A 72,089-nucleotide genomic window follows, 5' to 3' on the forward strand; every position below is an offset into this window, starting at 1 on the left:
TCATTGCGTGTGCAAGCATGCTTAATAGCCTCATTGTGATTCCTAAACAAATGGTTGTTTGTCTCCACCTATGGGTCTTAAAAATTTCTACACTTTACTTGATGCTCTGTATGTGCTATGAGGATTCAGTGAAACGGGCATTGCTGAAATGGAAGCGACTGTCTAGACGAGCTCCATAAAAAGTCATAAAAAGATACAAAAAAAAAAAGTTGATCGACGCCACAATGTTGTTTATTTTGTGGGAGAAACAGCCTTTTCTACAGTTATTTCATGGCAAGAAATACTTTTGTTTTAATGTCAGGTACAGTTAAAAACAGTAGTAAACACTATACATTTTTAAGTTCACTCTTAAAAGTAAAGGTGCTTTACGATGCCATAGAAACACCTTGTTTAAATGGGTCAAGAACCTTTATTCTTTTACAAAATGTTCTTTGTGGCGAAAAAAGGTTCTTTAGATTATAAAAAGGTAAGGAAGAGATAGTTCTTTAAAAAAACAGCATATGCTGGTAGGTATGTTTTGATGCTGGAATGCTGGTTAGGTAGGTTTTGATGCTGGTCCTTTGTTTATGCTGGTCCTTTGCTGCTGGTCATGTTGCTGGTCAAGGACCAGCATAAACCAGCAAAGGACCAGCTTAAACCAGCATCAAAACCTACCTAACCAGCATCCCAGCATCAAAACATACCTACCAGCATATGCTGGTTTTTTCACCAGGGGAACTCAGTTGAGAGTTAAAGAAGTCCACTTCCAGAACAACAATTTATAAATAATTTATTCACCCCCTTGTCATCCACTATGTTCATGTCTTTCTTTCTTCAGTCCTAAAGAAATTGTTTTTTAAGAAAAAAATTCAGGATTTTTCTCCATATAATGAACTGATATGGTGCCCCGATTTAGAAATTCCAAAAAGTTTAAATGCGGTTTCAAATGATCCCAAATGCGGGTGTAAACGATCCCAACTGAGAAAGAAGGGTCTTATCTAGCGTAACGATCGGTTATTTTAATAAAAATAATACCATTTATATACTCTTTAATGCCAAACGCTCGTCTCGTCTTACTCTACGTGGACTGTTTTTGTTCCGGTTCATGACAGTAGAAAAACTCCCATCTCATGTTCGCCCTCAACTTCGAAATCGTCCTATATCGCTGTTTTACCTTTTTTTGTTACGGGTGTTTGATCTTCTTTGCATGTTCACTTTGCATAGACTGGGTCAGAACAGTGATGTAGGATGATTTTGAAATGATTTTTGAAGTTGAGGGAGAAAATACGGTCCGAGTTTTTCGACATACCCTAACTGTCTTGAGTCAGAATACACAGAGTTCAGGAAGACCCTGGTGAAAAAAACAGCATATGCTGGTAGGTATGTTTTGATGCTGGTTTAAGCTGGTTTATGCTGGTCCTTTGCTGGTTTAAGCTGGTCCTTTGCTGGTTTATCCTGGTCCTTGACCAGCAACATGACCAGCATCAAAACTTTCCAGCATATGCTGTTTTTTTCACCAGGGTAGCTACTGTAAATACAAAGCGGAAGAATATACATTATACTTAATAGTTTTTCTACAACAGTTTTTTTTTTTACCTCGTCCATACAACTTCGCTTCGTAGAGCCGACATACTGTAGCCTCTGGCACATTCGCGGGTTTGTCGTCTGCGCATGTGCGTGGAAACGGGCGGCAACTCACAAACAACTACGCCAGTGCTTTTAAAACGGACTCTACGCAAAAGATGGAAAATGCTACAGAAAACGAATGTTAAAATAATAAAAATGGATATGCGAGGAGGTCAGATCATAATGTTTGTACAACAATTGAACGGTACAATGTGCTGTCCTCTGCAGGTCAGGTGAAGTATTACAAAACAGTCGTAGTGCGCATGCGTCAGTAGTATGTGGTTCTGAACTCAGCGTGAATGAAGTCTGAAAAGATGAATGAATATTTGATTAATTATTACATGAGATAGACAGAGACAGCCATCATGAGAGGACACGTCCCTGGTGAAGAAAACAGCATATGCTGTTAGGTATGTTTTGATGCTGGGATGCTGGTTAGGTAGGTTTTGATGCTGGTTTAAGCTGGTCCTTAGCTGGTTTATGCTGGTCCTTTGCTGGTTCATGCTGGTCCTTGACCAGCAACATGACCAGCAAAAACCAGCAAAGGACCAGCTTAAACCAGCTAAGGACCAGCATAAACCAGCAAAGGACCAGCTTAAACCAGCATCAAAACATACCTACCAGCATATGCTGTTTTTTTCACCAGGGGAGTAAGACAAGACGAGTGTTTGTTATTAAAAAGTATTTAAATTGTATTTTTTTTTAAATGAAAATAACCAATCGTTTCACCAGATAAGACCCTTGTTCCTTTTCTGGGATTGTTTACAACCACATTTGGGATCGTTTGAAGCCGCATTTATAGTCCATTATATGGAGAAAAATGCAGAAATGTTTTCCTCAAAAAACATAATTTCTTTACAGCTGAAGAAAGAAAGACATGAACATCTTGGTGAGTACATTATATGTGAATCTTTGTTTTGGAAGTGGACTTCTCCTTTAATTGACTAAATGGTTCTTTGTGGAACCAAAAATGGTTCTTCGATGGCATCACTGTGAAGAACCTTAAACCTTTATTTATAGAAATGTAGCCAACTCATTTCAAAATGTTATAATGTCTTAATAGATATTATTAATAATGTTGATCTATTATAATTAGATGTTCTGCTGTTCAATAGCCCACTGTTCAACAGTCCACACTCCACACGGTAAATAACTGAACAATTAAGATTAAGTAATTCTAAACACTTAAAAATCATCTAATTGTACAACTGTTAAAACAAAGTTAGTACATTCCCTCATCAGAAACAAACATTACGAAAACACTAAAAACATTACTAACTAACATTCCCTCACTTAGTAAGTGAGTAACTCATTGAAAAAAGACCTCAAGATGGCTGTTGTCGCTGATCTTTAGCATTTATTCTCTGTTGGTGTGAATGGGGCTTGAGAGTTGCACATAGTGTTGGATCGGATGGAAAATGTCATTGTTAAAACTCTCACCAGATGGCAATATTTCCCAATTCTCCAAAGTACACCAGACCTGCAAATAATTGCAAACCTCACACGAATGTCTTTAAGAAGGCACTACAGAGAGGCCCCAAACTCATATTTGATGTCTGCGATGTGACTTCTTTTTTTACATGCAATATTTGTAATCGATAGTGTAAGTGCTGTGAAAGGAGTGTGAAGGACAAGGTCTGACAGGTTTTCTTCACGGCCTTCATTTAATGAAAAAGAAAAAAAGATCAGCTGATCAGTACTTCAGAATTAGTTAGAGATGAAAGACATGGAGAGGTAACATTTGCTGGTTTCTTGAGAAAAGAGGTAGGAAGAGAGGAAGAAGGAGAAAGACTGTGCCTCAGTTCCTAGTAGGCTGCTAGACAGCATTTCGTGGCAGAATTCTACAAGGAGGTGTTTATACAGGATGCATACGTTAGAAAATAGTTCTTCGTGATTCAACTGCTCAAAGACGTCCAAGCCACATCAATAAAAGAATACACCCATATGGGGGCTGAAATATTTAGTAACAACAACAAATAAATTATAGGCTCATTAAAGGTGTGGTCCAATTTAAAGCTAGTTTTGAATTTCCAGTGGGTAAAATTTAATCATTGGGAACTGATTGGGAATACTATGTTTTTGCAACAGGTTCAATTTTGTCATATGGTTTCACTGCATTGGCTAACAGAAAGGTGGTTGTTATGAAGGTGACTTGTGTGAGCTGTGCTTCATACATAGCTGCACTACTGACAATGAACCCTTTTCACATGTCTGGGCTTCTCAGAAGTTGTCATAGTTAGATAAATTTCTATAGCATGAATGGAAATAGGAGACTACATCAGATAATTTTTTGTGCGTTCCCATTTGCTCAGATAGCAAAAGAAAAACTCCATGAGAGTGTTTTCACAACTCTCAAAAAGAGGGGGAAAAAATAGAAAGAGACTGGTAACGGGAGTCAGAAGAGAAAATGTAAAATTTCCCACGGTTAAGGCTAGATGGGATACAGCTGTGGCTGGGCATGCGCACATCAAAGCTGTACAAATTTTTGTCATGCCGAACAATCATTTTAAGGGGTAGGCTTAGGGTTGGGATAGGTGTAGACATTAAAGGGGTCATCGGATGCAAACTTCACTTTTACATGTTGTTTGAACATTAATGTGTGTTGGCAGTGTACGTACAAATCTACCCTATAATGATAAAAATCCATGCAGTGTTTTTTAATTAATGGTTTGTAAAAATAATATCCCCTTTTTCAAATCGAGCCATTCTCAGATTCCTGTCAGTGTGGCGTCACACCCACAGAGGCCCCTCCCACAATAGTTGATTGACATGAGCGTCTTACCTCAGATCAGCTGTAACAGTCCGACCTCCATTGTTTCGATGCCAGAGCAGGGATGTAAGTTCGACAAGAATATCTCAGATTGAGCGATTGAGGTGTTCTGTTGCTGGAGGTAATAATGAACATAATGGTCGTCATTTACCCCGGACATCTGAGCCGCTGAAGTGCAGTGGATTACATTTGTTTGTGAAGGGAATGCGCCTCCCGATCTACATAAATGCGTCTATGTTCGCGCAAATCATTCGTAATCCAGCTTCACCTACAGCAGAAGTGAGTATAAGGGGTTTTTATATGAATCTCTGAATCTCAATCACCTTTCCTAAGAACATGCTAGTTAGCAAGTTTCGTGGCACAAAATGCGGCTAAAATAAACAATCTCTCAGAGAGTAGAGAGGGGCGGAGTGAGCAGGACTCATCTGCAATTAAAGGAAAATCCCTCAGAATGGGATGATTTTTGCCGACCTCATTTTGACAAGGTAAAAAGGGTGTTTTTTAAGAGATAAGCAAATTATAGACTTTTCATTAAGACCCTAAAAAATCATATCACTTGTGGAAAATGGGCATCCGATGACGCCTTTAATAAAACACAATCTAATAGGTAGCAAATTGTATTTATTGTTACTTTCCGTCTGCAGCTGTATACCACAACACCTTCACTGCAGCGTAAACTAGTTGTAATTTGACGTAAAGCTACAGGAAGTATATTTTTAAATATATATATAAAAAAAACAGGATTTAGATGCTAATGACGGTTGAAACGCGTCATCACATTTGCCCGCGAAATTTCGTTCATGTGAAGGCGCCCTCAGGAGGTAACGTTTATCAGGAAAAAAAAAATGGATCACCTAACAAAATGGCGGTCACCTACTGCTGGATGATAACACTGACCACATAAACGTTTATCACACTTTACCTGTCATAAACATGACAACAACAATGCTTATTTAAAAACTATTTAAGACAGTTAAAACATGTCTAATTGTTCTATACTGAGTCATAAGATAATTTTGGTTGCAATTATGAACATCACCAAATTGCGCGGTCAAAAATGTTTCCCTAAGTAGGCAGTTTGCAAGTTTAAACGTCAAAATGCTGTCTGGGTAGGCAGCTCGCTACGTTTTGAGACAGCCCTAAAGAGGGCGGAGGAATAACACTAATACCCACAAATCAAAACACGATCCGCTTCAACTTTTTCTCTCGGTTGTAGAAAGAAAGAAGTTTGACATGGAGAGTACAAGTCATAGAGGATGACAAACTTTTGACTGACATATGTTTTCAGGAATGTGTTTTTCTCCAGCATGTCCAGATGATGATGGCCAAACTGCAACTGCAACTTTTCATAAGTGCTGGGGAAGCACTGGGCTGAGCGCACCAGGATCCCTGTACAAGTCTGTTCGCTTTATTAGTTAAGACTTGTGTGTATATTTCTGTATTCACCATCTACACGTGCGCTCGTGTGTGCTGTGACACTGACTGGATTTTAAGGTAACCCACTCAGAAGATTCAAAACTTCAACTCAACTTCATTGCTAAGCTGTCAGTTAGGCTTTATTGACGCTGTGAAGGACGAAAACTCCGGCAGAAGTTTTGGTTTTAACGGACACCATGCAGAAGCTGAATTCGGTAAACAGTCACGCGGAGCTCCAGCAGCGGCTGGCGGATCACGGCGGATCCGGAGACACGGCGAGGGAGAACGGCACGAAACACATCCCGAGTCCCGCAGAACCTGTGGATACGGTTCAGTGCTCCAGCAGAAAGATGCTGGTCGGGCTGGACATCCTCTGTTTGCTCGTGGGTAAGAGAAAAAAACAGTTGGATGATACTTTGTAATAACTTAGATTACGATAATGACATAATGCTGTGTTATTAGATTATTTGCGAACCGTGAAATGTCAGCAAAACTTAAAATGGGTTACACTTTGTAATTACTTTAACGAACATTATATAAAGCTTTGCAAGAGAAACCAAAGTTTCAGGACATGTCTGTTAGAACGTACAAGATCATTTATTTAGCATTATATAATGTAGTAATGAAGGTTATTGTAAATGTTGCCAAGCTGAAGCATTTTTTCCACCCCCTCCCCTTCTATGCAAAGAAAACAAGTTTAAAACACCACAACAGATTTATTTGCAGGTTGTGGAACATCCGCTTCATCTGTTTTCCTCATAACAAAAAACTTTTTGACAGTTCTCCACAAAAGATATTGATGTTTTACTGCTGTGTCAAAACCTTGACATGGGAACAACATTTCAGAAGTGGAGAAATACAAAGTTGCTCCATCCAAATAATCCTCTCAAAAGCCAAATCAGAGCTTAGGAAAGGAAAATAATAAGTTCATAACCTCTACGCACGTGGTGTGTGTGTCTTGAGTTTAGAGTTGGCAGGAAAGTTTGTCCTGGGAAATTCAGCCGTATCCATGGAAACAAGCAGTTCTCCAGAGAAAAGTGAAACTGCCTTTTCAAATGCCCTCAACTGCATGTGTTGTTTACTTTGTTTTGGCTATACTTTATTGTGGCTTTCATTAAAACGGTATTAGTTTCACTGTAAAACATAGTGAAACTGCACAAGTGTTACTGCTCCTGCCTGATCTTATTGGTTTCAACTTTATGTAGTCAAGTTGATTATATCAAATAAAGTAATTATTTTTAAATTAACCCGGTTGTTTTAGATCTTACCATATGAAACGGATTCCTTAGGTGACGTATTTATAATATTTCCAGTCAGATATTTTCATATTAAAAACATTTTCATATTTAAACGTAGACTGAAAAAAAAGAGCAAATTAAATAAGTCAAAAGAAAATAAAAACATACTTGAAAAAGTTCTTGGTTAGTGTTTTTGTCTTGTTTTACAGATATCTACTAATATCTGAACGTTTGAGAAGCAAAATGTAAAAAATCAAACAAAAAATCACTAATTTGAATATAAATATCTGACAGTGGGTCAAGAAAAATAATCTTGTTTTTTTTTTCTTTCAGCATTGGGTGATATTTTTCTTGTTTTAAGCACAAACAAAATTTTGATACATTTTCCAGAAAACAATGTTTTAAGTCATTTTACTTCTGAAGTAGATACATCTCGATTCAAGAATCTTTAGATTCAAGACAAAGACAAAAATACTAAGTTGTTTTCTTTTCTTTGTTTTTGCAGTATGTAAACTACTAATTAATTTGACATTATGTAAGTTTGATCATGACTTATTAATGGAAGTTATTATGAAGTGTAAAATTTCCCTGCCACTTCCCAAAGACTTTTTCATCTGCACAAATCCTAGCAAATTGTTGTCCTGTTAGTTTGTTGACGCAATTCCTGCTTTCTGCATTACTGCTAGTAATATTAGTTCACGCCCCATCGGTTTCAGATGATTTAATGTGTCAAAACAACATTTACAACAGGGATGAGGGGATAAACACTTCAATTATGTTTTTTGTCGTTGCTTTTGGTGTGCCAAATAGAACCTGTCCAGGCAGACAGACAGGTTACAAGTTCTTCACCGGCTTGACTGTGCGGATCACTCACATGGGATCTGTTGTAGGCCTCCAGGTAAAAAGTCCTTGTTCCACAGAATCTGTTTTTAGAAACGTGTCTGGTTCCTGCTTGAGGTTTATGGACAAAAGGGCCTCCTTTGATTTATGACTGTCACTTTCTGACTTATGATGTTATAGTCATGCACTCAGCAGTTTTGTGTACTCTAATCGGATTAATACGTGATTAAGAAAGAGGAGTTTTTATAACCTTGTGATGACAGCCTGGAGAAGGTCGAGAGTAAGCAGAGAGGAACTGTGCTGTGGGATGAGACAGGACGAGTGGGTCATTTGTGATTGGTCACTCTGGATACCATTATCCTATTGACATTTCCCTCTTTTGATAAATATGGAGCTTTTGCGACTTCCTCCTGATGTTTGTGTGACAACTGTCAAACATTCAGAGCCACATGATGCAGCTCATTTATGCTGTAGTCATCTGAAGTATTGAAATGTTGCGATTTGGGACTCTTGTGAAAAGAAGTACACTTGAGCGTCATATATATGAGTTTGAACTGAATGTAATGTTTTCAAACACTTAATTAGATTGCAATTTAACGAAAGTGTATCATAGTCTATTTTATTTTAAAAGTGCTTTTTTGACCTCCTATTGAAATATGGTTAAACTGTAATGCTGAATGTACTGTCAAGCATTTATGGTAAACTAAAATATACTTTAATCTTATTTATTTAAATGTATTATTAATTATTTGTAATGATGGAGGTTTGGTTTTGTGCATTAAGAAAATATTAATTAAATATTATTTTGTTAATTTAATAATTTATTTACGACTTAAATTGAAATTTTACCAAAGTGCATTCTAAATGTGTTTTAAGAAACATATGAAATTGGATTTTCTTTAAGTACAATTAAGATTTATTTCATTAATATTATCTGCAATTATTTTGTAATATTTGACGTAAAGTGCAAATTAACATTAAATGCAAATAAGTAAGCTTCTTTTTCACAAGGATTGTGAAACCGAACAATTCTTGGATTTAATAATTAGATTCTATTTGAATGAAAATAACGCTGGAAAATCTGTGACTACGACCTTTGACTGCACATAAGTTGAATTCTGTATAATACACCAAGTTTAGGCTATATGTGACCCTGAATCACAAAACCAGTCATAAGGGTCAATTTTTTAATTTGAATAAATAAGCTTTCCATTGATGTATGGTTTGTTAGGATAGGACAATATCTGGCCGAGATATAACTATTTGAAAATCTGGAATCGGAGGGTGCAAAAAATCTAAATATTGAGAAAATCGCCTTTAAAGTTGTCCAAATGAAGTTCTTAGCAATGCATATTGTTAATCAAAAATTAAGTTTAAATCTAGGTAGTAAATCTACAAAATATCTTAATGGAACGTGATCTTTACTTAATATCCTAATGATTTTTGGCATAAAAAAAAAAAAAATAAATAATAATAATTTTGACCCACACAACGTATTGCTACAAATATACCCGTGCTACTTATGCCTGGTTTTGTGGTTCAGGGTCACCTATGTTTTTTGGTAGGGGCGGGCGATATGACCAAAATCTTATAGCGTGAAATGAGTATTTTAATTTAAAAATGATGTAATTTTATCATTTTTATAGTTATGTTATTTTATTTTTAGAATTATGTAATTTTAATTTTAATTATAATTTTTATATTTAATTTTATATTATGTATAATAACAATACATGTTACAATATAGTAATCTGTGCTTGTTTGTAGGCGTTTATGAAATATACATTTTTGATACCATAGAAATGTCGTAATGTTTGCAACCAGTGTCAATATCACAAAAAAATAAATAATAAAACAGAAACAAAAAAACAAAAACTCAAGCTCACTGAAAACAAGTAAACAGTCAATGAATAAATAAGAATAATAAACTAATTATAAGCAACAGAAAAAAATAGGAGTAATAGGAAAACTACTGGAATAAATAAATAAGAAACGCTACGAACAGTGCATATTCACTGTGCAAATTAAATACATACTGTATTTCTTCTTATTAAAAATAGAAAAGTGATTTAGTCAAGAACAGTGAGAGATTGGGAGACATATGCGATTTCTTTCTCAGCTGTTTGCTTTCACTTAAGACCTAAATTACTGTGTTTATGAGGGTACTTGCAAAAACAGGCATTTTGACACACTCAAATGTGTGTATTTAACCGTTCAAGGCCTATAAAGAGGCAGAAATAACTGCATGCACATAGTGCGAAATGGGGTCTCTTTCACTGCTGATTGCGCTTCAATGGCTTGAAATCACTTGTTTGTTTTTTTAAAGATTTATTTATGGGCATTTTATGCCTTTATCTGTACAGGACAGTGTAGAGTAGACAGGAAAGTATTTGGGGAAAGACAGAGGGGAGTGGGATCAGCAAAGGACCACGAGCTGGGAATCAAACTCGGGTCGCCGTGAGATCAATTGCACTGCATGTCGGCGCACTAACCGCGAGGCTATTGGCGCCAACGAAATTACTTGTTGTTTAACAGCAATGCATAAAAATCCATGCAAAATGCTTGCAAACAATACATTTTCAGGACAACATAGGACCACCATGATAGAGAACATAGTCCAGAATCTCTAACAGATAATTGTGTCTACAGGTTTATCGCCCACCCCTATCTCTCGCCAACCATGAACATCTTTCAGATTGGCTAATGAGCTGTATTATTAAGTTAGCAACTGGCTCGTTAATATAGAATGTGCAGTTATAGTTTGGAGTTTATTGACCAGTTATATTTTTATAATATAAAACATACTGACTCTGCATCTGATTATATGAGCTATGTTCAAAGGCTCTGCAAAATAGCCAGTATAAACACACCTGTGACTGCACAGCAGTCTGCTGTATATTAATGAAGCAAGTTGTTTGACAACAATAAACAAGCTACATTTAATGAATAACAATTATCTGTATTTTATTAACAGCATATTTGAATGCTTATTAAACATGGCATCTGCATAGTTTTGCTCCTGGCTTATTGCGTTTGAAGCTTGAGACTATTGCAGGCTGAAGGATTGTAACTGATTTCAGTGAGTTGTTTTTTTCGGCAGTGAATAGGGTATTCATGGCACGGCATTCTGATCCACTTTTAATAAGTCCAACAAAGCTGGAATAAGAGCAGCTTTGATGGCGGATCTGTCTGAGAAATTCTCGCTGTGCATGTGAAAGTGAGCGCTGACTGCATCAGCGGTGGAAAACAACACTGCAGATTGTTTACAGAGGCGCTCAGACACGCTGAGACGATCGATCACTCACTTGGCTCCGCTTCTCAGCAACTCTTTTGTCAGTACATTCCACTCGGTCAGACTGCGATACATAAAGAGGTTCTGGAAAAAAAGCTTGCCCCGGAGATATGCTTGAGTACCTGTGGCTTGAGCGGGCCAAAGGTGAAAGTGTGAAAGAAAGGTCACAGACATACCTGAGTGTGTGTTGTGAGAGAGCTTGCTGAAACAAACACTACTGATTCCCTATCACCCTCTCCCACTATTTCACAATCCTCATATAGCAGTGAAATAGTAAATAAATAAATAAATAGATAAAAGTTTTATATGTTGGATCAACCTATATTGCCGTAAATGGCTGCAGGACAGTACTGTGCCAGATCTCACTTTGAAACTAGGAAGGAAAGTTTGCCAAGATAAACATTGCATTTTGCCTCTGAAAGAGAAGTTTAAAAGGTCATGTAGTTTGAAGGTCATATGCTGTACAGACAGAGGCCGACAGATAGACAGACAGATAGATAGATAGATATTATTTATTTGCAGTCTAATATTTAATTTTTGTTTAATATATAAATAAATATAGAATTCCTGGATATGCAGTTATTAAGTCTAAATATAAATAAAAGATACAGAAAATCTAATATATAATTTTTTTTAGATTAGATAAATTATCTTTTTTTTAAATCATATAATAAAATGTAATTTAATTTTACACATCTGTAAAAAAAGAATCCTGAATATATAGATAAGTAAGTAAGTAAATTACCTTTAAATTATCTAATAAAAATCTAATATTTATACTTTTCATAGTTATATTTTATAGATGGTAAATATATAATTCCTCAATTTACAGTACATAAGTCTAAATAAGTACATACAAATATATTTTTACATATAATACCCACAATAAAATATAATTTTTATAAGTATGCATAAAAAGTAAGTCCTGAATGTATTTATGTGTAATTATAAAAGTACATGTAATGTAAAAAAAACCCATGACCCTTTAACATTTTAACTTTTATTCTTTCTACTTGTTAGTTTTTTATATTATAAAATTAATAACTAAATCCTCTAACCTTATCTCTATTCTTTTAATTGACATAAAAGTAAACTATCTTTAAATTATCTAATACAAATTTAATTTTTATACTTTTTATAGATATATTTTACAGATAGTAAATAAATAAATCCTCATTTTACAGTACGTAAGTCTAAATAAGTACATATAAATATATTTTTACATATAATACCCACAATAAAATATGATTTTATAAATATGAATTAAAAAAGTAAATCCTGAATGTATCCTGAACAAAAAAAAGAACATGACCCTTTAATATTTTAACTTCTATTCTATCTACTTATGTTTTTATTTATTATAAAAATAACTAAATCCTCTAACGCTCCATTCTATCTACTTTTTTGTAACTAAATAAATAAACAAACAAACAAATAAATAAATAACCTTGCTACGTTTGACTAATCTGTTATGTCTTCAAATAAAATCAAGTGTAAGTGTAAAGTGCAAGTCCCTTAGAAAAAGTTATAGTACCATAAAAAATGACCATACAATATATCAGTACTACCTTGATAGCATATGGTTTTCTTTGAAATACCTCACAACACTTTTTATTTTAGTATAATGATATATATTTCAAAATGTGCGATTGATAACATCAGTGAACAATGGTGCTGTCAGTGGTAGTGTTTTTTTGAATGATTTGGTTTTTAGCTGCGCTCGAGTGATTCAGCGTTCATTTGAACCCTAAGTGCCTCACCAGATTTGTACAGGTAAGACGCCCGCAGCTCTGATCTAAAGGAAATGATTGAGACTTCAAAGCAAAAGACAGACATGGCAGTGAGAGTGTGTGTGGGTTAACATCTCATTGAGTGAGTAAAGCATTATTCAGGGAGGACAGGCGTCCTATCAGATGGAGTGATGCTGTACCTGAATGAAGGCCCTCTTCCTGTTTATCACTTCTCTCTCCTTCACCTTTCTTGTCTGCCACAAAATGCAGCATCTAATCGAAGACGCTCTTACAAAAGAGCCGGTGGAGTATGTGGCAGTGTGAGGCCTGTAGGTGTGTATAAAGTGTCTGTTTGTATAAAACGTCTTGTGTTTCCATTGAGTTGGCAGAGAAAGCTGTCAAGTGAGACAGTGAGATTGCAGCACGCTGCAGCATGTCAGTTATGTGGGCGGCAGCACATTCAGGCCTGCTCATGAGCACATGGTGTCTGGTGTTTCCACATGCTCATTCATGTTGATAAATGCACGCAGCAAATGGATGTCTGTTCTCTGCATTAATAGCTTAATCATAATGTCAGTGTCACAGTATAAGTAGTGCCATATATGGTATTGGATAATATTGTATGTTCTTGCTATAGCTGTAGTTAGAAATCCACATATATTCTGCTATATATAAGAATATATATACACAGGGGTGCACATAAGTGGTCCGTAAGTCTGTATGCACGACCAAAATAAGAAAATGCACTGTCAGAGCACGCATTTGCGTACCGACATGGTTGACAGCTGTTAACGCACAATTACCATTTTAGATCGATAAACTGTAATACAGTATAAGATTTCTATTTGAACTGAAAGCATCGAACTAAAAGCATAATTCAGCTATTCGCTGCCGTTTTCAAAGCACGAGGCAAATATGTGACATTTCATTCACTGACGCTCTTTACTGAACGCTCTTTAAACGGAAGCACGTATATTTACTTGCCGGAAACCCGCCAAAATAAAAGCTTGCTAATTTGGGTTTGAAAAGAACGACGATTAATATAAAAAATGTAAATATTATGTTATTTTTAAGTTTACCATGAAACAATTGTATTTTTTATTTAATACTCCCTTTTTATTTCAAAATATAATAGTATTACCACACTTCATTTTTTTATTTTATTTTTTAAAAAGTCCAAAAATATTAGTATCACTTGTTAAATTTTTTTTTTTTGCTATTTATTAATTTACTGTTTATACTGTTTATATATATATATATAATAAAAATAATAAAATTATAATCCAATACATATTTTTATACATATAAGTAAAAAAGCAAACAAAATCTAAATATAAGAAAATACTTAACATGTCATCTGTAAAAAAAAAAAAAAAAAAGAAGTAAATCCTGAATATATAGATTTGAATTTAGACATGTAAACTGAATATATAAATGTAAAACTGAAATTTACAACTATAAAAAAAATCTATATTTTATTCTAAATGTAATATAAATCCTCAGTATATAGCTGTAATGTGAAATGTTTCAAGTCTAAATGTAAGATTTTTGTTTTTACATTTTTATAATAAAATACATTTTACTTATTAGGTTTTATATGTTGTATATTCATGTATGATAAATTATTATCAAATATTTAAACATTTATTGTTTTATTGATTTGTTTAGATTATTGTTTTATTATATTGAGATTTATTTCATTATTTCGTTGCTACAATTTAATAGGAAATAATGAAATAAAGCTCAATATAATTCAATAAAATGAAGCACACAAACAAACAAACAAACAAACAAACACATTATATATAATGTGAACATATATACCTTTATATACAGTATATAAGCTTTACACCTGTTTTATTAGCAAATAACTGTCTTGTCAGAGGGAGTGTAGTTGTACTATCTACTCTGATTTGTTCAATAAATGACCATAGAGACCACCCTGCCATTATCTCTGTCTGTGTTCTCCCCTCTGGCTAAAGTGCATTAGTCTAGCATCAGACTCGCTCTAAGCTACTCAACGCTGATCCAGTGCAGCCTGCTGGAGCCTGCCAACTCTCTGCTGTACACAGGGTTACAGCTCTAAATGAGGAAACCGCCCAGGGCCGTCAGAGAGAGAGAGTTTGTGTGTGTTTGCTGGTGGATTAATACTGTTGTTATGGATCTGGTGAAAGGTCGGAGGTTAAAGGACAGTGCCGGCCGACATCTATGATAGCAGCTCTTCTCCCTCATGAGTGAAAGGAAACCAGAGTAAATCCTGCTGAGAGACATAACAAATTAGAGGATTACACCATTTTTTGCAAGAGAGGAGCAAATGAGTGGCAGTTAGCAGCACAATTACCACAGCTCTATTACTGAAAATTATGCTCGGAAAATATGCAGCCCTGTCTGTTCCTGTCTGTATCTTTTGCTGTGATCTCAACCGTAACGGAGTATGTATGAACTAATGACACCCCCTGCTCTTCCCCTGCTCTTCCCCTGCTCTTTGAATCATACATACGGGTTCCCCTTTAAGATGCGTCATAATGACTGTATCAGCTTTTGATGAGGCATCTCACTGACTTATGGAAGCTTATTTCCGTCTTATTTTTCTCAGAATTCTGAGTTTCAAAAGCAATCAAAAACTCTCAGCTGTAGGATATAAACTTGGAAAAAAAAAAAGTTTAACTCGCAATTTTAGAGTTTACATCTCGCAATTCTAACTTGTTTTTTTCAGAATTCTGGGTTTCAGTTTACAGTTTACAATCAGTAGTTTCTAATTGTGGGATATAAACTCGCAATTCAAAGAAAAAAGTAAAAAAAAAAAGTTTGTAATTTTTTTATAAGTTTATAAATAGTCACAAGATATAAACTTGCAATTGTGAGTTTATATCTCTTTATTCTGACTTATTTTCTCAGAATTCTGGGTTTCAACTTGCAGTTAATATCTCACAGAACTTTTTTAGGTTCTGATATAAGTAAAATAAACTCGCAATTCTTAGAAAAAAGTCTAAATTGCGAATTTATATATTAGATATTAACTCGTAATTGTGAGTTTACATCTTGCAATTCTGACTTACTTTCTCAGAATTCTAAGTTACAATTCGCAATCAGTAGGTCTGAATTGTGGGATATAAACTCCCATTTCTGAGAAAAAAAAAAAAAAAAGTTTATAACACAATTGCAAGATATAAACACACGATTTTAGAGATTAACATCTCGCAATTCTGACTTACTTTCTCACAAGTCTGGGTTTTAACTCGCAGTTAATAACTCACATAGAGCCTTTTTATGTTCTGATATAAACTTGTGACAAATGAACTCCGAATTTATATATTAAGTATAATCTCACAATCGTGAGTTTACATCTCACAACTTATTTTCTCAGAATTCTGAGTTTACATTTCACAGTTAAAAACTTACAATTACAAAATATAAACTTGCAGTTCTAGGGAAAAACAACTTGCAATTGAGTTTACATCTCACAATTCTGACTTTTTTCCTCAGAATTCAGAATTTACATCTCACAGTAATTTACAACTGTGAGATGTAAACTCACAATTCTGAGAAAAAAACTGTGAGTTTATAATTCACCATCGCAAGATATACGCTAGCAATTGTGAGAATGATGTCTGAATTTTTAGATATAAACTCACAATTGTGGGATAAAAAGTCTCAAGTTCAACTACCTTTTCTACATTATTTATTCCATTGTGCAAATAAGCTTCCATACTGACCTGCCTCAACACAGCCTCATTCCCAAAAACACACACACTTTTAAAGAGTCTGGAGGCACCGCTGACCCCCTCAGCTGTCGACTGTCTCCTGTGCACAGTGTGCTGTAAGTCAGGGTAAAGAATATCCCCCCAGCCTGAGGACGCATGTCTGGACTCGGCTACAGTAACACTAGAGACGCAGCATTGCTAGCGGTGGGGGTCAGAGAGGGAATATCAAGCAAGCTTCAACTCATCTTTCCCCGTGGTTCTGCTCCGCATCACCTCATTGCCTGTCAGATTCATTATTTTTAGGTATGAAGAAAGAATTTTTAGGAATGCTTAAAGGGTATATAGGAAAAGTTGGCAACATTTCATAGAAATGCAGAAATGTTAAACTCAGTAGATGTGCACTCTTTCTTGGTAGCAGCTTAGGTTGAGAAGTATCACAAGCGATTTTTTTAATGTGTAGAGTTCTTGAGTTGGCCATATGGTTCTGTGTTCATGGTGTTACACTACCAGTCATAGTACTTTTTGCTAACAGAGGAAAAGTGATGGTGTCCTGGCTGTGCAAGAAGAAATTTAGCTTGTATTATGGAATTTAATAAAGGACAAAATAAATAAGGAGAATTGTGACAAAAAACTGCATTTGCAGACATTCCTATCCTGATGGGATTAGTTGTCTCAGATGACCCCTGAGTTAGTCGAAAACACAGAAAGTAATACGCTTCATAATTTTTACAGAGGCTGTATATGTTTAAAAACAGCAGACGTATTTGATTTGGATGGGATTAAAATGACAAAGAACGTCTGTGAAACCCAAATTTACCTAATAGTCCTGTTCAAACAGGTCTTTACAAAGGTTATGACTCTGCTTTTGCTAAAAAAGGTTCTCTTGTGGTATCACTGGTACATATGATAGTTGTCTTGTAGTATTATAGGACTTAAAGCAATAGTTCACCCAAAAATTACAATTCTGTCATTAATTACTCACCTTCATGTAGTTCCAAACCCATGTTCATCTTTGGAACACAAATTAAGATATTTTTGATGAAATCCAAGAGTTTTCTGATCATGCCTAGACAGCAACGCAACTGACACGTTCAAGGCCCAGAAAGGTAGTAAGGCCATCATTAAAATAGTCTATGTGACATCAGTGGTTTAACAATAATTTTATATAGCTATGAAAGAACAAAGCAAAAGCAAAGAAAACAAAAATAACAACTATTTAACAATTTCTTGTTTACAAGCAGAGGAATGCACATGCATGTGTCGTGGTACTCTCATGAACATGCGTTGAAGATGGAAATGGAAGTGTTTTATCTTCTTTGCGCACAAAAAGTATTCTCGTAGCTTCAGAAAATTAAATTTGAACCACAGATGTCACAGATGGACTATTTAAACTATGTCCTAACTACCTTTCTGGCCTTAAAAATGCTGTCTATTCAGGGACAGAAAGCTCTTGGTCATCATTCATCAAAAATATCTTAATCTGTGTTCTGAAGATAAACGAAGGTCTTATTTGCTTGGAATGCCATGAGGGTGAGTAATTAATGACAACATTTTTGGGTGAAGCATCCCTTTAATAGGTTCTGTAGCATCTTGAAAAATTCAAAACATTCTGTGGCATCATAAGAACTTAAAAAGGTTCTGTGACATCATAAAAACCTAAAAGGGTTCAGTGGCATCATGAGAATTTAAAAATGTACAGATAATGTACTCACCCCCTTGTAGGGTGACCACCTGTCCCGCTTTGTACCGAACACCATTTTCACCCCTTGTCCCACACATTGCATATTGAGAAAATTCTTCCGCAAAATCACATCTATGTCCCACAACAGCCCTATTGCCAGGTGGTCACCCTACCCCCTTGTCATCCAAGATGTTCATGTCTTTCTATCTTCAGTTGTAAAGAAATTGTTTTTTCTTCTTCCTCGACTAGGATCATTTAGAGCCCTTTGAAACTGCATTTAAACTGCATTTTGGAAGTTAAAACTCGGGGGCACCATAGAAATCTTTTATATGGAGAGAAATCCTGAAATGTTCCTCAAAAAACATAATTTCTTTACGACTGAACAAATGAAGACATGAACATCTTGAATGACAAGGGGGTGAGTACAGTGTTTGTACATTTTTGTTCTGGAAGTAAACTACTCCTTTAAAAAAGTTCAAGGACATCATTGGAACTTAAAAAGGTTATGGGACATCTAAGGAACCTAAAAAGTTTCTGTGGCATCATGGAAAAAATATATTGTAAAAAAGATATTGTACGAGGGATGCCACAGCCCTGGGAAGTTTAGTTCCAACCCTACTCCAACACACATACCAAGTGGTTTTCAAATAAGCCTGAAGGACTTGATAAGCTGGATCAGGTGCGTTTAATTAGTGTTAAATCTAGGGTTTAACTCTTCAGGGCTGTGGCGCTCCAGGAAGTGAGTTTCGCATCCCTGTACTATGGCATCATTGGAACTTAAAAAAATTATATGACATCATAGGATCCTAAAACGGTTCTGGGGCATCATATGGCGCTTTTCCACTGCATGGTTCGGCTCTCTACGGCTCACTTTTGAAGTGGTTTCCACTCTATACCTAGTACCTGTACTACCTATTTTTAGTACCACCTCGTTTGAGGTTCCAGCGGGCCATACCGATACTAAAATGTGATGTGCAAACATCACTGATTGGTCATAATTATAAGATTTGTCAGTACCAGCATCATTGGATTTACGACACAAGACACCAAACCCCACTAGATTTAAATAGACATCAACAGCCACCGTAGTGTCACTTGTTCGCATTAGACTTGTTTTAAACGAACGTCAACTGCTGAATTCAAATCTGCTTTCATGCTTTGGCTGGTGCGGAGCCAGATTGGACGCGCTGAACGCTTGTCATATCTTATCACAACTATTCAGTGTTTTCAACCATATAATGCTTATTTTAGGTTCCGGACATTTAAATACAAAGTGCTAGCAAAACGATACTTTTATCGTTTGTAAAAATACATGCCAATGTCTATAGAAGTGGCAATAATGATCTTTACAAATAAAATCTGACAACATGTTTTATTGATTTTATGTAAACATTGTGTTGATAACTGTAAAGTTAACTCTGCCCTTCTCCTGGTTCTTTCGGGAGGAGAGGATGCATTCGCGTGTTGTAAATCAACTAACACGGTCATTATAAAAGTGTTTAAACTTCCAAATACATTTACTTGCACATATTTCAAAATATCAGACATTTCATAATATAGTGAGCACGTTGGTGAATATTAGTAATAAAAGAGGAAAAAAGATATAAAAGTGACATACAGCGCTATTGTGGCTGCGTTGTGTCACGTGACAAGCATGACGCGTCGCCATGGAAACACTCCGTTATAAATAAAAATGATTCGTGTTTGGGACTGTAGTGTAAACCGTAAATTTGAAAACGTTTAGCTTAAATGTTTAATATGAATAAACAGTGCTCATAAACGGCTGCTGAGGTAGTATTCTCAAGTGAAATTAGTTGGGGTTTGGACCCGGAAACAGCGTTCGTTGGTGAGTTCGTTGGACGCATTACGTCATCACTTAACAAACCCATAAGGCGATACATTCTAAAATAACGGTCGCCTAAAAAAACTCACTCTGGGGGCTCAGCTAGAATGTTTTAAAAAGGGTTAAAAAGGTTCTATGATATAATTGGAACTTCTAAAGGTTCTGTGACATCACAAGAACTTATAAAGGTTCCTCAGGCTCTTTTGATAAGCTTTCGTTTGAAGACCGCTCTAGCTTTGATATTTTTTTTGCGCTCGTATCTGTGTGCGTGTCATGCCTGTTTTTCTCTCCAGGCCTGGGTCTTTGTTCTTGGTGTGATTTGTCTTTAGTATGAGCTGATCAGGGTAGACACAACAGAACACCAACCAACAACAGAAAGAGTAATGTCACCCCTTGAGCTATCTGTCTCTCTTCACCGAGATCAGCTCTGCCCGTCTACCCAAACAGACGCTCTTCCAGACAATAGCTTCAATTAGATGTTTAGTGGATGATGGTCCTGTGATCTAAAACACAGCCGCAGTGCCAGAGGGTATATCATCTGTACGGCTCTGTGTCATCTGTGTGTCTGACTCTAACTCATGCACACCTGACCATTTTTTTTCCACAAAGTCTCTTTTTATCTGATTGAAAGACACCGAAAACAAAAGGTAGACAAAGGCGGAGATTAAACAAGATTAGGAGGGTAATTACATCCCACCTCTCACTCACTTCCTGCGATAAAGAGAACATGTTTTGCTTCGTTCCCAGAAAATTTCCAGTCGTTTTTTTTTTTTTAGTGGTGTCTACCTCGGCGCATAAGTCAGCCATATTTATGGTTGTAGATTTGTCATCTCACGCAGAGAAGAGACTGTGTACCTGCTTGGATTTCCCCTGCTCTTTGTTTGTATAGTTGAAGGCCGTCTGGGGTCACTTGTGTGTATGTGAACGTGTGTGGCGCGGTCGGTTTAGTCTGCGTTTGTGTAGATTTGACGTCTGTGTGGTTGTATATTGACACTGCGGTTGCTGTGGTTTTGAGAGGTGTTTGTGTATCTGCATGCTATTGCGTCTGTGTGGAACCAATGGTTTCTACAGCCGTGTTTTGTAAGCCGATCCCTAGTGTTGTGGTGATTTTGATGGTGAAGTTTGTCGGCAGGGTATTTTTTGTATCGTTTGTTGAGGCGTTTTCTATAATGTATGTATGAACAACTGGCGGTGAAGAGGTGTTTGTGTGGAGCTTTTGCGGGAATAAGTGTATTTTGTCATAATGAGGTGTTTGTGTGTGTGTGTGTGTGTGTATTGTTATGAAGAGGAGGGGCCCTGTTTACAAAGCAGGCCTCAGCTGAGCTTCGTTCACTGACCTCACATTCCAGAACCTCCACTAATCGCCTCCGTCTGGCAAACTCTTGCTCTCTTTCTCTCATCTCTCACACTCACTATTCTTCTTGTTCTTTTCTCCATCTCCTCAAACACTAAGGGCTTTTTAGACTGTTTAGCTAATTGTTAGTGCTTGCTAAAGCAAGAATCACTTGCTTATATTTGGGTGTTTTATCAACTATGGACACTTTTAGCCTTGTGGATTTTTAGAAAGTAAACACTTTTTACTGTCTCGGTAGTTTATTTCATTTATGTAGTAACAAAGTTCAACAGTGTTGTGTACTGTTTACCATTCAAACGTTTGGGTTGGGAAGATTTTTATGGTTTTGAAATAGGGTTTTTATGCTCACCAAGGCTGCATTTATTTGATCAAAAATTGTGAAATATTATTACAATTTAAAATAACTGGTTTCTATTAGAATATATTTTAAAATGTAATTTATTCCTGTGATGCAATGCTGAATTTTCTTCAGTGTAACTTATTGTAAAATGCTGATTTGCTGCTCAGAAAAATAAAATGAAATAAATAGTCACTTTTGATTTAATGCATCTTTTCTGAATAAACGTATTAATTTCTTAAAAAAAAAATAAATAAATCTTGCAGACCCAAACTTTAATCGGTAGTGTACATACATTAGAGATGCATTTGTTTGTCTATTTCTTAGATTTTATTAACACATTTAATTTCCACCACATCTCAAATTATTTATGTTTGACATACTTGACTTAGAAATATCATCTTAAATATTATTGGAATAAAATATTTAAAATATATATATATATTTTAAAAAAAAGCCTAATTTCAAATAGCATTTAATTAAACAATATTTTCCACACTTTTGTAGAATTTAACAAATCAAACTTCTCACTGTGTCCGTGTAATCACTATCGATAAAACATTATTAGGGGCAATATTGTTGGTCATGATGGAAATTATGAATTTCGTTTACATTCATAATTTTGTTTAAAAATTAATTTATGATGGAAATTTGGAATTTTGTTTAAAAATTGTATTAAAATGTTATTCTTAAAAAAAAAAAAAAAAAAAAAAAAAAAAAAAAAATATATATATATATATGTGACCCTGGACCACAAAACCACTGAACCACTTAAGTAGAAGTAGCATGGGTATGCAATAGTCAAAAATACATTGTATGGGTCAAAATGATTGATTTTTTTATGCCAAAAATCATTAGGATATTAAGATCATGTTCCATGGAGATGTTTTGTAAATTTCTTATTGTAAATATATCAAAACTTAATTTTTGATTAGTAATATGCATTACTAGGAACTTCATTTGGACAACTTTAAAGGTGATTTTCTCATTATTTCAATTTTTTTTTTTTGCACCCTCAGATTTCAGATTTCAAACAGCTGTATCTCAGCCAAATATTGTCCTGTCCTCATGTCCTGAGTTTTAAAAAATGTACCCTTATGATAGGTTATGTGGTCCAAGGTCACATATTATGAAATACATTTAGTTTTATTCTTTTATTCTTTCTCTTTTAGAATACCAGAGTTTAAAATATATATGTTTTTATTATGGATATTTATATTTTAAATTGAAACTGTTGGCCTGGGACAGATAAAACAATAAAATAATCACTTGAAAGCATTAAATAAAATGATGTTTCAAATTACATCTCAGTGAAGAAAGATGTGCTATTGCTTTTCTAAGTACTTGGTCTTTTTGTCTGGTAGATGTTAAAATGGGTGAAAACAGGGAGGGACTGGAATCATATCTCATGACAAGAATTGGCCTCTTGTGACTCTTGACAGCAGAAATCGACCATGCTAGCAAAACACAAGAGTGAGTTGAACACCCAACATCTTAGTGCCCACATACAACACACTAACAACCACCCAGAACACTAGCAATCTCATAACAATGCATAAAAAAACACAAAAAAGTTGCATAGCATTTTCTTGTTTACTATCAATTACCAACACAAATGAGCTACACAGAAAAATACGAAACACGCCCTAGCTGCTTTTGTGCACTTCTGTCCGCTGCTTCTCTGCTGTTGTTCCCTCTCTTGTTCCCTCTTATTTTATTGTTATTCTTTCACGGTGAGCTCATTCTGGGCTGTGGTTCTCAGAAGTGTAAATTAGATCCAGATCCTTTCTTTCCGAGCGAGGCACGGACTGAATCTAATGTTCTGTTCCCTCGCTCTTGTGACTGAAAAACAGCCCACATTGTGCAACACCACGCAGTCATTTGCGCTGTTTATCTCCTATTTTTCTGGCCTGCTTTCTCACGTTCTCCATCCATCTTCCTTGTATTCTCTCCTCCAGCCAGGTGTTGGAGTTTGCTCGCAGCTGCTTGACAGATTACATGCGGCCAGTTCGTGGTTTGGAGGTTTGTTGTGAAGCTCTGTAGCTGTGGTTGAAGTGACCTCACAGTGCTCATTTGGACTCGCTTGTCTACTGTGTGTAGCGTGTTTGCTCTGGGCTTGGGTATAGCTGGGTTGCGGCGTGTTTCTCGGTAAGGGCTGAATCACTGCTGTGTTTGTCTCCGGGATGCCAGGATTTCTGGGCTACGGCTTTTTGGATGCGATTTGCTAATGGACTTGTGTTGATCCGCTACTCCACCGGCACGCTGGCGCGTTAATGGAACAGCATGTAGAATGTACCTCAATCAATAGCATCGACTGGGTCTGGGTTATAAACGCAGAGTAAAGAGAGCGGTGGATATGGGCTATTGCATTACCGTGCGGATCCATTAGCGATGTCCTCTAGATAAGCGAGTCTGCTAGGGTGGGTCACTGATCCTGACATCGTCCCTCAGCGTTAGTGGAAGTGTTTCGCTGCACTTTACACAATAGTTTAGAACACCATAGATTTTTTTTTTTTACACACCAGCCCCTCTGGCCTTGTTCCTTAAATGAATTCGATAGACGTGTCACTGATACAGGAAGCTTTAATGACAGCAGACACCTGATATGTGTTCAGTGACATTATCTCATTTAGTCTTGGCAATTCTGCAGAACTACTAATCTTGGTCGATGAGGTGATGCTGTATTAAAAATTGTTACAAATTCACACATGGAATGACCTGATACACAGACGAAGAACTAACATGAAGTCACGGACACGCATCGCTGACCTAGTGCAAGATGAGTATTTGTGGTCAAAAAGTCTATCAAGTCTATATTTTTTTTAGAAAATGACCAATTGTTTTGCTAGATAAAACCCTTATTCCTCGACTGGGTTCTGTAGAGCACTTTGAAGCTGCATTGGAACTGCAATTTGGACCTTCAAATTAATTTCCTACTGGTTGCATTGCCATTGACACGTTACTACAGTAAATCACGAGAATTCGAAGCCCGTTCTTAGTTGTTGGATAAATAAAAACAGCTCAAGGAAACATTGAGTAATTTATGCATTTTACCTTGTTTCATAAACTAACTGATCATGAATGTTGTTATACACATAACTGTACAGCAAAGCATTAAACTCACTTGACCCTGACCAGAGCATAAGCCCTGAATTGTAGACCTAAAAAACAAATAAACAAACTAAAATTACACGGGACAATCCATGATATATGATGTATATCCTTAAAAATTATATATATCCTTAAAAAACCACAACAAATTCCTTGTGTGTTTGCGCACACTTGGCGAATAAAGCTAATTCTGATTCTGAATTCTGATTCTGCTGTTATAGGATTTGAACCATTCACGTTGTATGACTGTAATTCCAATGGTGTGATCGCATTTACTGTTGCTTTTTGAATTTCTCAGTATTTTTTTGGAATTTTTAATTTCAGTAGGAATCTATGAAACCTGCCATTTTGCATGAGGCCGAAAGATTTTATTATTAATTCTTAGAAAAATAATATTATATTTAAAACAAAATGTCTTCACTTCTTTTTAATACTTAAAAAAACGTTTGCCTGCCAAATCAAAGTCATGTGGTGCAACCAACAAAATAAAGTCATAGAGTGGACCCTGTGACTGTGTGTCAAAGTTGATAAGTCTCTTCAAATATTAGATAATTTGGCTTTTTTTTTTGACAAGGTAAGGATAGCTCAGGTTGGAAAATGTCTTGTGGTGTGACTCCCCAAAAAATTGTTTATGAATAAATTATTTATAATATTTGTAAAAAATCATTTTAATATACTGTTATATATGATTTGAACCATTCACGTTGTGTGACTGTAATTCCAATTGTGTGATCGCATTTACTGTTGCTTTTTGAATTCTCAGTATTTTTTCAGAATCTATGAAACCTGAAATTTTGCATGAGGCCAGAAGATTTTCCCTTGCAGATTTTGTGATGGGTCCAAGTAGATCAGGCGAATTTGTCACGTGGACCAATAGAAAGTTGCTTGGTCATTTTTCATATCAAGTAGCCCCTTCTAGTTAAGCATGCTTGCACACTGTGTGCGAGGAATATTGCAATTATAAAGACATATTATTATATTTGAACAAAAATTCTTTTTTTTTAACACTTGAAAAACTTTTGAAAAACAGTCATGTGGTGCAACCAACAAAATTAAGTCACAGAGTGGACCCTGTGACTGTGTGTCAAAGCTGATAAGTCTCTTAAAATATCAGATAATTTGGCTTTTTTTTTTTTGGACAAGGCAAGGATAGCTCATGTTGTAAAATGTCTTGTGGTGCGACTCCTCCAAAAATTAATGTTTATGAATAAATTAGTAAAATTTGTACAAAAAAATCTTTTTGCTTTGGAAAGTAAATTTTAAAATAATAATAATAATTATATATATATATATATATATATATATATATACACACACACACATTTTTTTTTACCTTAATGATTAATATGTAATCAAGGTATGATGAAAACCTGATGGTTACACCACATGACATGATGAGGAAGTATTTCTTAAACTAGATTAAAAAACAGCTTCATTTCCCTCTTTCTGATGGGCCCCGAATAAAACGAAAAAAACTGAAATGCATAAACTGAAATTGTGTCAGTCTTTTTAGGAGGTCTTTCAAGGACAGGCGCCGTTGAACTGATCCTCAATCGTTGACCTGTCTGCATGAGGTGCGTACGTGTTACCCAGTTTAGCACGACTGATCTAGCTAATCATTAGCTCAGCTGACAGCAGCTAGCCACTGGCTAATATGCTGTCTTGGTGATAAGGAGCTTCCTTTGGGGGTGTGAGCTAATGGACCACCGTGAACACGGCCTGTGAGGTCGCCGTGTGTTAAGTCTGCTCAACTGAGGCTGAGTTTAAGGTGCAATTTCTCCACTGATTTCCCAACCCGCCCCAAGTGTGAGCGCATACCGATAAGAGGATTAGCACACCTGGAAGATTATTGCTAACCTCTCCTCGTTCTTCAGCACATGCGAACCGGGAAAGCGAGAAGTTGTTCAGAGTTACAGCTGCCATCACTCCCTAGCAGACAGTTGTTGGCCAACTTTCTGGAAAGAGGAACTGGCCAGAGGAAGCATTGGGGATTTGCAGAGTGTCTCGCAAAATCAAATTTAGATGCAAGAAAATGTACAGTGATTTTAATGAGAGAAAAAGTTGTAATATTGTCAGCCCGGCCCATTTAAAGTGCTGTGGCAGATTCTGGCGCAGGTGATATAATGCTTGCTAGCGTGGCATGGTCGTCCCCAGACACGCAGTCTACTACTCTATCAGCAGTTTCACAGGATTGCACCAGCTCTGAGCTCAGCTCGCCCCTCTCATCGGCTCTTCATCTAGTCGACAAATATAGTGGGGAATGGATGTGCGGTACTATGTGTAAAATTAAACAAGTAAAAACACAAAGTAAATGCAATTATAGGCGATTTTCAGAAAACTGAAATGTGATAATTATGTAGGATTTAAATATAACATGCTCTGATTGGAGAGCAGTTGGATAGAATTGTCTTCATCATACAACAATAAACATGACTCTTTATTCAATATAATTATATAACGGGTCAATGACTGTTATATCAACGACATGTAGTGTCCATGATAAAATAAAATATACATTTTAAAAAATCATAAGCCATTCGTGTTGGTTTCAACATATGCCATTCATTCATAGTTTTGAAGAACTTTGATATCATTTTCAAGAAATGTAAATTTAAATAGTTTAAATAATGATTCATCGTGTCAAATGTTGGAACTAACATACAATCCAACCAGGGTTAATAGTTAACTAAAACTAAAACTGAAACTAAAACTAAAACCATCAACCTGAAATAAAAGTGATACTTGAAATAAAATAAACATTAACTGAAATGAAGCACTAAAAAAAAACTTTCCCCAAGGCAACTTTTCACATGTTAATTTAGTTTAACTTGATGTACTAAAAAATAAATAAAACTAAAATAAAAATTAATAAAAACTATATAGACATAGATAAAAATAAATTGAAAAAAAAAACGACTAAAAATTACGAAAAAAGAAAAAGAAAAAAAAAGAGAGAATAAAACCGTAACTTAAAATGGAAAATATAAAAATACAAACTGATTCAAAATATAAATAAACACAATAATAGTATGTTAATGATGGGTCCAATCACCAAAATTATGGAAATAATAACCTATTTTACTTATACCTTACACCATATTTAATAGGAAAAAAAAACAAATATCTATATATATATATATATATATATACATACACACCACATGACTGTCAACTGAACTGAATTAACCTCACCTTGACATAAAAATGTAAAATTATTCTTATTGACTTAATCTTGTAATGAGGCTTGCTTCTTTAATATAATATCAGTTGTATCACTGCATTTCTGACTTTATGCTTCTCCAAAAAGTCTAAATGCATTTTATTGTATAAATTGCTTTTCATGTAAGAGGTTTATATTACATTTCTTAGGTATTTTTTAATAAATTAACTAATTAAAAATAAATGTCATGCCATTGACTAATACAACAGGCAGTCATTTGAAATTTATAGATCCCAGGCCGTGGCCTGTAACCAAAAACTGTTTAAAGAATACATTTTAAGGAAAAATGCTCTGAAGGAGTGTGACCTTATGTATAAAATATTCTGCCTTATAGAATATGTAGGGACTCTAGACGTCTTTTTAAAAACCTGCTGAGCAGGAGCTCGATCATAAGCTTTTCATATCTGTATCCTGCATGGTGACCAGAGCTAATGATAGAGATCTCGATTACACCCAAACACATGTGGCCGGCACAGAGAGGACCCTGAAGGGTAACAGTGTACAGGCCTGTCCAAAGCATGGCTGAAATGTCAAGCATGCGTTACGGTGAGACCGAGCGAAAGCGAGATCAGGGTCAGATCAGGGTGTGCTGACGTGTAACTCAGTGTTATCTCGTCAACAGCATGTCTTCTTCACCTCTACATATTCAGCAGTGCAGGATGTTGCGTCTCACCTTATCTTTGTTTGGCCTCCACTTATTCTGAGAAAAGCAGCTGTCAGCAATGCACACAGTACAAATTTAGTCCTAAATTCTGATTATGCTTATCAGCAGGAGTGTTCATAAGCATTCATCCTGATATGCAGGCCTGTATGTGTGCTTGTTAGGGCTCTTATGGGGCGCATGAGCGATAAGAATGTAATAGGAGATCAAGTGGGAATACAGCAAATTGGATTTATAAAAGCAACTAGATCAGCCTGTCTGAAATTCTCAATGGTCAACAGCAAAATGACTACATTTTTTGGTCACGTGAAGGTGCATCACTTTTGCAAACCCTCGACGTGATCTTTGTTGAAATCAGTGGTTTTGGTTGATGCAGCATGAAGTGTTAACATGATGGATCTCATTCACTATATGATCAATCTGCATCAACTTGCTTGTATGTTTCAGCCATCTGTGACTTACTTTGCACTTTCGTTCCATCTCTGGATCTGGTTTAGTCCCCCTGCAGCGTGCGAGCATGTGCCCTGGAAGCCGAGCGGTCACGTACGCTGAGAGATTCCCTGGCAGAGGCTGTGTTTGTGGCTGGGTTCATTCCAGCTGGGGGAGAGAGTGGAGGGTTAATGATTAGTCTCATGCTCTGTGTGGATCAAGGGCATGGGACCGTACGGGCCTCGGGCCTGGGGGAAACAAGAGAGGGAGAGAGGGAGAGGGAGCACAAACCAAAAACTCAACAGCTGAATCACTCATCACTTCTATATTCATACTCCACTCCCGGAACAGATCTATATTTACACATCAGTACTATGTACACCACATTTTTTTTCCAGTAATGATTATACAATGAATAATTAGCCACTCTACTCTACTATCCCTTAAAGGTATTGTAAATGATTGCTTGACACATGAAATGTTCCTACTTCCTGACAGACATCGCTGAAAAGAGGTCCTGAGAAAAAAGTGTGAGAACACTAGAATGTGTAAACAACAAAAAACCCTAGTCAATTAAAAACACTCGCTGGATATTTTGAATGTTGTGTCATTCCAAACCCGTAAGACCTTTGTTTACTTCAGAACACAAATGAAGGTATTTTTAAATGAAATCCGAAAGCTTTCTAACTCTGCGTAGACAGCAGTGCAACTGACACTTTCAAAGCCCAGAAAGGTAGTAAAAACATTGTTAAAATAGTCCATGTGACATCAATGGTTTAACTGTAATGTTACAAAGCTATGAGAATACTTTTTGTGCACAAAGAAAACAAAAATAACGACTTGATTCAACAATTTCTTCTCTTCCACATAAGCATTTTGAAGCGTAGACATGAGTATCACGGGGTAGTACATAAAACAGTCTTCGGAAACATATTTGAAGATTTCGAGAGAACTTGCAGTTTGTTGCTCAGCCTTGCTTTGTCAAAACAGAATATGATGATGAAGATAGATGGACATTATACTATACTTCAGAACACAGGCTCTTTGTGTCAACAAAACAAAAAAATCTAGTTGTTTGTAAGAGAAACTAAATAAAAATAAATCATTGACCTACACCAATAATTTGAAGCTAATTATTAGAATTGTAATATTAATATTAAACTACGCTGTTGAACACACACTTGCTGCCAAGCCACAAGATTTCGCTTTGGAAATTACCTATTTGCTTACTAATTTATACCTTGAGAGTTCACCCATTCATTTGGAACAACATCCTGGTTCACTTACCTTGACCTACTGTCCCAGTGTTCTTTAAATTAGTAATTGTTTAACAAGGGGATAGAAAAAGTCCCACACAGTGCTATGAATACCATAAGGAATTCTGCAAGTTACAGTAGTGTGCAGGACTTTATTGTTTATTTTCCACATTCAAGTCTAGTCAGTGTCCAACGCACCTGCCTACCACCATCCAGGTGCGTAATAGATTTGTTTGCATTTTTTCTGAAAAAGAAGATCCCCTACGCACTCCAAGTGAACCATATTACCGCATTCCCAGCGCAACTCGCGAGAAACTTTCCATCTTCCAACTTATAGTCTCTGACCTCAATCCTGTATTCTTTAGGGTCTTTTCTTCTCCACATGCCTCATCTATCCATGCTGTCATTCTCTTTCAACCCCCACCCCCTCCTTCACTCTTTCTGCCAGAGATATGCATGGAATGTCAGCTCCTTAGGCTGAATCTCGATTCCCATCAGGAAGACAGTGACATTCTCAATATCTCAGCCGCACTTGCGATTCTAATTGCACATAATGGAGCATTAAAGATGTATCTGTGTCTGATCTTGTGGTGCCAGAGAAACATTGACATGCACGGAAGAACATTCCTCCAGGTAGTTTCGACAGAAATATTAACCCGTCTGTCTCTCTCCTGACAGCCTCCATTCCGTTCTTCGCCTGTGAGCTCAAAGCGGTGATTCCGTATAAGAGGGGCTTCTTCTGCGGGGACACCAGCATCACTTACCCTTACATAGAAACTGAGGCCATTCCTGACAGCGTGCTTATAGCCGGGGGTATCATAATCACAGGACTAGCGGTAAGAGCACACACATATACCGAAATATCACTTGTTGAAAGACTTTCAAGAGATTGCTCACCCAACAGTTCAAACTCTGTCTTCATTTACTCAGTCTCATGTCAGACTTATTTTCTTCTCAGGAACACAAAAGATTTTTAAGAATGGTAGCAGCCAATCTTTTAAGCATAAAATGACTCCAAAAGCAACATAAAAGTATAATAAAAGTGGTCAATACATCGTATTCCCTTAGATGACTTCAGAATACAGCATATAAGAAAACTTTGTGTGAAAAATAAACTAGAATTTAAGGTATCACCAGTAAGTTGTTCATCATTGTTGTAGCCAATATCCTTATGGGCAGCACTTCACCATCTAGGCCCAAATGCATTTCAGGCGACCCAAGATTGAATCCCATTTCATGGTCCTTACCAGTCTTGGCTCCCTCTGTCTCCCACTGTGCTTCCTGGCCTCTCTCCAACTGTATTATCTGAATAAGAGCAAAATTGCTAAACAAAAACCGTTCAAGGCCCAGTCCACCCAACTAACTTAAAAAAACTAGTGGTGATGAAAGCCAACTGTGTTGTCGCCTTGTGTTGTCCCATCTAGCCCAACAATTTGCACTTGAACACTGTGCATAGTCTATAGCAGGGCTGCCCAAACTCAGTCCTGGAGGGCCAGTGTCCTGCAGAGTTTAGCTCCAACCCCAAGTAGATGCACCTGAAGCATCTAATCAAGCTCTTACTAGGCATACTAGAAACGTCCTGGCAGGTGTGTTGAGGCAAGCTGGAGCTAAACTCTGCTGGACACTGGCCCTCCAAGACAAAGTTTGGGCACCCCTGGTCTACAGCCAATAACCAAACTGCTTGTATGTTCTGCGCCTACGTAAGAGGAAATAACTCTCCATACCAGCAGGTAGCAGTAGTCTGTATTCATCATTAAAAAAGAGAAACTGAAACATCTAGGACTGTGGATATCATCATAAATGAAATAAAAATGAACAGCTAGCCTGTGTATTCCCTCAACTTCATCGTTTGTTTGCTTTTGACACTTCTTCTTGTGCACTAGTTCGCTAAATTAAGCAGCCAGCTGTCCAAAAGTCCACCAACAGGGTTCTGACTAGTTCCAATGGCACAGAACACACCACAAAAACTAGTCCAACTTTATTTGTATAGCACTTTATTTCATCACACAACATAGGCTCAATGATGGCCGACTTGGTGTGTCAATACCTTACATCAGTAAGATGAACTCCAGAACCAGTCCAATTTGTGAATGAATCATTTACATAGGTTTTGTCAATTTGATCAACTGATCAATTTAAAAAAGGGTGTCCAATCCTGCTCTTGGAGGGCCAATGACCTGTAGAGTTTAGCTCCAACACAACCCGAAATTTTCTACTGTGTCTGAAGACCCTGAATGCCTGGTTCAGATGAGTTTATTTAGAGGGGAAGTTAAACTCTGCAAGACAGTGACCCTCCAGGAACAGGTTTGGACATTGTTGATTTAAAAAATCTGACTCAAAAGAATGATTCATACTTTCTACTTCTCTAGTGAACTTTTATGAAGACACTAAGGAGAACTAGGGTGGGTGTCAAGATTGTTCAGTGGACAATGACTTTGCTGTTTCCCACACAAAGCTATTTGAAGATTTGGAATGTAATGTTTGGTAACTTCTATAGTGTCTTTTCATGCATGGGAAAAGAGTGACCAGTACATTTAAATTAACCTTTGATGTTCCTTAAAAGAAAGGAAGTCATATGGATTTAAAACAACATGAGGGTGAGTAGTAACTAATGACAGAATTTTCATTTTTGGGTGAACTATCATTTACAAGGCTTCCTGTCCATAGTAGTATTAGCCCACAGTTCTCCTGTTACTGAGGGCTATTGATTTACTCTTTTCATCTACTTTGCTATTGAACAAGAGTTTTTCTTTGTATAAGAGAGCATGTGTGTGAGGTGCTGTGAATTATTTAAGGCTTCATGAGCCATGTAGTATTTAACTCAGTGTCGCATGGCTGTAACTTTAGCTGTGTCCCCTGTCTGTCTCAGATTGCTGTCGGAGAGTGTTACCGGGTACGATTCAGAGGTGTGCACTCACGGGCTTTTGTGCGCAACCGCTATGTGTCGTGTCTGTATAAAGAGCTGGGCAGCTTCCTGTTTGGCTGCTGTGTGGGGCAATCCTTGACCAACATGGCAAAGCTGAGTGTAGGCCGACTCCGTCCTCACTTCTTGTCGGTATGCAATGTGACCTATGAATCACTCAACTGCACACCTGGAACCTACATTTCACATGTTGATTGCATCGAGAAAAATGAAAAAATGGTGGATGAAGCCAGGTAAGTGGATTACAAGGGACTTATGAGATGAGCTCTGTTCCAAAACTCTATATCAAGGGTCTCCAACCCTGCTCCTGGAGAGATACCTTTCTGCGGACTTCCAAACATGCTTTGTAATTATCAAGTAACCCTGACTCCTTGATTACCTGCTTCAGGTGTGTTTGATTGGGGTTGGAACTGAACTCTACAGGACGGTAAGTCTCCAGCAGCAGGGTTGGAGACCCCTTATACTGTAGCAGGGGTGGCCAATGTCGTTCCTGGAGAACCACGGTCCTGCAGAGTTCGACCATTATCACTTGTGCAACAATGGTGCCTCCTTAACTGGCTCAGAAAGATAATGCAGAAGTGCATTCAAAGGCACAGTTTTTTTGGTCCCCTACACCCTTCATCCCTTTGAAGCTCTCACTCTGAAGGGTAAACCCTTCAAAGAGATTAGGGTACTTAAGAATGGAACACAGTGTTTGGTGTTTAGAACAACCCTAGCTATGGCATCTTGATATGCTGTCTAGATAGGAGACTCAGTAGATTTTGGAACAGAGCTCCAGTGTATGATTAATTAAGGTTACAGTTTTTCAAAGTCCAAATGTTAGATGTTTCTTGACTAGTCACATAGTATGTTTTATGGAAATATAAAGGCATTTACTTAGAATAACATGTGTGCTTGTGATTGCTCAATGTAACATTATGCAGACAATGTTATGGCCCATAAAGCAGTGCAGCGGTTTAATGATTTGCGAGATTATGACATTTGTTTGGTAATATTTCTCTTCTGCTCTTTTCAAACAGAAAGTCCTTCTTCTCGGGCCATGCATCTTTCGCCATGTACACCATGCTTTACCTGGCAGTGAGTATCGCCGTGTGTGGCCATATTTACCACATGCACACTGAAACACGCAAACTCAAACACACGTCAGGCTAGCGCCGAACGGCTGTGCTTGCTGTCGGATACCAGCGAGGAGCTTTTTCTGTTGTCAGCTTTCACTTCCCATCCCTGCCATGTGGGAAAAAAAGCCAAAAAATTCCTACTGACAAGAAACTCTCTCAAACTTCAACTCACACAAATGCACACAAATACACTCATACTGAAAGAAGAAGGCTCTGAGAAAGCAAAAAAACTCCCAAAAGGCATCTTGCTTCAAGCGGAAAAGAAAGGCTTGAGTGAAAGAGGGAATGTTCTCCAGAGGCCTGATGAATAGATGAGCGGAGAGAGGGAGAGCGAGTGAAAGCTAGCTGAAGACAGAGGAGGCCTTGTTTAGTTGTGGGTTGGGTCCGGGAGGGGGGGAGCTTTGGCCTGCTGAGAGATAGACAGGCTTCTTTCAGTTAAACCCCTCTCTCTCACTCGCTGTTATGGCCCGGGGAAGGGGCACAATAAGGGGAAAAAATGACAAAACGCTCGCAAGCGATCATAAAGCATGACATTCAATAGCATTCACATTTCTCTTTCACTCAACTGCCCCACAAACCTTATCAGAATTTACTCTGCCTTGTGTGCCAATCACGTTTAGAACGGAGGGAAGAAAATTCGCCCACTGTGTAAAAACAAGCTATTTTCTGCCATTCATCTGATTCAATTCACGGGCCTCTGGCTGCTCTAAAAGCGGGAGAGCTCTTCAACTCTCATTAGAGAGCGCGAGAGAGAGAACATGAACAGAGCGAGGGAAAAGCCTATAGAAAAGCTGTGCCAGGCTCTTTGTCCTCTCTGCCTGTTTTTTCTCTCCGTCCCGGCCAATGGCCTCACTGTTCAGGCTCAGCCCTGCCTTGCATGCCTGACCTGTGGCCACATGCTTTGGCTCTGAGTGCCAGCTGCTCCAGGCTTTACTGTAGGAAGCCAAACACCTGTGATGGGGCTGATGGGAGGGGTACCAGGACCCTTAAATTCTGGAATGTTTCACAGTCCCTTGTGTGACATCAATGTCCATAAAGTTCATCTACAGCCAATACTTCTGTTGTGGCTGCTGACCCCAATATTTATCATTGACTTTTGTCATGCAGCTAAGCTAGAGTGGTATGATTAACACGTGTTAACTGCTTTTGCACCATATGGCTGTGTTCTGAAAGCTAGTGTTAAAGGCAGCATCCTAACTGAAATGTAGCCTCAAAAATTACGATTTTGAACACTCTGTGTAATGCAACACAAGCACTGAAGTACCCTAGATAGCACACGTACGTCTGCAAGATGTCTGTTAAAGATCTCTGGATCTGGAAAGCATCTGCTGTGTACAAACGTCTGGGAGACGTCTGTAAGATGTCAGTTTTACATACATTCTATATCATAAACATCTTAAAGACATCCAATAGACGTCTATTTGACATCTGATAGGAAACTTTCAATAGACAAGTAAACAATGATAAGTAAACAATCCAAAAAAATAGAAGTCCCATTCAGAACAAGAACGAGATGGGAAAGTTAGGACCGAAGGGGTTGCATTAGTGCCGGGACCCGAATGGGAGTTTGGGATTTTGAGTTTGAGATTCAAGGGGGGCGAGTGTAATGGAGGCCAGCTGGTAAGAGCTGCGCAGGTAAACCTCACTCCCCTGATCTCTAGCGACTGACCCTAGAGGCTGCTGTCTTTAGCATCCTTGTTAGCATGCCCTCCTCCCATGCCGGTGTCCTGTATTCGAGTCCCGCTTGGAACAAGAATGAGGCGGAGCGGTTAGGACCAGAGGGGGTATGTCGGTGCCGTGACCCGGATGGGAGTGAGGTTTAGGGGGTGAGTGTAAGTAAGAGCTAGTAAGAGCCGTGCAGGCAAACCTCACTCCGCTGATCTCAAGAGGTGCATCAGCAACTGATTCTAGAGGCTGTGATCTTTAGTGTACTTGTTACCATGCCCACCTTCCATGGCAGTGACCTGGGTTTGAGTCCCACTTGGCACAAGAATGAGGCGGGCGGTTAGGACCAAAGGGATTATGTTGGTGCCATGACCTGGATGAGAGTGAGTGTAATAGAGGCCAACAGATAAGAACTGCGCAGGTGAACCTCACTCCCCAATCTCAAGAGGCGCATTAGCGACTGACACTAGAGGCTGTGGTCTTTAGCGTCCTTGTTAGCACGCCCTCCTCCCATGCCGGTGATGAGCTCAATACATTGATGAACTCAACTCACATCTGATTTCAATTTGGTGTTAGCATGTTTCTAAGATAATAACAGGATACTCTAATAAACAAAGCACACTGAAATTCTGGTATTAAATATTACATTTTCATTTACACAAAACATTTTTAGCAACAATTCTCTCATCTCGGATGAAGCTTGTTGCAGTATATTCTGGCATTGTCCACTCTATTGCCATGGAATTTGACAGAGACAAGATAATTTTATAATTATAATTATGCTCCTTAACTTTTGGAACAGACAGAACTGTGTTCATGATGTTCACTAGATATGAGCAGCTTACTAGATTTGGGAAGAGAACCTTTTTAATAACATCTTCCACTACTAGGGTAGAGATACAGAAAATAGATAACTGTAGTAGGCCTAAATAATATGAATAACATGCATTTAGAAAATAGAGAGTGTGGAATTATATTTGATACAGACTTTGTCCTTAGGCTATTTGTGACAACAGACTAACACCATTGGCATCTCTGAACTAAAATAAGCTCATTATTTAGTCCTTTGAGGATGGTTTATCAGATTTAGCTAACTTCCGAGTGATTTTTGAGGAAATGTGTCATCAGAAGTTTAGCTAGGTCAGACACACACACACATACAAACACTCTGTAAGCTTTATGTATCAGTCTGTACACTGCTTATCAGCTCATATGTTAATAATTCTTGAAACTTCCTTTATTTTTGCAGTTCTACCTGCAGGCGAGGCTGTCATGGCGAGGGGCGCGCCTCCTGCGACCGTTGTTACAGTTCATGTTGGTGATGTTAGCAGTGTACACAGGACTCACTCGCATTTCCGACTACCGCCATCACCCCACTGACGTCCTGACCGGCTTCCTGCAAGGAGGACTGACCGCATACTGGGTGGTAAGAATCACGTCACCACATGCTCTAGATTACCGTTATTATGAAGCTGGGAGTGCTCACTTTTTCATTTTCTTACAGGCCTTTTATATTTCGTCCATGTTTAAGATGTCTCGTCCAGACATGTCTCCAACAAGCTTGTCTCTGGAGAGTCCCCTGTCCAGCCAGCAGACCGTCTGCTAACAGAGACACCTGAGAGACGCGAGAAAGTGAAAATGGGAGTGATCGAGCGAAGTACGGGAATGGGACAAAGAACTATGAAACATGCTCATGTCTTGACAAATCCTCACAGAGAACCATTTCCTGTGCCCTCTGAAAGAAGAAGAACAGCTATATATATACACACATATACAGTACATACACGTCTAACCCTTCAACAAACCCGTCCGCAATGTATCAACCCTCCATAGATAAATGATATTTTTATATAAAAAAGTTTATCCTTTATATTTTTGAAATATGTTATAGTTGAAGCTGCTAATAATTGTTGTTTTATAATTTGTCACCTGTAGTCCAGGCTCAGAGATTCACACGTCATGTCGTGATTACAGTGATTTAACTTTATGTGTAGCTCAACATGTCAAGCTTTCGGCTCATGTTGACTGTTGGAGGCCCAGTCTAATGAACTTCCATTGGACAAAAATGGACCAATCCCAACAACGCTTTGGCCTCAGACCACGCCCTCTTGTGTTTGCTATTGGACCTGGCTAGACCACTGTTCTGGTGCGCTGTTGCACAATCATAGCGGTGCTGATTGTAGACACCCTCTGTTTATGAAAGCACAGATTTGATGCTAATGCTATTAAGCTTGTGTTGTATTAAGGTGGGCTAAACTTCATGTTTGTACTAACCACTTTCACTGCATGAGTGAGACTGAAAGGAGGTTTGAGCCGACAACCTCCTCACCCCCCCTCCGCATAATGAGGGCTTGAATCCTGCCCTAAACGCTCAGCGGACCGGGGGTCTATACCTGTGTACCCTTTACTACTCATAGCACTTGAATTACACTATGGAATCGTCTAATTACTACAGATAATATTTTATATTTTGTCTTCTTTAATCAGTGTTTTACTTTCTTCCTGCGGTCAGTGCCATTTGTGTTCGTCCTTGTGTGTGTGTGTGTGTGTGTGTGTTTGTGTTTGTGTATAATTTTCCCCCAAATTATAATTATTCAGAATGAATGTAAATAAATCATTTTATAAACGATCCAGATTTTCAGAAGTATTAGTACCGGTTCTTGTTTTACGTGTTTATATATGTTTTTTTTTATCGTTCGTGTTGATCAGGTACGCAGAGTTTATTGCTAATTGTTAAGAGAGACTAGTGACTGAGCCACAGATTGTCAGAAAGCTATATTCTACTTATCTAGTTTCATTTCATTTGTTGGTTTCCCCTGTGAAAAGCCTGTGTGGCTGAAATAACCACTGTATTAATAAACCAAACCAATAAAATGAATGTTCAATCTTTGTATCTCATTTTCTTCTCTTCTATAATGACAGAACTAACCGCACATCCATCCACACACTAATATATACAACCCTGATGAGTAAAGCTGCTGTAAAATAGCTGATAAACACGCCTGTGACTGCGCATCAGTTGGATTTTATATTAACCACATTAATGCAGTGAATTGCTCAGTGACTGTAGAACCCTAAAGAACAATATTATATATTCACTATATTAAATATAATATTAAATATTAAAGTTCTGTCATGAAACTCTAGATGGTACAATCCAAGTTCTAACTCAATCTGAAGTAAAGACATCATTATTCACATGGCACAGCTGATTGGTTCTTTTCGTATCAGCAGCTAATGAGCTTGCAGCTCAACATTTAATTAATTAGATACTGTTTGCAGAAACCTTCCACTTCCCCAGCTCCACCTGGGGGTGACTTAAAGGGGTTTTTTTATATGTTATATGTGCCACAACAATATTTTTTTTAGATACTCACAGCAGCATGTCTGTGGATGTATTGGCAGTAGCAAGTCTCGGTACTTGCCCTGCCGCAGCAGTGGATCTTTTACACATTAACGTTGCCATACTACCCTGCTAAACTCTCAGAGAGTTGTCATGACAAATGTATTCATTTAAATGTTAATAAATTCGAATCTTGGTGTCTTTTTTGTATATTGGTGTGTCTGCCATTGTACTGCGCCTTACATTAGCTGCACCAGCTGCATGTCTCAAGCACTGGAGCTCGTTCTGTAGGTATGCAGGTGTGCAACGTAAACACATTCCCCAACATTTTCCAGCATTTGTCTTGTGACTTTGACCTGTGACGCTAATTACAATCATGGAAACAATCTCAAAAGCTTAAGTACAATTTAGCAACCAAGAATTTTCTTGGTATATATAGCGCTTACTCTTGACAAGAGTTGCCCGGCTCACAGTTCTCCACCACTTTTTTTTGCGATGTCAAAGGAAGCAGACATGTAAATACACAAGTCTCACGTTCAATTCTAAGAGCTGAAAAAAATAAATGAATAATACATATATAAAAATAAGAATTAGATGTTAATAACATTAACCTTTTAACTGTCACAAGTTTACTTCACTATATCACCATTAATCCTAATCTAATCATGACAAACTATATCGCTGGAACTAAGACTCCTAAATAGATATTTTACCACTGTTTTTTGTCACAAATTATGTAGGAACAGAAATAGATTAATTTATTACAAGAGTGTACCTCAAAAACCCACATCATAACAGGGGTTCTGACCTTTGTCACCAAAAGTCTTTTTTCGTTGCCTTTTTCCCCATCTTGTTTTAGAAGTTATAATAAATTATATATCAATTAAAAGTTTAAAACCTCAAAATTCATCCTTTAGAACCCATTTTAAAATCTGACTTTGCATTACCATGGAAATGGTACTTCAAAACCATATTAGAAAATGTATTTGTTCATTAATTATAACAATTTAAGTTTGGATACTGCACTTTCACGTCTGTGTTTAAAAACGGGGGTAACAGTTAAAGGGTTAATGTTATTTCAGTTTTTTTAGTTTCTTAATAATCTTATCAGAATATAACTGAAACAACTTTTCTTTTCTGCTGATGTCACCAAGGCCTCTCATTTTAGCCCCTCCCCTTTTCTCAAACCATCAATTGCCAGTCCATTCGTGGGCCAATCAATTCCCAGTGGACAAAAATCAAGTATCATCCTACATGTTTCTCACTGAATATCCTGTTTTACTCAGAAACACATCAGATTGCAGGTGCAAAATGGGTTAGGATCAGTTAAATGCAATATTACAAATAATTAGTAAAGCAATATAAATAAAAATATACATTTTTTTTTTTAGCAAAAATGCATTAAATGGATCAAAATTGACAGCAGAGAAATTTAAAATGTTATTTCAATTCACAATAAATGCTGTTCTTTTGAATTTTCTATTTATCAAAGAATCCTGGAAGAAATTGATCAGTTTCTACAAAAATATTAAGCTGCAAATCAGCATATTAGAATGATTTCTGAAGAATAATGTGACACTGAAAAATTAAGATACATTATACATCAGCTGAAAGCTGAATAAACAAGCTTCCCATTGATGTATGATTTGTTAGGATAGGACAATGTTTGATACAACTATTTGAAAATCTGGAATCTGAGGGTGCAAAAAAAATCTAAATATTGAGAAAATCGCCTTTAAAGTTGGCCAAATTAAGTCCTTAGCAATGCACGAATCGAAAATTGTTTTGATATATTTACAGTAGGAAATTTACTAAATATCTTCATGGAACATGAACTTTACTTAATATCCTAAACATTTTTGGCATAAAAGAAAAATCGATCATTTTGACCCATACAATGGATTGTTGGCTATTGCTACAAATATACCCATGCTACTTATAATTTGTTTTGTGGTCTTTTTATTATATTTTTGATCAAATAAATACAGCCTTGGTGAGTAGCAGAGACATTTTATCAAAAATCTTATCAACCCCAAACTTCTGAAATCTCTTTCTGTAGAACACACAGCTATGTCTGAATGGCTGTCAATGGAAAAATGCTTTTGCTGCCAGACAGCATAGCTACTACATCTACAAGCAGGGGCTTGTAGCTAACTGCTAATGCTAACAAGCCAAACCTTGACCCCTTGAGTACCACAAATTAAAACAAGCAATACAAGGCTGACTCACAAACAGTCCTAGAAACACTGGCCTTTGAACATTGCCCCCATCTGTGCTTAAACCTTCTGTGGCTTTCTGTTTTATCAAACGAAAATTTAGGCCTTAAACTTCAACACAAGATGTTAGAGTGCAGAAATAATGAAACATTTATGTAAACACGAAAAGCAGCTCTTTAAAGAAACTAGTTTAACATGAGACATCCAATCCCTCCAGTTCTCTCTCAGCCCCTCATTTCCCTCTCCCTCCCTCTCGCTTTCTCTCTTTTGGAGTGCATTGGAGCGCATTGGCTGTTTCTGGGGTCATGCTACCATTGCGATTCCTGGCCAGATAGAAGCTGGCAAAGTGCTAGAAGCAGAGGAGGAGGCTTTGCTTTTCCTTCTCTTTTTTTCTTGTCCAGTGTACTTCCAGATGCAGTGAGCAGAATAAAAGGCAGCCAAGATCAGATCGAGCAAAGGAGAGATAAAGCAATTGAGAGAGAGAGAGAGGGGGAATGAGTAGCAGTAAAGGCATGAGCGGAGGTGCGGAATGAGGGGTGAGAGAGGGGCGGGGCTCTGTGGTTGGCTGCTGGTGTGGCGCAGGGAGGTGTCGGGGGCTCTGGGTGTGGGGCGCTGGGGTGGGAAGGAATGCGGCCGTGGTTTGGGGGCTGTTTTGTTTTACAATGTTGTTACCAGGGAACATATTTTATACCTGACGTGTAGTATGCATGTTCCATAATGTATGGCCCTGCTCTTTTACATAACATACTTTGCTCAACTTGTCTTACCACTACGAGTTTTCCAACGGCCTTCACTCTGCCCCACAATCCTGCAGCCTGAAATCAACGGCGATAAGCAAAGACAGATTCTTCCTGTAAATACAACTCCCTGCTACTTTAAAGGCAACATGAAACAAAATTCACAAAACACTGTAAGTAGCACGATCATTTAGAATATCCACTTTATTCCAAATTCTAAAGGTGTCTTCATCATCTTTATTCAAAACAATAACTGAATAATAACTGAATATATAACTGAAACAACTTTTCTTTCCTGATGATGTCACCAAGACCTCTCATTTTAGCCCCTCACATTTTTTTTTTCAAACCATCAATTTCCAGTCAATTCACAGTCCAGTCAATTCGTAGTCCAATCAATTCCCAGCGGATAAAATCAAGTATCATCCCATAGGGCTGGGTAAAAATATTACTTTCTCCATTTTAACCGATTCTCATTTTTCCGAAACAATATCTCTTCTTAGATCCAAAGAATTAATTAGTTTAGCCTGTTTTCAGTTAATGAGTGGAACATTGTAGCGCACCTCCCATTCAATTAATCGTAATAAGCTTTGTGCTTTGTTACTTTTGATATGAAAGAAAGTCTCAGATTTCAAATTCTTCATTTTATTACAGTATTCAAACAATTTGCTGTTTATTGTGGAGTGATAGATCAGATCGCTGTAGCGCTTCAGTTCAAGAGAAGCAAGAGTGCGAATTGCATGTGAACTGATCATTTCACCCACTTTAACGAATTACAGCACTAAATAAACATGAATGAACGTCTAAGGTTATGTTAAAAGAGAGTACAACTTACCGAAATCTGTATCTGGTCTTGTGTAATTGCTCAATCAGTGTTTCAACCGCATGAGGACGTCAATATAACAGCTCGTAACGTCACATTTACCTCAGAAAAACATATTCAGTGAACATAAACTCATTAAATGAACTCTAGAGTGCTAAATATATACGCACCATATAACATGTTCATTATAATTTTTACTGTTAGTCAATATTTAATTTATGTTTGAATATATCCATCAAGTTTTATGAGAGCCATCATTTAAATAGTTATATATTCAACAAAACGAATTAGAAATATAATGATGTAATTGCAACTTTATTATTATGAAAACCTAATGTAATTTAGTGTTTGTATACAAATCAGTTTATTTTAACTTTCAATATTATAGTAATGACTCTAATGTATATTTTGCAGCATTAGTTTGGCTTCTGAAATCAAATCGAATCACAAGCTTATGAATCTGAATCAAATCGAATCAACAGTGAAATTTGTATTAACATCCAGCCCTATCACCCTACGTTTCTCACTGAATATTCTGTTTTGCTGAGATTACAGGCGTAAAATGGGTAAGAAACTGCATTTCATTACTCTAACTTCTGTAATATGACAAATAAACACATTTAGGAGGACATTGTTTAGAACAGGATGTGGTTTTATCCACAAGGAGTCTGACTGAATGGTGAAAAGTAGGTTGTAATATTAGTGTATTATATTATTTTCCTTGCACATGTAGGTTTTTGTTCTGTCAGCAGAAAAGTGTCATTTCAGAGGTGAAGAATGTTATTACATTTCAATGAAAGAATATGAAAACTTTCCTATTAACGCCACAATTTGTGCAAAATAAGACCGGAGACATTTATTAATACAGATGTTTATAATAATGCAAAATTGGTCTTGAATACCATGTTTTTTAACGTGCACTTAGAGTTCAAGTCAACAGTCCAGAGTCCAGAGTGATGGTATGGATCAGCATGTGTGCGATCCATCAGTCCAAACAGAATGATTATGAATGGAAAACTAAAATGTCTAAGCAAGCAGGGCCTGCTGGAGTGATAAAATGAACATGACGGCCACAGCCACCACAGCGCAAAATCCCTCCATCCAGGAAACAGCTGCACCGTCCACAGCAGACCAGTGGAATGCAACACACAGCCTCCCTGCACCAGCCACCATTTTTATTAAGTCCTAGAATGTCCATTTTTTAAGTGTGTAGGATTATTAATATAAACTAATCAATAAAAAGGTATAAAAGCTATGCTGGGACACGGCAGTGCTTAATAAACAAAAACTTAATACATCCATACCAAGAGGTGTCAGTATGCAACCCAAGACCCCTGGGAAAAATGAAGGTCAGTAAAATGTTAAAGTCTACATAAAATTGAAATTCAACCTATTTATTTTCTTAATACACGTTACCGAATTCCTTATCTGTAAATATCATCACTGTCGGACGGAAACCTCATATGTTCAAACCGGCTACTTTTCAGAAAAACCCTCTAATTTTTAAATAATTAAACACTGCAAAAGCCAAAATTGCTATTGTGGCTTTACATATGGTCAGCATATTATTAACCTTTTACCAAAATCAAGTTCACATGGTTTTTGACAAGCAAGCGTTAACGATACGTTTTTTTGTCTGTCACTAGAATGGCATTATGTTTTCATCAACCTAAAGGTTACAAAGTTTATTCTATGCGGGCACTGTTTTTCCTCTCACTCAATACACTTAGCCAAAATCTCATGCTGTTACAAATGAAGTACTATGCAAAAGAGTCTAAATTATCATGCCGTTTTGATTTTCTTTCAGGCCCCGCCCATGACCGCTGACGGACTGCCCCATATTATACGCCGGTTATACACTGTCCGCCATTTTTGTCCACGCTCGAACAGCTGTAGCAACAACGTCTTGTAAGCAGTGCAGGTGTTTTGTATTTGGATGCAAAAGTGAACATAAGTGTCTTAATTTTCTTCCGACATCAAAGCCACTGATAATGCAGTGGTTTAGTTTTTTTAATAGCAATGCAAACTGAATATGCTAAAAGTGTAACAGAGGGGTGCTGTGAGCAGTAGCTCATTATCATTTAAAGAGAAATGCACCAAAATATGAACAGAGCTGTTTCTGACAAGGTAAAAAAGGTGTTGTTTTACAGCAGGGCTTAATAAGCATGTTAAAGTCTACAAAGTGAATGAAATTGAAATGCACCCCATTTATTTTCTTAATATACGTTACTGAATTCCTTATTTGTGAATATCATCACTGTCGGACGGAAACCTCATATGTTCAAACCCGCTACTTTCCAGGAAATGAGAAAAACTCTTACATTTTTTAGGACCTAGTCTTAGTCTAAATTATCATGCCGTTTCAATTTTCTGAGCAGTATGGTGTCATACTGCTCAGGCCCTACCCACGACCGCTGATGGACTGTCTCGTATTAGCATATTTCCGCTCTCAGGCAGTTACACGCTGTCCGCCATTTTCTCCACACTCGAGCAGCTGCAGCAACAACGTCTCGTAAGCAACGCAGGTGTTTTGTATTTGGATGTAAAAGTACACTAAAAATGGAAGGGAGGGGCGGGGTGAGCAGTAGTTCATTATCATTTAAACAGACATGCCAATGCTAAACAGACCAAAATGTAAACAGAGCTGTTTTCAACAAAGTAAAAAAGGTGTTGTTTTATGGCAGGGCTTAATAAACAAAAACCTCATACATCCATACCAACAGGTGGCAGTATGCAATCCAAGACCCCTGGGAAAAATGAAATTGAAATGCACCTCATTTATTTTCATAATACATATTACTAAATTCCTTATCTGTGAATATCATCCCTGTTGGATGGAAACCTCATATGTTCAGACCTGCTACTTTTCAAGAAATGAGAAAAACACCTAGTATTAGTCTCAATTATCATGCCATTTTGATTTTCTGAGAAGTATACTGAACGCCCACGACCACTGACGGACTGTCCCGTATTAGCATATTTCCGCTCTCGAGCAGCTGTAGCGACAACGTTGCTTATGTCTCATAAGCAACGCAGGTGTTTTGTATTTGGGTGTAAAAGTGAACATAAGTGTCTTCATTTTCTCCCGACATCAGAGCCACTGAGGACGCACTGGATTAGTTTTTTTTTAATGGTAACGCGCCACCGAATACACTAAAAATAGAAGGGAGGGGCGAAGTGAGCAGCTGCTCATTATCATTTAAAGAGACATGCACCACAATGTGAACAGAGCTGTTTTCGACAAGGTAAAAAAGGTGTTGTTTACACAACCATTGAATAACTTTAACCAAGAGAACCTAAAGAATTATACTAACTTGTGGAAAATGGGCATCCGATGTTCCCTTTAAGGCAAAGCGCAGTGCATTCGGTCATTTTTGTTGAGGTCAGCATAAAACTGAAGCTGACAGCATTGCAAGGACTTAATCTGTTTACCAGGGTAAATATAGTACATGTGTTCCTGCGATTTCATGTTTCATGCATTCTTTCTCTGCACTTAAGTCCTTTCATGTCTTTTTCTGCACGCTCTCTTTTTCCCAACAGTAGCATCTGGCTAGCCTCTGGACATTTCGATCTGCCTGACCGAGTCCTAATAGCAGCCTGTGAAATACTTCAGACCTTTCACCCCTCATTATCAAAGAAAATAATGATTAGCCAATCTGCTTCTTTGACGAACACATGGTTCATACCTCAAGGGAATGAGATTGATAAGAAATTAAGGGTAACAAACATTCAAAAATAGCTGCCCTTATAAATAAAAGTGACGTCTAGAGATAAGAATCGAGCGTGACGGAGGATGCCTCTCACATGTGTTCTCCCACGTAGGTTCCCTTCACTCCAGTCCGGACAGACATGAGCGTTCATACCTGAGACAGCAATCGGATGTAGGACATACCTCCCTGGATCTGATTATGAGCCTATCGCTTTATTATCAAGAACTCTTGCAAACAAAAGGCCAGCAACACCGCACCGGAATCGCTACGGTTCCCCCCACAGAAGCACTAAAACTACCTCATAAATCCAAAGCCGCAAACGCTTTGCTATATAATGATCGTCATTTTTTATTTACGCTCTCACCGCAGCTTATGACGGTGGCGTTAATCTGCTCTGGGAAAAGGCTAAACCTCAGCACCGGCAAAACGAGCTGGATGAAAGCGCTGTACGGCATCAACGCTGTTCTCGCCACGCTCGGCGGCTCACGGTTTCAACTCTGCGTGATGCCAGCTCAATTCCTAATAGAATTAGCTTGGATTAATTGGCTGTTTATATTCAGGAGTTCCAGTCTTGTTCCCTTCCCTGATATGGAGTGCATTGCTCCATTTATCCCAGTAATGAAAGTGGAGAATGCAGTGGCAGCGGTCATTACCGCTCCCCAACCAGAACAATGTGTTCTGACTGCAGCCTGTGAAAGACATTAACTAGGCCGTCTGAGAAAACTGATGACTAAATATCTTAGTCTCTTTTCTTCGGAGTTGACCGTAGGGACTGCACCGGGGTCAGCGCCACCGCAACAAGCGAAAAAACAACCCTGACGAGTTTCAAAATAGCCCGATGCCCCTGAGGGCGGAAGTGAGGGCTGACGATGGGAATCAGATGTGCTGTGCAGATCTCTTGTGTCTGTGTTCCCCTAAGACACGTACATCACCTGCACACCTGTCTGGCTGGAGCCTGCCAAGTCATTCCTGAGAGGACAGACCCACCGAGGCATACCTCCACACATCAGATTTCAACACATTTCCACGTCACACTTGCATATTTGAGCAACGAAAGGTGGAACACTTGCTGTTTTATCATTCGGAACATCCAGTTAGAACTATTTGGCGTTCAGTGAAGCGTCTCCAAACATCTCCGGAGTCCCTCAGGTTTAGATAAAATTCAGTGCATGACATAAAAAGGCAATACTTTCTCTAAAAATATTTCGTGAAAATGTGTTAAAGGTCACACACCACCTAACCATATTTGCAATTTTAAACCCATGAAAACAAAACTGGTGTTTTTTTTTTTTTTGCAATTGCAAGAAATTCTGAGAAATAAAGTCAAAATTGTGAGATATAAACTCACATTTTTTTACTTTTTTTCTTAGAATTGCGAGTTTATATCTTGTAACTGTGACTTTATAACATGCAATTGGGAGTTATTAAGACAGTATTGTGAGATAAAAGCTTGCAACCGCAAATTATAAAGTCAAATTTTAAGGGGGAAAAAGACTAATATGTTCCCAGAACTGCAAGTTTATATCTTACAATTCTGAGAAAAAAAGTCAGAATTCTTCTTTTTTTTAATGTATATAACAAATAAGATAGAATAAAACATGTGGTCACATTTGCATGAGGGTGATGGATTTCACCATACAGATTTTGTAATGGATTTACTGTCTTGACCAACAGAAATTTGTTTGGTTTGAAAGTGACTTTTGTGTGAGTTGCAAGTTTAAAAAACTACATTTAAAAAAAAATAAATAAATAAAAAAACAGCTGCGACTTTTTATCTCACAATTCAGACTTTTTTTGCACCATTGCGAGTTTACATGACCGACTTTTCTCTTGAAAACTGATACACACTTGCAGTTCTGAATTTCTTTCTCAAAATTGCATGATATAAACTTGCATGTGTGAGAAATTCTGAGTAATAAAGTCGCAATTCTGAGAAATAAAGTCAGAATTGTTAGATATAAACTAACAATTATGACTTTTTTTCTCTCAGAAATCCATAATATACAATCCATGATATTGAGAGTTATAAAGTCTCAATTGTGAGAAGTAAAGTTGCAATTCTGTGAAATAAAGTTGCAGTTCTGGGAAATAAAGTCAGAATTGTGAGATATAAACACACAGTTTTGACTTTTTCTCAGAATCTCTCAATTCTGACTGTATAACATGTAATTGGGAGTTAAGTAAGAATTGTGATATAAAAGCCTGCAATTTTGAGGGGGGAAAACACTGACATGTTCCCAAAATTGTAAGTTTATATCTCATAATTCTCATAATGTTAAAGTCCCAAGAAATAATGTCAGAATTGTGAGATATAAAGTAAAAATTGTGAGATATAAACTCATAATTCTGACTTCATTTCTCAATATCATGGAATTCTGAGAAAAAAAGTCAGAATTGTAAGTTTATATCTCAAAAATCTGACTTTATTTCTCAGAACTGCAACTTTATTTTGCAGAATTGCAACACTATTTCTCAGAATTGTGAGTTTATGTCTTGTGTGATGAGTTGGCTGCCTCCCCCCCCTAATTATCATCATCATCATCCCTTCCAGTAATGCGAGAGAGGAGGGGCGCTGAAACAGCCAGGTCTGGTGGCGTGTGATGAGGCACACCTGACGTGAATGAAGCCTCATCACCGCCGCTGTTGAAATGCCGAGCGCGCCTCTCCTCGGGAGACTGGTCTCTTCCCCATGCATGGATGCTGGTGTCCTTGTGGGTCCAGGAAGGGAGCATTAAGCGGTCGAGCACTGCTGAGATGATGAGCTGCTGGACCAGCGGTCCAGACGTGAACTGCACCTGCGAGACGGCTGCAGGCCAGGATGCCGGGCCGTTAAATCCCCAGGAAGTGCCGTGGGCCAAGGTGGACAAAGCCGCTAGATGAAGCCGCAGCCCCTCGTGCCGCGGACCTTGGAGGGGAGAGCATCCGGCCGCCGGACTCCGCCCCTTACCTGGACCTTTCCCTTCCTATCCAAACACTGCCCCTCCTTCACGGAACCCCTAGCATGATGAGGACACCAGATCCCCCGTTTATTTTGGACACTTTATTTTCCCCCTTTTTGGACACTTTTGTTTATTTTATGTTTAATAAAAGCCTCTCAGAGGCCTGACATCACATGCACTGTGTCTGTCGTTTGCTCGTCCCACCACACGTGCAATTCTGACTCTATAACTCGCAATATCATGTCAGAATTGTGAGATATAAACTCACAATTTTGATTTATTATTATTATTATTATAACTGGGTTATAGAGTTATTGAGTCAGAACTGTGAGATAAAAACGTGCAATTGCGAGTTATAAAGTGAAATTCTGAGGGGGGGAAAAATGATATGTCCCAGAATTGCAAGTTTATAAGTTTAGAAAAAGAATTCTGAGAAATTAAGTTGCAATTCTGAGAAATAAAGCCAGAATTGTGAGATATAAAGTCAAAATTGTGCGATATAAACTCACAATTCTGACTTTATAACACATAACAATTGGGAGTTAAGTCAGAATTGTGAGATATAAACTTGCAATTGTGAGTTATAAAGTCAAATTTTGAGGAGGAAAAAAGACTGTTTATATCTCACAATTCTGAGAAAAATTCTCAGAATTGCCAGATACAAACTTGCAATTGTGTGAAATAAGGACAGAGTCATGAGATATAAACTTAAAAAAAAAAAAAATATTGTTTTTATCATGCAATTCCGAGAAAAAAAAGTCAGAATTCTGATATAAAAAGTCGCAAAAACCTTCTTTAAAAAAAAAAAAAATATGTGGCAAAAACAGGCTTTCATAAACAAGAGACTGTTTTTGTCTGCAGAGATTTTCAGAAATTTCACGAATGTGACCACACCTTTGTTCTAAGAATGGGCAAAAATGGCTGAATTTCACAATTGTGTCAAATGTGGGTTTATTCAAGGTCCCATTTTGTGCTGTTTGGTTCTAGTTGACATCTGTTTAGCCATTACATTTAAAAGTTTTCTAAAATTTAGGTGAAAGTTTTGAGGAAATGTTATGAAATTAAACGAGAATCTGCCGACTGAGATCGTACCTCTATTGACCTTATCGGCCAGTGTTATTTTAGTATCATTGAGATTACATTCAAGTTTTTATTAATATTTTAAATTAGTGTTTATTTCTATACTTCTCATCTTTATTTTATTCAAATAATGAAAAATGTTTTCAAATGCTTGTAATTTCAATTCAAATTTAGTTTTAGTTAACTCAAATAACCCTGCTGATCACAACTCAAATGAAAACCCAGAAGTGAAATATCTAAGCGGTCAAACTGACAGTGCGATAATTCACCTCGCTCTCTCCTACTCCTAAAAGTTAATAAAACTCCCTCTCATACAAACATTATGAAAGCCATCCTTATCTGGGAAAACTTGCCAAAAAAAAGCACTTACAGGTTTCTGCAAAAGCTTTGAATAAAGCACCCAGCAGGTGCTTCTTCATGACAAGTGAGCTTGTGCTGTTAATATAGTATAGCAATGACCACAACAGTCATAAGGAGGGTTATCTGATCTATGATGGCGCCACACAGGATATTAGTTTATTTTAGTGTGTCCATGTTAAACATTATGCTCTAGGGTGGCTTTCCACTTCAGAAAGTGTCAAGGTTACATGGGTTAACTACGTTACATCAACCTTTGGAGCCACACACAGTCAATGAGAGAGAGAGACATACCACGCCTGTGTAGATAAGACTGACAGCAAGAATTTCAAAGGAAACAACATGCTTGTCCGTCTGTAACTTAGTCGCTTAAAGCTAAATGAATAAAACACCTTATCTGTAAGACAGACAAGGTCTTGCACAGAAAAAGATAGCAAGTTTTGTGTTTGTACTGTCTGAGAGCTGAGTCACAACATGCTTGCAAGACTGTTGTGCTGTTGTGTGAGTTTGGGCAGGTGTGCATTAATAGTTCATGAGACTGCGGCATTAAAACGAAAAGAAAGTACATTAACAAATGGTGTGCAGTAAAATCAAACACTCTAAGCAGGGTTGCATATGAAAGTAGATGAGAGGCCAGAGAGACAGAACAATGTTTGAATCAGACACAACACAAAATAACAATACTGTTTCTGTCCAGACAGAAAGGTGAAACGCGCATGAAGCAACAGGCTCAGGGTCTTTCCAAACTAGTGATGCAATGAAATGAAACTAGAGATTGAAACTGAAAATTCTGGACACTTGAGTCAGATTTGGTTTAGAGTAACTATGCTTCTAATAGTATTATTGTATTTTCCTAAGTGTATATTGGTCAAAAATCAAAAGGGTTATCAACCATCAATCCAATAAAAGTTTAATACATCTTCAAATTTAGTATTTTTTCCCTCCATACATTAGAATTTAATTTTTTTTTATTTTTTAACAAAAAAACCCGCCAAAATAAAAGTTCAGTTTAACTTGAAGAAATGGTGACAGAAATATATCACTTAATGTAATGATAGTACGATGACTACTACTAATAAAAATATTAATAAAACATTATTTTTAAGGAATATTTAATAGAAAAAAATTTTGAAAACAAGAAATAAATAATATTTTAAATAAAATCAATTAATTAGAGATGCTTTTGATTATTTAAAAATGTAATTAAACCACTAAACTGGAATCTAGAAAATTATTGGAAAACACTGAATTTGGTAGTATTTTTTCCTCCATACATTAGAATTTTTTATTCATTTTTTTTAACAAAAACGTATGATTATTTTGTTATGACTTACAGAAAACACCCACGAAAATGTCACATCTCATACAAACAGAAACTTCACAGCAACCCGTCAAAATAAAAGGTCAGTTTAACTTGAAGAAATGGTGACAGAAATATATCACTTACTGTAATGATAGTACTACTACTACTACTACTAGTACTACTACTACTACTATAAAAAAATATTATTAAAACATTATTTTTAAGGAGTATTTAACAGAAAAAAAAAATAATGAAAAAAAGAAAAAATATTTTTAAATAAAAATATTAAAAAAATATATTTTTTCCTCCATACATTAGAATTTTTAATTTAATTTTTTTAACAAAAAAAATCATACATTTTTATTATGACTTACATAGAACACCCACAAAAATGTCACATCTCATACAACCAGAAACTTCACAGCAACCCGTCAAAAGAAAAGTTCAGTTTAACTTGAAATGGTGACAGAAATATATTATTTAATGTAATGATAGTACTACTACTACTACTACTACTAATAATAAAAATATTATTAAAACATTATTTTTAAGGAGTATTTACCTGAAAAAAATAAAAAATAATGAAAACAAGAAATAAATAATATTTTTAAATAAAATCAATTAATTAGAGATGCTTTTCATTATTTAAATGTAATTAAACCAGGAATCAAATAAATTAATGGAAAACACCAAATCTGGTAAAAATACAACTGAATTTGAGGAAAAGAACAAAACGTATTTCATAGGGCCTTAAAAATGTACAATTTATTAAATATTTAATAAATTCCTGTTAAATTGTTTAGATTTCATGATTACGTTTCAGGCATTAATTAGACATGACTTCTGATTCATATTTCTTAAATTTAATCAACAAAACAAAAAACAACAACAACAACAAAAAAAGAAATCCAGAAAAAAAAATGGAATAAACGGAATTTGAAAAAAAAACACTGATTTTATAGAGTCCTATATTATTTAATATTTTGAAATATTGTGCAGATGGTAAATTAAGCATGTAGTTCAATGCAAACTTTGACTTATTTTTGACATGCACCATTATTACAAAAAACAGAATACTAACAATGATAAAAATACACTTCAAACTGCCTTTCTGTTTACATATGCTGCATCCTACAACTATAAAGTGCTTAAGGATACACAACAAATGAACAATGTATTTTATAAAGCCTTTTTGCCCATTTATTTATTTATTTTTTGCACACAGGCACATTTTTGCGCACCCTGACTGCTTATCTTATTTTTAGTGGGGCTAAAATTAAAAAAAGGTGCCAGGTTTAAATCTTGGTTTGTTTGTGTGGTTATTTATTTATTTATATATATTCTTTTTCTTGGGGGTGGGGGAATTTATGTTATTTTGTCAAAATACATGGATAGTTTATCTGATATGCAATGCATGTTGTACATAAAAAAAAGAAAGAAAGAAAGAAAGAAAGAAGGAAAAGAAAAAAATCAGTTTTAGATCAGATCAGCTTTGTTTCCCCCCCAAAACTTCATAAGGTTCATGGCATTATGTCCTAATCAAAACCAGAGAATGGCCAGACTCATGTCTTAAAGCTGGCCAACAAATTCCTCAAGCACAATGGTATATTATTTGCTTTGTTTTCAGATTTCTGTGTATGAAATATTCAGGGCTTATTACTTCTGGATGGAGGGAAACTTTGACCAAAGTCAACATGCAGTTTCCGCCAATTTCCTCGGCGTTGTCTACAGAAGAGAATGAAGAGAATTTAAATGAGCTTCCACTTTGTTGCAGAATAAGCTACGATTCCTGCCAGGCTTCGTGTCAGCGGTCAAAAGTCTGGCTTGCAAGATTATGCCTGAAGTGTAGAGGAGGTTTGCGTGATTTTATTATTGATAAAAATGACCTATCACAAACCTGAGAGAGAAAAAAACCCCCCAAAAGACCAATATGAATTTTGCAGTGACCAAATTTCTATCTATTATCTGTCTATCTTTTTTACTTCAGCATCAATCCAGAGGCATTTATTTACAAATGAGGAACTCATTTCTTCTCGACTCTTTATCAAGGCGGCTTAGAAGTCGTGCTGTGCTCCTATTATTCATTGGAGGTTATTGTCGTGTAAAATTGACGTCTTTATGAGAATAGCATGGAGTCTGTCCGCAGCAAGTGCGGCTGAACGATTGTAGCTTTCTCCACAAACAGCTGGAGCGACTTCAAGCACTGGCTGAACTCCACAGGAGTGTGGACACAGTATTACAGCTGCTATCATGGGCCCGGGGCTGGTTACATGCGTGTGTGCGCTCATGCGTGCTGCAGACAGCTCAGATGATAGCAACTCTGTAAAATGGGTTGTGTTACGTGTCACTAAACGAGTAAAGAAAAGGTTGTAAAGTTTATACAAGCACTTACAGGCAACAGAACGCTATTAGAGGCAGCTGTAAATGGTCATCTTGGAAAGGTGTTTCACTGCTGTTCAGCTTGGGCTGTCTGAAGGAAAGCACAGGTCGATTTTATATATTGATTTGTCTCGCAGAGCCAGGTTTTTGACTATTGGCATAAAGTCTGGTCTAAAAGGTAGATTATTCTAGCAAAGAACTGTGTAAGAACACAAGAAAAAAGGCAACAGTTCACTTTTTCAAGCGATGTATTGTGTGAGTAAATCTGAATTCAATCATACTACAATATGCCAACACGCAACAAAGCGATACCACAATCAAATAACACATAGCAGTCTACATGAAAAATTTCAGTTAGTAGAAAATGAGTAAATTTAGTAGTAGCCCAACTGTATTATGCCCCAACTGTTCTGTTTACAATAAATAAGTACTGATTATTTCACATACATAACTAATGAAAACGAAGTGATATAGAGATATGCTGAAATACATATTCTAATACAAATCAAATTCTAAGAAAGTATATAAATAAAGGTACACCATTTAAGTTCTTGCTGAAAAACACTGGAACCGGATTTACTTCTCGCTATTTATTGGTATGACGAGTCACACAGGTGTTGGGCTACTCTGCAGCGGTTGTTGTCCCGACAGGTCTAAAATAGTCCTAAAAAAAAAACTCTTATCATAGGCGTAATGATTTAAGATAAGACAAAAACATGGAAACGTTTTTTTTATTTTTTTTTTATTTAATATTTTATTTCTTTGTGGCCTTTTGACAATATTACCATTGGAACAAATATATTAATGTTACATATTTAAGATAAGATAGATAGAGAGATATACTGACACTGATGAAGAAGAAATGCATGTATTTATGTAGTTCAAATCATCAATTCTTTCATTGTTTTTTTACTGAACTGTACCATAAACTTGTCCTATGAGGTGACAGCAAAAATTAAGAAGAAGAAGAACTCTTAGTAATATATAAATAGCTTGAGAGAGATTTATCTTCATTGTTAGACACTTATTTTCATATAGTATTTATTTAATGTGTAAATTGGTAAATTGGACAATTTCAAGACAAACTTTGTTGTCATCCATTTAAAACTGCTGAAAATTAAACCATTTAAAGATGAGCGATATTTCTATCTCCCCTACTGAGCAATACTCAACTGTTTTCTTTAAGATATTTTGCGATAAAAACAAATCTGTGGTTCTTTTATGTGTGTCACACCATAGGACATTATGTCACACTAAAGGACAGAAAATAGTTTAATTAATGTAATTACTGCATTTTAGAAGACTGAAAATGAAAAAAAAAAAAAAAAAAAAAGTAAAATAAATCTTGTTTAATTATTTAAAATGCTTTTTACAGAGACCTTGTCCTTGGGTGTGACATCTTTGTCCTATAGTGTGGCAGTACAGGCGTCACACAGGAGAACATTTTCTTTCACACCATAGGACGTTTGTGTTAATTAATGATCTTGCTATTCGTCTAATATGTCAACAACTTTCGTCACCCAAAAAAAAAAAAAAAAAAAAAAAACTGCAGTACATGCTATAGGACATGAAGAGCTAAATAAACTTATCACTGTGTCTAAACCAACAACATGCCTATTAAATCCTGTACCCACTCAATTACTGAAAGAATTGTTACCTGTAGCAGAAGAATCACTTCTCAATATTATTTACTCATCGTTATCTTTAGGTCACGTCCCAAAACCATTCAAGCTGGTGGTTATTAAGCCTCTCATTAAGAAACCACAACTAGACCCTAGTGAACTGGCAAATTACAGACCCATTTCTAATCTTCTGTTTATGTCTAAAATTTTAGAAAAAGCTGTATCTGCTCAACTGTGCTCCTTCTTGCAAAAAAAAAAAAAAAAAAAAAAAAAAAAAAAATATATATATATATATATATATATATATCTATATATCTATCTATGAATAATTTCAGTCAGGTATCAGGCCCAATCATAGCACAGAAACCGCACATGTTAAAATCACTAATGACTTGCAAGACCAAGGCTGCATCTCACTGCTAGTTTTACTTGATCTTAGTGCTGTGTTTGACACTATAGATCATGACAAACTAATAGATCGACTACAAAACTACACGAGTATCCAAGGGCAGGCTTTAAGATGGTTAAGATCCTACCTGTCCGATTGCTACCACTTTGTTTATTTAAATGGGGAGTCATCTCAGTTATCACCAGTAAAGTATGGAGTGCCACAAGGATCTGTTCTAGGTCCTCTACTATTTTCAATATACATGCTGCCCCTTGGTAATATTATTAGAAAACATGGGATTAGTTTCCATTGTTATGCTGATGATACTCAATTATATATCTCAACCAGACCAGATGAAACTTCTAAATTATCAAAGTGTGTTAAAAACGTAAAAGACTGGATGACCAATAATTTTCTCATATTAAATTCAGATAAGACAGAGATATTACTTATTGGACCAAAAAACAATACACAGAATCTCTTGGATTACAATCTACAACTAGACGGATGTACTGTTACTTCCACTACAGTCAAAAGTCTGGGTATTATATTAGACAGCAACTTGTCTTTTGAAAATCATATTTCTCATGTTACAAAAACAGCATTCTTCCATCTTAGAAACATTGCCAAGCCACGGAACCTGTTATCTGTTTCTGACGCAGAAAAGCTAGTTCATGCATTCATGACCTCTAGACTGGACTATTGTAATGCACTACTAGGTGGTTGTCCTGCATCTTCAATAAACAAGCTACAGATAGTCCAAAATGCAGCTGCTAGAGTCCTTACCAGGTCAAGAAAATATGATCATATCACCCCAATTTTAAAGTCTCTGCACTGGTTACGTATTAGATTCCGCATCAGCTACAAAGTATTACTTCTTACCTGTAAGGCCCTTAATGGTTTAGCTCCTGCACACCTAACTAGTTTTCTAAAACGCTACAATCCATCACGCTCCCTAAGATCGTAAAACTCTCAACTTTTGGTGGTTCCTAGGATAGCAAAGTCCACTAAAGGAGGTAGAGCTTTTTCACATTTGGCTCCCAAACTCTGGAACAACCTTCCTGATAACATTTAGGGTTCAGACACACTCTCTCTGTTTAAATCTAGATTAAAGACACATCTTTTTAGCCAAGCATTCAAATAATGCATCTCATAAACTTTTACTGCAGTTATATCTGATCAAATGAACATTATTAATCGTTTAGCTCTGGCTGAACAAATCTTTCTTTGCTTGGTTTGAACAGCAGCAACGCTAATTATGTTCTTATTTGTTCTCTGTTTTTGCCATGGGATTGACATCCCGTGGTAACTCGGAATTCACAAGCTCCAGTCTGGATCCAGAACACTTAAGAAGAGATGATGCCAACCCCTCAGAGGACTTCAGATGATGCCAACCCTGAAACAACATACAGCACTACCGAATTTTGCTGCTAATTTATAGTGTTCTTTGTCTGTTTGATTATGCCATTAATTGATCTTTACCATACATCTCAGCCATATGTACATCAACTTGACATAGTCACCACAAGTAAGCTACTACTAAATATATTTTAAAAACTTCAATTTGCTGTAACGTTGCTTTGCAACAATATGTATCGTGAAAAGCGCTATACAAATAAATTTGAATTGAACTGAATTTTTAACTGATAAAAGTTGTAATTTACTGAACCATGCTTGAGACAGTCACACATTCACAATCTTGCTTAATTTTTATTTACAGTTAATATATTGTGAAAACCTTGTATATTGCCCAGCCCTACATGAAATGCTTTTTAAAAATATTTTTAAACACAAAATAAAACCCTGTGCACCCAGACTCACAGAAACTGACTAAAGCCAGTTTATAAAATGAGGGCTTGCAATTTTGGAAGCGCTTTTTTTCCCACAGTGTTTCATGGGCATTTCCTGTTTGTCAGTGTGTCGTTTCAGACTGAATGCCAGTCAGGCAGTGCTTTGGGACAATACTGCCACCTGTAATTATATTACAATATATATAATCACTGTTCCTTGGTTCACCAAGAAGACAGACAGATCATTTGGAATGCCAGGCTTGTTTTCCACAGGTGTGCGATGGGAGCACATAAGCATTCACCGGCCCCTGAGGGGGGGAGAGCAGGCCTGCCTGGACAAGGCCCGGGATTGTGTTCCCCGCATGTGCTCACCTGCACACTTCCTGAAAAAATGAATTGCCTGAGAAGTCTCTCTAGCCGCAGCTATGAGAGGGATATGAGGACGGTTAGCTAAACAAAAGCTATGTTTATACAGTGACACGCAGTGTTCCAATACAGATCAGCTGGGGAAAGGCAAACTCCAGATAAACAAGGGGGCGTTGAAAGGGGAGAGAGCTGTCAGTCCTGGAGAGAGGAGGATGGTGTGATAAATCATTCCACTTATTCACTGTCTCACTTTCTCTCTCACTCTTACTGGATACACTTTCAACATTACTCAAGAGTCACCGTCATCAAGACGAAGTTCATTCCAACACCATTTCCCATCAATACTGCCAGGATTTTACATTTACCTGTAATTTCTTCTAGTTCTTAATGAATTGTTTAGAATTTAACTTTGAAATAAATACATTCTAGGTCAGATTCTGTCATAACAAATTACTATGAAAATTTAAAAAAAGAGCAATTTTGTGCTGCATTGAGGGATAATAATGTTAATAGTTGTTGTGTTTTGTTGAGGTTCATTATGGTGATTAATGTTTCCATTGGCTGCCAACCTGGGCCTTATTTATTTTTAATGAGCATTCTCACTGCCAGTGTATAGCATTAGAGAACTCTGTTACACTGAGTTACAAGGAGAAAATAATCTAAACTTAATAACTGGTATTGTATTGTGCAATCTATGTTACAACACTGTATATTATATATAGTATAATCTTAGGGGAAAAAGATATGCTGTTATGCTGCATTTTTTTTTCAGTGTACAACTGATTCTGTTACTTGCCATTTCTTGCAAAGCTTTAAAGATTTAAACTGAAATAGTATTTTCTTGTAAAATGTAATCCTATGTAAACGCATGTAAAAAAAAAAAAAATAACGTAAGTGATACAAAATGCAAAATTTTTGAAGCATACTAGTATGACTCGATAACCTATGGAAGCCCATTTCCACCACTGAATAAAAAAAATTAAAAAGGTAATCACGACCTTTTATCTCACAACTCTGACTGACTGACTTAACATCTCACAATTCTAATTTTTTTCTCAGAATTGCGAGTTTATATCTCGCAAGTCTGACTTTCTAACACGCATTTGTGAGTTGTAAGTCAGAATTGTGAAATGTAAACTCACAATTTTGAGGACATATCATCCCCCCACCCCACCCCACCCCATTCATATTTTTATTCAGTGGCAGAATCAAGCTTCCATGACAATCAGATGGATATCAACGCAACACTTCAGAACTGTTACAATCAACAAAAAAATTAAAATAAACATAACTAGTCAAGTAACAACAGAGGAACATAAAACCGAAACTGTGGAAATTACACTATAATAATCTGTAAATACATACAGATTGTTCTGGTTATGAGGTAAATTTTTAAGTCCCAATCATGTCTTAATACAACAGATAAAGAAAAGAAAATTATGTTTTTTGTAAAGAAATTATGTTTTTTGAGGAAAACATTTCAGGATTTCTCTCCATATAGTAGACTTCTATGGTGCCCACGAGTTTGAACTTTCAAAATGCAGTTTAAATGCAGCTTCAAAGGGCTCTAAATGATCCCAGCCAATAATAAAGTTGCAATTCAAACAGAGCTATATAAGACGATCATATGAGGTTAAAAAGTATATAATTTTTTATTTTTTTTTAGAAAATGACACGTCGTTTTGCTAGATAAGACCTTTTTTCCTTGAGGCCTTTGAAGCTGCATTGAAACTGCATTTTGGGAGCTCGAGGGCACCACAGAAGTCCACTGTATGGAGATGACTCCACTGAAATGTTTTCCTCAAAAGACATAATTTCTTTACAACTGAAGAAAGACAGACATGAACATCTTGGATGACAACAGGCTGAGTAAATTATCTGTAAATTGTTGCTCTGGAAGTGAACTTCAACTTCAAAGTGAACCTTTAACTTCAAAAGATTGATCACAACATCACAATTAAGTGAACATATTCACTATTTGATTAGAGCGGATGTTGCAATTTTTTTTAAATCTATGATGAAAAAAATTCGCAATTCCTTACAAAAATCCAAATGTTTCAAACAAAACAAGTTCTATTGAGAAAAATCTAGACGAGACCATATGTAAGACTCTTTTTGAGGACTGCCAAACTTTAGTTATTTTAAAATAAACTGAACAACATGTTTTTCTGCATGCAAGAGGTATCACACATCCAAACTTTTTTTTTTTTTTTTTTGTTGGGCTGTCACATAAGCTGACAAAGCTCTGTCTCAGAGGAACACCGAACACAGAAGAAAGACACGCTTCCTTTGAGTTCTGTGAGGACTGGACGTACTTCATACCAGCATTAAATCAAAAAGACACACACACAAAAACAGAGCTGAACTTGCACTTTTCTTCCGTGTGCGTTAACTCGAGGATGACGTGTATAAACAACTTGAGTATGAATCATTTGTGCACAAAAGGAGCGAAAGGGCTGTTCAGACTTTCCTGAGATAACACATTCATGTTTACCTTCTCTCATTTTCCCCTGACAAACACCATATCGGTTTATCAACATCTTCTGGAAAGCTGCTAAGTCATTCTCTTGAGTTTATAAGGAATCTCAAAACTATGGTTGCTTCCATCAACTGGCAATATCCTGTATCACATCTGCTCTTTCTTAAAGCTGATAGGCCCTTTGGGATGGATGCCTAGAAAGTATTAGATTTAGAAACATCACTAAATGAGGAGATGAGGGGGAAGAGAAAAGAAGAGATGGTATTTAATCTAATTCTTTATTATAGAGTTTCACAGAGATCTCAGGTTGCTGTATGTGAGTGCCAGTGTAGGAAGCCTGTGAGCGACTGACTGTTAATAAAAATAAGCAAGCAGAGGACATTGACACAGAATGCTTTTTGCAATTAAAAACACAAGACACAGGGTGGAGGAATGGAGAAGAAACTCAGGATTAAGAGATGTTTTTTGGTTTTAACTACTTTTGTATTGAGCATGATGTTTTTATTAAGGTTTCATGTGTGAGACACTGCAAAAGACATCCTTTTAGTGCATGACTACATAGAAAAACAATGGAAATTCAGCACAATGTAATGTAATATGTTTTGTGAGAACGGAAGTATTATACAAACGGAAATGGAAATGTCAAGCAGAATGTGCACTGTGACCCGTTTTCCAGAATACATATAATATATTAAAAATATATATATATATATATATATATATATATTTATTTTTTTTGGGCAACACTAATATTTTACTATTATATATAAATAAAATTAAATCAATAGACTACACAAAAAACACAACAATAAACACATATGCAACAGTCAGTAAATGACGTGTTGCTATATGGAATTAATTGTGATTGTAAATAAAGCACATTGAACCTTCTTCCATCGAACCTCCATAAAAAGTACTTTTGCATTCTTCTATGAAATCATGCACTTCCCCATATTAGGGCTACCTACAATTAGTATGACTTCGGTCTTGCTGACAGCTGTGTAGGTCGGTTCATAGTTGGGCAAGTTCAGTTTCATGCAGTCATTCAGACGCTTCTGTGTCACATTTGAGGATTGGATGTTGTTCAAATGCGAGGAAAGCTGCTCACGCAACGCGATTATGGAGCAAAACATTGGCAACACAGTCTAGTTGACGCATCGTGGTATGGCTGAGTTCGTGAGAAGTTTGCTAGTTTTCTGTGACTAGGGTTACATGTGAATCAAGAAACTGTTTACTCCAAGAAAGCTGTTTAAAAAGCAAAAATGGCGCTTGCGTATTCTTCATCTGCGTAAACATGCAACGCGGTTATTGAGCAGCTTTTTCTACACACAATAATCGGTTGGTTTATTAAAACCACACGCAGGCGCACTCGTTTAAAAAAAAAAAAACATTCTCCGCCATATGGCAAAACATATATTTTCAAATATATTTTTAATTATATTTAAAAATTTAAAAAAACAACCAAAAATATATTCGATTACATAAATAGCGGTGGTTAGTTGTAACACACATGATTTAAACATTTCCACAGAGGCTAGCATAACAAAACTTGCAGTATTTGTTGCCATATCAACACTATATAAAGTCAAAATTTGAAAAAAAGATATCGCTGAACATTTAACCATAGCGAAAGTGAATTTCTGACTGAAGTAGGTTTTCATCTTATTTTTTAGTGTTTATTTAAAACGAAACAATCTTTTATTATTTTACTTTCCAATCTGTTGTTTAGTTTAATGGTTGGCTAACTGGCAGATGAACGTTGTTACACTGCGTTACAATGTGAACTATGCTTTTCTATGAGATTAGCGATGTAATTTACACTAGGCTAATAGAGTATGGGAACGTGACGTCAGCAACGCACGGCATTCTGGGACTTTCGGACACGGACACTACAGTCTACACTGGGTAATAGTGGAGGCAGATGTTAAAATTTATACTGTGCTGTGACATAAACTGCCATATCTACTGGCATGACCGGAGTGGAGAACAGATCTAAAATGAAGCACAATTTTATGCTTTTCAGCTTAAAACAACACAATGGCGAAAGCAGCTCAATGAAAATAAACAACTTCAAAATCTGGCTTTGTCGTTTGTATTTATTATTAATTACAGATTCATAATTTCCGATCCAGACGAAATTGTAAGTGCTCATGCTATGAATAACACGTTTGGAAATGTAATTTAATCTGTGATATGACTCAATGCGATCACTGTCATTATTCATAAAGCAACTCATCTGATTTACTGTTCAGCAGAAATCGTGTATTTGTTCAATTTAAGTCCAGTAAAACTTATTGCACTTCATCCCTTAATGAAATTAGGGCGATATGATTTATGATTAAATACATCAGCGTTTACTTTACTTAGGAATATCCATTCATGGATTTGTGTTATGCCACCACCTGCATCATCTTTACACACAGACTAAACTTACTAGAGAAGCGTGACATAATATACCTCTGTAAATAAATGCAATTTAAATTCATGTCTTACACACTTTAATGTTCGCTGAATTGAACATATACGCTGTCTTCGAACTGTATTCAGGGCGTATTATTTTAAGTTCGCAGGGCACTTACTTTTGAATAGAACAGACATCTGAGATACACAAAATGTGCAGAGCGGTGGTTCACTTACAAGATCAACTGGCTGAGATCAAGCTATAGTGTGTTTATTTTATCTGACAGATATATCAGTGCCACCTTAAAAACTGCAAAAGAGAAATGAATTCGGTCCTGTGTGTGGTACAGTAGAAGGCGGCCGTACGATTTCTGTGAGTGTGTATGTGTCCTGTTTTGGCCACACGACTGAGTGCTCGAATAAACGCAATGGATTCCAATATTAGTACATTTATTCTAAGCAAGTGCAAGCAGCTGTTAAAAATAGTAACGCAAATACAGTCGTTTTTTTCCTCTAGTGATTTGTATTTATTGTCATTGTACACTATTTAGCGTATCCTAAAACATGGCGGCGACAACCCAGAATGCAGCGCGCAGTGACGTAGATTCCCATGCTCTATAAACTTCATGAATTTTAATGATAAACCATGCGAAACAGGTGGATAAAGACAGAGTAAATGTTTAATGTTCATAAATTATTATTTCAAGAAATACAGCATTTTGGCTGGTCTATTTATTTCGTGTTCATCATCAAACTTAAAATAGTTTATTTTTAGTTCTTAAAAAATGCCTTTATTTTATATGAAAAAGTTAATTATTTTATTGACAAAATATTTTAGTTTGTAGTTGGGTTTTTTGTGCATTGGATCAGATAACATTTTAAGCTGTCATGTGGTCATGTTACAACGTGCCCCACCTCACATTTCATTTCCATTATTTTGGGGTAAATAAAAAAAAAGTATACTGTAATTATGAAACAAAGCCAAAATTATACTCTAAACCCCATGTGGACTGAGAAAGTCAAAAAGTGTTAGGTTGTGCTCCGCTCGCTTCTATACATAAACATATATCCATCAATATATTTTGGCCATTTTTATACATTTTTTATAAATTTCTTTGCTGTGTAAGTTGGTAGAACTGTCAAACCACATTTTCTTGTTTCCGTAAACGGTAACAGCCTTCTACGTGAACAGACTCTAGATCTTTGTATTTTCTGCAGGAACAGTAATGTCTCTCATTTTTTTAACAATTATGTTGGCAAATTTTAAGGCACTTGGCGAGCCGCATTATTTTTGATTTGATTTATGCTTTAAAGATAATCTGAACAAAATCTTTGCCCGTGCTACCAATGTTAAATCTCATTTTCAGGTCTGTTTATTAAAACAGTACACACAATAATCAATTACATTACATTGGACGCGCCATATTTATTTTTTGGCCAGAATGAAAACAAGACTGTGAGGTTTAAAATGACCTGAGGGTCAGTAAATGATGAAATTTTCATTTTTGCATAAACAATTCTTCAAATCATATTATTCCTCTGGAGAAAGTTTTTCAGTTGCTTTACTTTGGCAGGCCCCCTAATGTAGTTTTTAATAAAGCCACAATCATTTCAGTGTGTGACAGGATTCAGTGTTTCTATTTGCACGCTATGCTGTGTGCGTGTGTGTTTTCTGACTCTGGAGTTCTTGTGTTGTTATTGGACTGTTGTTCTCTTGAGTCTGGTTAGTGCTAAAGTTCGCGTGTGGGTATCGTCTTTCACATGTTCCACCCGAACCCTAGAGACAAGGACGCCCTTCTACCAGAAGCCTTTTCCAACCACAGGCCCGGGAACAGACAGAATAAAAGGAATTATGTTTCCCCGTCCTTAAATGCTGGGAGTCCTCTTTGATTCTGCCAAGATAATAGTTATTAGACTTCAGTTACACTTGCAGTTGCACAATTCAGTTCTCAAAAACTCATAAAAGAAAAGGACAAACTGGAATCCATCAGTCTCCCTGGAGAGGACAGCTGTGTGTGAAACCATACCCTGTTTTGAAAACCAGCATATGTTGGGTTTTGGATGCTGGTCTCCACTTTGAAATGGTGGTGTTGCCATTAAAGGAATAGTTCACATGCAAATGAAAAGAGTTTTACTTCAAATTTGAATGATTTCCTTCTTCACATAAAAGAAGAAGTTCCAAGTTCATGCTGCTTTTTTTCTATGTTCAATGAAACTGTAATGATAAGACATTGCCAAGCTCTGAAAAACTCAAAAAGCATCACATTTACTCTGTAAATGCATGTGCTATACTGCAGTTTTAAGCACAAACGAAAACACAATTTTGTGAGGTCTGGAAAAAAAACACTGGAGTAGGCAAAAATATATTCTTTAAATATATATTATATTCTCTTAATATATTCTCCAAAACAAGTCTTATTCATGCAATTCAGCTTTTCAGCTTTACTAAGAAAAGGAATTTCCATGTAAATGGGACCAAAGAAAAAAACTGAAGTGTCACTGGTTGTTTTACCTGTGGCACAGACAGTCTCTTCCTGTTTAAGTGGACGTTAGAATATACCACAAAGAGGACCAGACTTTATGCTGACAGTCAGACTTTATTCTGTGCCAGGCTAAACACTGCCAGACGGAGACATCTGCTCTCTATTCTAGCAGTGTCAGTCCAAACAGATATACACCCGCATCCATCTTCCACAGCATCATTACTTTGTTCTCAAGGCATAATGGTGAATACTTGGAGATAGGAGTCTATTGCACATTCCTTTTTACTCCTGTAAATTATTAATACATTTAACAATTTATGCATTGTAATCTAATGAGTCCATCAGAGCAACAGTGGGAAAGAAGAAAACCACAATGCATTTACTTCAGAAGCAAAAGTGCATGAGACTTGTTTTCAGATTATATACCTGTATATGCTAAATGGAAGTATATTTTTCTTTCCCATGTGGTAATTTCTTTTCCTTCCTAGTAGCATAAATCTCACTAAATTATGTTTAAAAATGTGTGCTTAATGCAAATATTTTTGTTACAGAACAACGTATAATTTTCTAAACGTCAAGGTCCTATTTGAAGTTATCCTAACAGGAGTAAAGGCAGTTTCTTAAGCATATACAGTATAAATTATTTGTATTCTGAAACACAGTGTAAAAAAACTCAAATGAGGTATTTGAAAAAGAACTCTAATTAAAATTAGAGAACACTTACACATTCAAGTCCCCCCCAAAAAGGCTGGTCATCAACGTAAGACAAATGCACAAGAAGAAAGGATAATGCAGAGACTCTCAACGAGCAATCGGTTCAGCACTGCAGCTGGAATTGCTTGCCAGTTCAGTGCTGAACAGGGTAAAATTCTGTCTCTGTATGTTTAAGAGAAGTCGGACTGAAAGCGCACCCTGCAGTGACTAAGCCTAAGCACACCTTTGCTGAGAAGCATGTTGTGTGGACAGAGGAGAACCAGTCCAAAGTTCACTTTAGTGATGAGAACAAGTTGAATTTACAGTGCCTTGCGAAAGTATTCATACCCCAGCATTTTTTTCACATTTTGATAATGTTGCTGCCTTATTGTATGTTTTTTTTTTTTCTTTTCATTTTTGCAAATTTAATAGAAATAATAAACTTAAATCATTCCATTGCACAAGTATCCCTTATCTGGGACAGCTGAAATTTAGCTCAGGAGCATTCATATTGCTTGTAGATGTAACCTGTGGCAAATTCAATTGAATGGGTATGATTTGGAAAGGTACACTCGTCTCAGTAAAAGGTCTAACAGCTGAAAATGCTTATCAGAGCAAAAACCAAGCCCTGAGATAATGAAGCTGTCTGTAGAGCTCACAAACAGATTGCATCAAGCCACACATCTGGGGAAGAGTTCAGAAAAAATTCTGCTGCATTGAAGGTTCACAAAAGCATGTTCTCTTCGTTACTCCTGATAGAAGAAGTTTGAAACAACCAGGACTCCTCCTAGAGCTGGCCTCCTGGTCAACTGAGCAATTGTTGGAGAAGGGCTTTGGTTAGAGTGGTGACCAAGATCCTGACAGTCACTCTACCATCCCAAAAGTAAAGTATGCTGGTAGCAGCCTTATTCTGGGTTTGAACCCAATAAAAAATTCCTGGAGAAACCTGAAAATGTGCGTCTGCCGCCATCCAACTTGACAGAGCTTGAAAGGTGAAGAGGTGAGGTGAAGAATGGCAGATAATTGCCAAGATGTACAAAGCTTGTCGCATCATACCCAAAACGACTTGAGGCTGTAAAGGTGCTTCAACTAAGTACTGAGTTAAGGGTATGAATACTTATGCAATGTACTTATTTCAGTTTTTTTATTTTGAATAAATTTAAGAAGTTGTGACAATTCTGTTTTTGCTTAGTCATAATGGTGTATGGAATATATATTGATGTGGAAAAAAAAGTTATTTCAAATAGTTTAACACTGAACATAATTCAACAAGATAACAAAACATGAATAAAATGAATACTTTTGCAAGGTGCTGTATTCGGGTCTGATGGGAAACATTTTGTTCATCATCAAACTAAGACTGAAGCCCAAGTAGGTAAAGAAGTTACTAAAATGTGGAGAAAGAAGTGTCAAGTTTGGAGGAGGTTTAAAAAAAAGTATTAAAAAATGACTGCACAGTGCTGCAAAGGAACATTTAGAATCAAATATTCTATGTAATAAATTTAAAAGATATAGTTTTGAGTCTTATTATGTACATACTTTTGCCTCCCATTTGAATGTAAGTATACTCTGAAAAATGTTTGGATATCTTTCCTAGAAAATGACAAAAGTAGTGTAGCAGGTGCAGTGGAGGTTGGTTTACACAGACCCCAAACACGGGCAGATGTGTTTACTAACCTGTTCAGATGAGCATCAGGACAGTGTGTGTGTTTATACTACAGCCTGCGTCACTCTTGTACTGTTGTGTTTATGGCGTCTCTCTCATGGTGTCTCTTTCCCTCTGTCTGGCTCAAGGACAGGAAGTGCATACCACTGCCTAGTCATTCAGTATCTATGGAAAATATATCTTATGTTCACATACAACAGACACTTCCTGTTCACTCCATCCCACCTCCATCTGAATATACACTCATTCTTTCATCTCGAACAATACCGTAAGCATTGTTACTCTTTCAACACCTTTAAATTGCATGCAGACACCTGTATCCTGCGTGGCAGGCGCCGTAATGTACGTCTTTTAACATCCTGAGCCTTCAGGGCTTTTACCATTGGGCTGATGCTTTCCCATGGTATGCAAAGTCATCTTCTTCTATGTGGCAGATGAGGACATATTCACTGCATTGCTTCAAAAATGAAAAGAAAACCAGAACAAAAGCATATTTTCTAACTGTTGTTCATTTATCTTTTTTAATAGCCATCTGTTTTTGGACCATTACACCACAAATCCTTGGTAAACATTGCAAGAACTTGCTTTAACCAATGCAAGGTGTTGCTAGCAGGCTAGTGAAAGTTATGCATTGGCTAGTGGCTAATTTTATAAATTTGACTAGAGATATTCTAAGCTAGCAGGTTAATGGGCTTGTGATATTCTATGTTAGTAGGTTACTCATATTGGAACGCTAAGCTAGCAGGTTTGGCAGCTGGTATGCAAGGTGTATCAGCTGCAGCTTAAAACTGGACATTTGTATTATTTAGGTAGCTATAACATGCATTTATGAGATCTAACTGAAACTAACCGTAGATAGCTTATGCTAACGTCTGCCCCTTGTGGTGACACTGTTGTGAATAATTGCACTATGAAATGTTTCTAAAGTGCAACAACTGTGCTCATGTAATTGTGCAGAGTACATTTGCTGTTTAAGAGTGTGAGAGACATATTTGCATAATTATACTATGCACTAAAATATGCCTTTTTTGTGAAGAAAAAGTACCTAATTTTGAGTATATACTAGAAGATAAAGCACATTTTGGAATACCATGCTTAGTCTAACAGATTGACATTTGGGCTGGTTTTGTCCCTTACAAAAATTATCATGGTTTTATTATAGAAAAAGTGTAAGAACCATTGTTTTTTGGCGCATTAATTACTATTTGTATAACCATAGTTTTACTACAAATACCACTGTTAAACTATGGTTAGTGTAACAAGACCATGGTTAATTTGTTGTTACTATCGTTTAACTATAGTAACCATGTTTTTTTTGTTTGTTTGTTTGTTTTATTTGTAGTAAAACCATGGTTAATTTTCGTAAGGGATTACATAGACCTGCCATCCCTGTTTAGTGTGCTTTGGGCACATACCACTGCTGCATAGTTATATGCATCCTATCATTGTATAAACTGGTCTATCAATCATCTTATCTCAGTTAACATCGATACGCATTCCACCAAAAGCGTTCCTAGTGGGCCCCCCATCATATTTTGATAGCCTGTTATGGATTTATAGATAGACTACTGTATAACTTACATAACTACTGTATAGTCTTTAAGCATCATTGCTTCATCATTGACAAACAATAGAAGACATTTGCAACCCTGGTTAAAAAACCATAACAGAATTACTAATGGTTTATTACAAACATTACAGTCCATCAACTGTTCTACTGTTCCACCGCTGTTCTACAGAAAAACCCTTTAGGCCCCACAAATTCTTTGGTTTTTCAGCATTTTTGTGTATTTGAACACTTTCCAACAATGACTGTATGATTTTGAGATTCATCTTTTCACAGCGAGAAAAACTGTATGCAACTATAATGCTTAAAAAGGAAAAATTATGCATTTAGAGCCAGGGTTGTAAACTTTTGAATAGAATGAAGATGTGTACATTTTTCTTATTCTGCCTAAATATCAACTGAAACTATATAGTTTCAGTTGTGTGTGTGTGTGTGTGTATATATATATATATATATATATATATTTTAATACTGCCCTTCAGAAACAACATTTTGCAGGTTCTGCAAGGTGTATGTAAACTTTTGAGCTCAACTGTATTTCATCAATTGATTGAAATGTGTGTATTGAAATATTACGCATTTTTCCATTTATAAAACTGCTAAAGATGGTTTATAATTACTACTAGTGATGTACAAGTTAAAATTGTATAAAATGCATAACAGTGCGTAACCGTTTCAGGTATGGGAGTGGCATATGTTGAGTTTTGAAATTTGGATAGTGTCATTGTTAGGGCTTGTTTTGGGCTATCTTTGACCTTTGGGCTGGTTTTATTAAACAGACTTGGCAACCCTGTCCAGTAGTGTGTTTTATGCCAGACTCCATTAGGATTTAGTGGTCTTAACATGCCACTAATAGAACGCAACAAATTACCAATAGAGACTCACAGGAACCTTTACAGTTTCCATTATAACCAAGAATTCAACAGGAAAGTTTTGTTTCCTGCATTAGAGTAGATTGTAGGTAAATATCCACCTCATCCAGCACCTCATTCTTTTGTTTTCTGTCTTAAAAAGTGTCCCATTTTGGTGAACATAAGAAAATTAGAAACGGCTACAACATTTCAGTACTACTGCTTCACATTTTGTATTCTGAAGTCGGTTACTCAGAATTCCCGATTTGGAACTCTGACTGGGAATTTGGAATTTCCAATTTCAAATGGAACACACCACTAATCGTTGCCAGTGTCGGGGGGTAACACATTACAAGTAATGTGCATTACGTAATCAGATTACTTTTCCAAGTAACTAGTAAAGTAACACATTACTTTTTAATTTACCAGAAAATTTACCAAAGTTATTTTTTCAAATAAGTAATGTCAGTTACTTTATTTTCCCATTTATTGACTGACCAGTCTTCTGTTCCCATGTTGAGAGAAATCAAGAGTAAGTGCAGAGGCACTGTGTGCTGTAAACACAATGTTACTGTAGTTCTAAACGAGAATGCCAGGTTTTCACAGCAAAACCTGCCCAATTCCTGCTCAAAACCAGCCCAGTCACGTTCACATTTTCACATAGGGTTACTTAGGTAAATTTGTATTTCATGGGCTAAACATGA

At 36.7% G+C, this 72,089-nt stretch overlaps 1 protein-coding gene and 1 long non-coding RNA gene across 2 annotated transcripts; both read left to right on the plus strand.

The window, feature by feature from the left end:
• The first annotated feature begins 5,558 nt into the window (after nt 1–5,558).
• Nucleotides 5,559–39,086, plus strand: ppap2d (phosphatidic acid phosphatase type 2D). Its single transcript, XM_051103462.1, has 6 exons — nt 5,559–6,178; nt 31,166–31,323; nt 33,357–33,643; nt 34,430–34,487; nt 37,443–37,619; nt 37,698–39,086. The coding sequence occupies exons 1-6, from the start codon at nt 5,989–5,991 to the stop codon at nt 37,797–37,799; spliced, it is 972 nt and encodes a 323-aa protein (XP_050959419.1). The 5' UTR covers nt 5,559–5,988; the 3' UTR covers nt 37,800–39,086.
• On the plus strand, nt 6,185–30,988 carry LOC127160805 (uncharacterized). The gene is made up of 2 exons (XR_007826853.1): nt 6,185–7,927; nt 23,175–30,988. It is a non-coding gene; the product is annotated as an uncharacterized LOC127160805 (long non-coding RNA).
• Nucleotides 39,087–72,089: the final 33,003 nt, after the last annotated feature.

This window comes from Labeo rohita, chromosome 3, assembly GCF_022985175.1.
Source record: "Labeo rohita strain BAU-BD-2019 chromosome 3, IGBB_LRoh.1.0, whole genome shotgun sequence".
NCBI lineage: Eukaryota > Metazoa > Chordata > Actinopteri > Cypriniformes > Cyprinidae > Labeo > Labeo rohita.

What these genes read in the sequence shown, in the direction of transcription:
- ppap2d (XM_051103462.1), top strand. Translation starts at nt 5,989, where the DNA reads ATGCAGAAGCTGAATTCGGTAAACAGTCACGCGGAGCTCCAGCAGCGG. An exon ending in CATCCTCTGTTTGCTCGTGG is followed by an intron (nt 6,179 to 31,165) that starts GTAAGAGAAAAA and finishes CTCTCCTGACAG; the next exon opens with CCTCCATTCCGTTCTTCGCC. An exon ending in GACTGACCGCATACTGGGTG is followed by an intron (nt 37,620 to 37,697) that starts GTAAGAATCACG and finishes ATTTTCTTACAG; the next exon opens with GCCTTTTATATTTCGTCCAT.